Source organism: Vipera ursinii (genome assembly GCF_947247035.1).
Source record: "Vipera ursinii genome assembly, chromosome: 2".
In the NCBI taxonomy this organism is placed as follows: Eukaryota; Metazoa; Chordata; class Lepidosauria; order Squamata; family Viperidae; genus Vipera; species Vipera ursinii.
In genome coordinates this window covers 280418249-280490337 of record NC_139513.1, presented here as the reverse complement: position 1 = coordinate 280490337, position 72089 = coordinate 280418249, and positions in this window count along the sequence as shown.

Below are 72089 nucleotides of genomic sequence, written 5' to 3'. Positions count from 1 at the left end.
ATATCATGTTACTGTATTTCACATAGAAGTAGTCCTCGGTTTACAACCATCCATTTACCGACTGTTCAAAGTTACAATAGCACTGCAAAAAAAAACACCACAAAAAACCTTATGATTGTTACCTTTATAACATCCCCTTGGTCACGTGATCATTTTCAGCCACTTGGCAATTGGCTCATGTTTATGACCGTTGCAGTGTCCTGGTGTGATGTGATCACATTTGCGACCTTCTGACAAGCAACCGTGTTACTAACTTAAAAACTGCAGTGATTCGCTGAACAACCGTGGCAAGAAAAGTTGTAACCTGGGGCACTTAACCATTGTCTTGCTTAGCAACAGAAAATTTGGGCTCAATTGGGCTCATATGTCAAAGACTATCTGTATAGGTCAGCTCATCATATGAAAATCTAACCTCAAAACATTACATCTTGATTGAAAGAGGTTGGAAACTTTGTCTGGTAATCTGTTTGATGGGATTATAGCCCATGTGCTTCAAGGAAGCATGCCCTGTTCTAGGACCCTGAGGGTCCAGAAGGATTAGAATTTCTGCAGTTCTCCAGGTGTAGTTCTTTGGCTATGGAAAAAGACTATGAACGGTTGGAGAAAATAAAGGTTCCCCTTCATAAGCTGAGAAGCTTCTGGCTGTTGGTCAGAGGAAGAGTTGGACCGTCGACTTAACAAGTAGCTAATGCAGAATTTCTCAAGCTTTAAAATGAATTCCAGAGCCAGCATGCTGGTACCTTCACAAATCCACCATTTGCAATAATTTCAAAGACTTCTAATTATGCATAGGGTTATATTATTACTATGCATAATTAGAGTTCTTTAGAATTATTGCAAATGATAGATTTGCTCCCAAAATCAGTATTATGATTTCTTCTCTCTCCTTTGAAAGCAAAGAGATACTGTTTCCTAATCTGCTTACCAAAAATATGTGGATCTGGGAAACATGCAACATGGATCGTGTCTTATCTCACAAAGAGAAATGCCTTTAAAACAATAAAATAAAATTTATATTACAGCACACCAATGCTTTATCTAGATAAAGATTGTTTTTAAATCAGCTAATAAAACTGCATATCGCTGCAAGAACCACAAGACATTAAGCGTATTAGTAATCAGAAGTTCAAATAACTCAAATTATTCACCTCTAAATGTTTCTCTGGCTCAGGCTAAAATCTAATGTAAAAGGAATTTTCACATTAATCTCCAATAATACATTTCTAAATTTCCTCCAACTTTTTTGGGAATGTGGCTCTCTTGGCATGCCACCCAAAATCTGAGTTTATCCTCTGGCCTGAAAAAAAATGGACATCCCTACTTTAATCCAAATATATGTAGCAAATACAAAACTATACATTTAGCAAGAGCTATACTGTCATTCACTGAAAGCTCAATGAAGCTACAAACGTAATCTGACATCCTGTTGGAGGAAGGAGGGGGGACAGGAGGAAGCAAGGAAGGAAGGATGAGGGGAAGGACGGACTGAGAGTGGGAAGGAAGGAAGGAAGGAAGGAAGGAAGGAAGGAAGGAAGGAAGGAAGGAGGGACTGAGAGTGGAAAGGAAGGAAGGAAGGAAGGAAGGAAGGAAGGAAGGAAGGAAGGAAGGAAGGAAGGAAGGAAGGAAGGACAAAGGGGAAGGGAGGGAGGGAAGGGAAGAAGAGTGGGAAGGGAGGGAAGGATAGAGGAAGTGAGGAGGGGAAAGAAGAAGAAAGAAAGAAAGAAAGAAAGAAAGAAAGAAAGAAAGAAAGAAAGAAAGAAAGAAAGAAAGAAAGAAAGAAAGAAAGAAAAGGAGGAAGGAAGGAAGGAAGAACAAAGAGGAAGAGAGGGAAGGATGGAGGAAGTGGAGAGGGGAAAAAGGAAGGAAGGAAGGAAGGAAGGAAGGAAGGAAGGAAGGAAGGAAGGAAGGAAGGGCAAGAGAGGGAAGAGAGTGAGCCTTTTCTTCCTGCAGAATCCTGGATCCAGATTGGAGACATGTTCAGCTCCCAGCTCTGGTTTCACTTACACTTCTGCCTCCCAGGTGAAGCTTGGCATAGATAAAATCATCTCTATTGCCAGCCATGTTGTTGCCAAGATGGGGTTGCTTTTCTTGGAATGTCAATTATTAATCAACAGCACAGCATGGAAGGAGACAGGAGTTCCATCAGCATATGCGTTAATGAATCACACATTAGAACTCTCTTCCACCACCTTTATCCTCTGCTCATTTAAAGGGTGAGGAGAGATAACCCTGAAAGGCATTGCAACCCTGTCCCCCCCACCCTCTGCCCAACTGGCATCCACTTTGCAGTGGCTAATTTATCTCTAGGGTGTAAGAGAGAAACTCTCAACTGAAACCGCTATTCCCATCAGATATTTACTATGCTTAATAACATCTTCTTAAACTTCACCTCTTCTTTCCAGAATATTTGTTTGACCTATTTATCACAAGGGCATATACAGTGCCCCATGTCTGGGGTCATAGTTTGTACTACTTTTATGGATAGAGCATATTATGGGGGGGGAAGGGAGATATGTGTGACAAAAGAGCAACTAGTGAACTGGTACTTCTTGATTGAGAGTCATCATACTGGAGATAGCTATTGGGTGGCCACAAAAGATGGAACAACCACCAGTGGTGGGATTCAAATACATGAACAACCAGTTCTCTGTGTGGATGCCGCTTCCAGAAGTCCATTCTGGGCCTGGGCAACAAAAAATTGGCTACCGGTTCTGTCAAAGTGATGCAAACTGGCTGAATCCCACCACTGGCAACCATATCTTTCCCAATTTATGTCTACCATATTGAGAAATAACTTTCTATGTAGGAAATTTTATTTATTAAATTTATTTGACCCATAAAGCGATTCTGGATGGCTTACAAAATAGTGAAAAGATAAATACAAAAGCAGTTAAAATTAGTAAATCTAAAACAAGAACTAAGACCAAGGGGATAGATCACACATGAGTGGGGCTTTCTCTCTTATCCCATCACTCACCTCCAATGAAGAGCATCTCCTTCAAGGCTCCAAGCTTAATGTTTTATGGCCCTTCCGGAAGACCAAGAAGGTCAGGGCAGATCTGACCTCTAGTGGCAGAACGTTCCACAGGGTGGGGACCACAGCAGAAAAGGCTCTTCTCCTCAACCTAAAGTAAAAATTAGTTTTAAATTTTAATATGTATTGATTTTATGGGCATGATGTTTAATGGTTTTTTAATTTTTGTATCCGATTTTTATTGTGTATTGCCCTGTTCACCGCCCTGAGTCCTTCGGGAGAAGGGCGGTATAGAAATCAAATTATTAAATTAAATTAAATTAAATTAACCCCACCAGCTGAAATTCCTTGACAGACAGGGTCTGTAGTAAACCCCTTCTGCTGGAGTAAGAAATTTGCGACACTGATTCTCAGCATATGAAAGTAGAAACCAAGAAAAGGCATATTATATTTCCACTATTTACTGCAGGTCAGAAACATACTGGCAATCTATGATGTGCTTTATGATAAATTAACAGAATAACAGAGTTGGAAGGGACCTTGGAGGTCTTCTAGTTCAAACCACTGCTGAAGCAGGAGACTCCATTCCAGCACAGCTGTATTGATTTGTCACTCCTTAATGGAAAGACGGGGCCAAAGAAAAGGAGATTTATGTGAGACTGGAAACATTGCTAACTGCTCCCTTTTAGCAGTTTTTAATGGTTTAGCAACCATAAAAACATAGATTCTTTTTATTAGTGAAGTGGCTATTTAGAATATTAGTGATGTAGCCTATTCCTCTACCAGTTGTAACTTTTGATGATCATAACACATGTGTTTGAAAGAAACCCATTCAATTAGCCATTATTATTAACCACAAAAGGAAATATTCAACAAACAAATTGAGGGTGACATTTAAGGGGGGAAAAATTAATAGTCCTGAATAAATTTTCTTCCCTAAATTGCATGAAATCACATATCTTATTAAGTTCCAGGGAATTACATTATATATGCTTCTGCTAGAAATGTGTAGCCTTTGAAAACAATAATGAACTGTGTTTTTGCACTCATTTACATACCTTTGATAAATTACTGTAACCAGATTAGGAAGATAAAATAACTAGTCTATTAATTACAATGATTATTATTTAACAGAAAATGGGATTCTGGGAATGGTATATAGTAAAAAGAAGACTTAGCAATGTATTATGTGGATGTGGTATTTTATCTTAAGGAGCAAGATAAGTGTCCAGTCCTTTCAGCAATTGGAAGAATATATTCATTACCTGCAGAAGATTTATATGTACAATTGAGGGTAATATTTTAAAACTATTTGTTTGATTTCAGAGTATACAGAGAACATGGCAAAAGTAATTCTTTAATTAAACTTTGTGAGTTTTTAAGTGAAGATGCAAAATCAGGACTTTATGAGCAAGGAAACACTTGGGAGTTCTTGATGCTATCTGAGCTTAAGTTGGTTGCTTGCAGATATTTCATTACCTGACAAGGTAACACAAGGGTAGGCAACCTTGGCTCTTTTATGACTCGTGGACTTCAACTCCCAGAATTCCTGAGCCAGCATGGCTGGCTCAGGAATTCTGGGAGTCAAAGTCCACAAGTCATAAAAGAGCCAAGGTTGCCTACCCCTAAGGTAACATCATCAGCGCTAGTGAGTATGGAGTTTGCTCCCTGTTTATATATGGTAGCTTGTTTGGCCAATACTGGTGAAGGTATGTGATAAATCCTTGATTAGGGTATTGCTTTCTTGAATGTCATGGGCCTCACCAACCTCTGCCTCACTACTTTACTAATGAAACCATGAGAAGACACTCAGATGTTTCACATTTATGCTAGCCTATTATAGCATAGATGAAGAGCTGAATACAGGGAGAATCTTTTTGTGATAGATGTATCTCTCCTTTGATGTATAACCCTTGTTTTCAGTATGTCTCCTGTAGATCTCTCTGAAATATACCCAGCAAGAGCTTCTGATTACATGTTATTTGGATCCTTTTTGTACTTGTAAGATTTCTTGAATTCAATACATCCTGACAGCTGTTCTGGTGGCTTGTCTAAATGTAGCTCAAATGTAAGTAAATTTGAAATTCAGCAAGTGCGTTCTTGACAAAACTAAGCTAAGCCACGTTTGGCTGAGTGACTTTGGGGAAATTGCATCCTCTCACCTCTGTTATCAGTTGTAGTGTCTAATTATTTAGTCCATTATGTAGTGCATTTGAATGGGTCTCTCCAGTTCTCTTAGTCTTCCAGTTTCAAAAAGCTTTTCCAGACTCTGTTACAGTAAATAAAGCAGCATGGAGGATGCTGCTTTGGAAAAGATCCTCCCCCTCACGCCTTCTGGCTTAGATTATTCAGGATTTTGTGTCACCACTTTTGCTACAAAGAAAAGAGAGATGAATGAATTGACAGACTTGTAACCAACATGGCATTGTTGAAGAGTATGAAAGTTACAAATTATGTCAGTATGAAAGTATGAAAATTACAAGTTATATTTGCAGTTAAAGAGCTAAAAGCTTAGATGGCAATTTTCAGATTTCTTGGCAACACAACCTTAGATCGCGCAGAACTAAAGCATTCGATATTTGCTTTTTATAATATCTGGTGAGTAAATTGGGACATTTTGAAAGTTGGTAAAGTCTGAAAGTTGTGGTAGTAAACATTTCATCCTAATATGGATTTTATTTTATTTTTCTTTTCAGATAACTCAACTGTCCTTTTACATAATTTGTATCCCAGGTAAATTAATTAAAAAACTATGCTATTTATAGATAATATATATATCCTGGAGTTTATCTGGGAAGCTCTTTGGTCTGGTGCCAGAGGAAAGGATATTTCTGTGAAGTCCTTGGTGCTGTCTGAGCATGGTGGTTTCATTATCAAATTAGGTAACATCATTGGTGCTAGCAGTAGTAATTCAGGTAGACCAGGACTTACAACCATAATGGAGCCTGTCCATCATGATTGTAAATTGTGACGGTCATAAAACTTGACCAATCAGGTTTTACAACCTTATTTGCAGCAATCATTAAGCAAACATGGTGGTCATAAAGCACTCCCATGATTGTTAAGTGAACCCATGATCATTAACTTGACCGGCCAAGTTTTACAACCTTATTTTCAGTTATCATTAAGTGAACATGCTGGTTACAGAGCACTGCCATAGTTGTTAAGCAAAGCCATGTCATTAAGCAAATGCTGTAGTGATTAAGTAGTTAAGAAATTGCTGGTTTTCAGCAAAACTGTAGTCACATGACTGCAGGATATTGCAAGCAGTCATAAACGATGGGGAGAATATGGGAATTTCAAATCCAGGTCATAGGTATCCCTGAATTAGGTAAGTTGTAATGTTGAATGGTTGCTTAGTATTCAGTCATTAAGTCAAGGACTATGTGAAAAGAGAAATGTGGTTACGGCAAATGTGGTTCTTTTTCATCCTCTGCACTCATATTCATAGCTATGGCATATTTGAAAACAACCTTAAGTGGAAATCTTTCCATAATTAGAACAATATAGTCTCAATATCTTGAACAAATCCCAAGGTTTATAAAAATTGACCTAAAGGACCAAGACAAGCTTAGTCAGGTCACTCTGAACTTATTCTTGATGGACTCTTCTAATGTTAACCAATTAAAATGTTTACTGGGCAGATTAGTCATGGATGAGTTCAATGAATTAATCCACTGAGCCATCCAGTCCCGTAGGACATTATAATTTGCTTTCAAGATATTAAAAAAAACCCTTTATATTACATCCATTGTCCTGACACTGAATTGGTTTTATATTCCTCCTGAAAGTTCAGTTGTGGATGGTGACAAATGTAGGAGGTGATAAAACTCTTGTGAGCAGGGTCTTTTTATAATCAATATGTTCTCAAATAAAAATATTATAATTAAATTGGAGGTTTCAACCTCTTTCTTTATAGAACATTATCCTACAATTGTTATTTCCAGCACTCTCCCCCTCCCACCGTGTTATCACTTAACTCAATAACAAGATGCATTATTTTGTTCTCTTTTCTGTCTTGGGAAAGAATTTTAATTCTTTGCAATTTTGGATTATCTTATTTCTATTCTCATACTTTTACTACACTTATTTGCATGTTCTGCTTTTACATTAGCTGCCATTTTTTTGGTTTGTTGTTGTACTACTAGAGAGTGGCATGGAAACAGAGATGATCAAGTGGCTAATTTGATTGTTTTGTTGCTTGCCATGTGGAGTGGGTGGGTTTTTTAAATGATTTTTTATTATACAGCATATACTGTACATTTGTTTAATAAATAAACTTTTCCTGCAGCTATAGTTTCTTACTCAGCCCTACACAGTCACTTGCCTCTGGTATTCATTCATTCATTCAATTTCTATGGCCAACCATTTCAGTCAATGACTTTGGACAGTTTACAATTGAAAAATATATATATATTAAAGTTAAAAAAATATTACATTTTAAAACAATAAGAACAGTAAAACCAATAAAAACATTACAATTTCCCAAAATAAATATACATAGAAGCAAGATACTTGACCAGTTAGCAATATACAGAATACAGAATGACAGAGTTGGAAGGGACATTGGAGGTCTTCTAATCCAACCCCCTGCTCAAGCAGGAGACCCAATACCATTTCAGACAAATGGTTTCCAATCTCTTCTTTAAAACGTCCAGTATTGGAGCATCCACAACTTCTGGAGGCAAGCAGTCCCACTGATTGTTTTCACTGTCAGGAAATTTCTCCTTAGTTGCTTCTCTCCTTGATTAGCTTCCATCCATTACTTCTTGTTGTGCCTTCAGGTGCTTTGCAGAATAGCTTGACTCTCTCTTATTTGTAGCAGCCCCTTAGATATTGAAACACTGCTACCATGTCACCCCTAGTTCTTTTCATTAAACTAAAAGGTAAAGGTAAAGGTTCCCCTGCACATGCGTGCTAGTCATTTCCAGCTCTAGGGGCCGGTGCTCATCTCTGTTTCAAAGCCAAAGAGCCAGCGCTTGTCTGAGGATGTCTCCATGGTCATGTGGCCGGCATGACTAGACGCCAAAGGCGCACGGAATGCTGTTACCTTCCCACCGTAGTGGTCCCTATTTTTCTACTTGCTGTTCTGTACCAGCCTACTACCGGCCCTGCAGAAAAGGCAGGGACAATCCCTTTTACAAAACAGCAAGAGGCTGGAACTAAGCCTGCCAAATTTATTAACATAAAACAGAGCAAACAGAGCAAAGAGAGCAAACACAAACCATGAAACAGGAGCTATTCAAACGGTTGCCTTCAGCAAACCAGCCCTCCCACACATTCCCCTTTTAAACAGTTCAGGGCGTGGCTTCTCTCTGCCTCCTTCTGAGGTGCCCCATTGCCTTCCTCTGTTTACTCCTGATTGACTGTCTCCTGCGTCAGGCGTCCTTGAACAGGGTGAGCTGTGGGTCATCTTCATCCACGCTGTCAGGCTCACACAGCTGGGTCTGCGTCATGACCAGATGGGAGGGGCCTGGCTGAGGGCTCTGCGGAGCCTCAATACTATCCTCAGCAAGGTCTCCAACACCCCCCTCCTCCTCCTCTGAATCATCCGACCCAACTGCCGAACCCACAGGCTGACCCTGAATCACAACACTTGCATTTTTACGTGCTTTCGAACATTCCCAATTCCAGCAACCGTTCTTTATATGTTTTAACCTCCATCCCCTAATCATCTTTGATGCTCTTCTCTATACTCTTTCTAGAAACTCAACATATAGTCAGGTATGTATTGGGAAGCTTAGTGGAGAAGAGGTAGATTTCATTCGATTGCTGCTCCTCTAGATTTCTGAGGAGTTAAAGCAGTACTTGGATTTATTAATGATTGGATACATTGAGAATCTTATTTTTTTTGTAGGGGGGGGAGCTGCTGCTTCATTCTTACAAGTCCAGGTGATTCCAGTGCCCAGGTTTTCTAACATTCCTTGCCAGTTCCCAGACTTTGGCTCTTTGACAGTATTCTGGGCTGGCTTGAAGCAACACTACTTGTAATACAATGTCATGATGTCTAACCTCAGTATACTTCCTTGTGGTTTTAACTTATCAGTTTGGATCCTACCATCTTGGGCAGTAGAAAACAAGTCCTCATCCTATTCTCTATGACAACATTTCACATATCTAAATACTTACAAATATGCTGGTTAACAATATTTTTTGAGATCTTGCTTACTGTACAGTAAATGTCAAATTGACAGCTTTGTAATGGGGACATTTGTTCTTCTCCAATCTTCTGGGACCTCTTCCAAGAGTTCTCAAAGATTGCAGACAATTATTCTGAAATCACCTCTTCTAGTTTCTTTGGTAGTTTAAAATGTAACCTTAACTCTCTTTTGGATAAGAGGGAGGGAAAGCAACGCATTATCAAGCTTTCAATTTTCTATTACTGTCTAACCTATGTCATTAGAGTTCCTGTATTTCTCAAGAAGAAATGTTTACTGTTTACTCACCAGGCCTAACCTAACAAAAAGATATGAAATAGGAGTCACCATTTCATAATTAACCATGACCAATTCACCATTTTCGCCCTGCAACAGATTTATACCCTCTTTACCTTTCTTTTTGTTTCTTGGTGTTTTAGTATATCTGACAAACCTCAACTTACTCTGACCTCCAGTCTTTCTCACATAATTCCTATAGTTTCAAGAAACTTTCTTCAATTCTTTATAGGTTATGTGCCCCACCTTTCATTTTGAATACAATTTCGCTTGTTCTGTTCAGTGTTTTAAAGAACTCAGTGTATATCCATGCTGGCTTTTTGAAATTTATTCCATTTTCCTTTCTTGTAAGAATTGTTTATGGCTGTATTTTGAACATCTCATTTTATAGTATTTCTCATTTTTCCTGAGCATTTTGGGAATTCAAGCCATTGGCCTTGACCTACCTTCCATCAGAGTTCCTCAAAAACCATCTTCTGAGGACCAGTATGCAGCCTGACCTCACCTGGCATTGAATTGAGTTTGCCTTCACCTGGAATTTCATGAATTCAATCACTTTCCCAAGGATAAGTGACTTCTTTAACTAGTTACTCTCTTTTGGTAAGGGTTAGTTTCTGGATAGCTGACCCTTTCTCCATCTTCTGACAAATTAACAAGAGTGGGCAAGAATTGGTTGAATCCCTAGCAGATGTTAGAATAATTGACCCCTCCCAGCTCTGAAAATGGTAGAGAACAGGAAGGCCTGGAGGAACGTTGTCCATAGGGTTGCAATGGGTCGGACACGACTTCGCAGCTAACAACAACAAGCTCTGAAAAATTGTTCATCTGATGGAAAAGTCCTCCCCTGTATTTTCTACCCACAAAGAAAAGCAGAAGAGAGAAGATCTCCCCTTTACTTCCCCTGTCAAACTTCTGTTTACACTTTGTTCACTTGCTAAGTGGGTTTGTTCTCTGTTTAGAATTATAGAATCAAGCTGGAAGACATTGGAGGTCTTCTAGTCCAACTCTCTGCCCACGGCAGGAGAACTTATTCTATCCCAGACAAAAGACTGTCCAATCTTTTCTTGAAAACCTCCGATGATGAAGCAATCACAGCTCCAGGAGGCAAGCTGTTCCACTGATTAATTGCTCTCTCTGTCAAGAAATTTCTTCTTAGTTCCAGATAGGATCTCTCTTCAAAAGGTTTCTACCTATTGCTTGTTGTCCTGCCCTCAAGTGATTTGGAGAATGATTCAACCCCCCTCATCTCTGTGACTATAACCTCTCAAGTCCTGAAAGACAGTGATCATGTCACCCCTAATCCTTCACTTTGTTAAACTAGACATGCCGAGTTCCCTTAACCATTCATGGTGCAGCTTAGTCTCCAGAGCTCCTGTCATCTTTGTTGCTCTTCTTTGCACTTTTTCTCTCTCTAGGGTCTCAGCATCTTTTTTTCACTGTGGCGATTTCTTTACATGATATCTCTATATGGCAGTTCAGTATATATTCGCTTAAACTGCCCCAAGCTGGAGCAATGCACCAATGAGACACAGTGAGCAATCAGCAGCCAGTAGGGAATGGTCAGCTTTCAATCTGTGGGCCTGAGAAAACCACTGCTGTTTGTGGCTCTTTGCAATCAATCAGCAATCTCCCCTTCCTTGTCCCTTCTGCTCTCTTGCATCTTTCTAAGCCCCTCACAAACTCCAATTTGCTCTCCCTATTTGCTCAGTTACCTGTAATGATCCAGACAAGTGTGTTTCTCCATAACCCGAGACTCTTCTTAATGGTCTAGGTTAATGGCAGCACACAATCATCCCAATTAGAATAGAGAACAGGTTTTTCTATTCTACTAGCATTCTGCAGAATTTGCTCAGCTCAACTATATTAGATTTGCAATGTTAAATGTATCTTTGCATCTGTTATGCAAGGTTGTTTCTTTTTAATTACAAAATGGCATTACCTGGAGAGGGTGATAACTATCAGAATATGAACAGGTGTAGAGTAGAAAATTCCTTCTCTGGCAGCCAATGGCTGCTGCTGGGGGTTTTTTCCCTTAAGGCAAATGCAAGCTCTCATATCTGCACATTGTTTGCTAAGAAGCATTTAAAAAAAAACCTTCCCTTTTATAACCCTGCAGTCCCGATGAGGTGGACAGGATCATGAGGAGGCTGAGCTCTACCACCTGTTTATTGGACCCGTGCCCCTCCTGGCTGGTTTATGCAGCCCGGGAGAAGACACGAGGCTGGTTCCAGGCAGTAATAACTGCTTCTTTGAGCAAGGGTGTTTTCCCTTCTGCCTTGAAAGAGGCAGTGGTGAGGCCACTCCTCAAGAAGCCCACCCTGGACTCGGCGATTTTGAATAACTATCATCCTGTCTCCAACCTTCACTTTTTGGCGAAGGTTGTTGAGAGTGTGGTAGCGCATCAGCTTCCTCTGTTCCTGGAGGAAACTGATTATCTCGACCCGTACCAATCGGGTTTCAGACCTGGGCATAGCACAGAGACGGCATTGGTCGCAGTGGTGCATGATCTCTGGCGGGCTCAGGACAGGGGTTGTTCCTCTATCCTAGTCCTATTAGACCTCTCAGCAGCTTTTGATACCATCGACCATGGTATCCTACTGCGGCGTCTCAGGGGGCTGGGAGTGGGAGGCACCGTTTTACAGTGGTTCTCCTCCTACCTCCTGGGCCGCTCGCAGTCGGTGTTGACGGGAGGACAGAGGTCCACCCCAAGATCTCTCGTTTGTGGAGTCCCTCAGGGGTCGGTCCTCTCTCCCCTCCTGTTCAACATCTACATGAAGCCGCTGGGTGAGCTCATTCGTGGTTTCAGGGTGGGGTATCACCAGTACGCTGATGATACCCAACTTTTTCTTTCCACCCCGACCCAACCCAGTGATGCCCTCACTGTGATGTCCCATTGCCTGGAGGTGGTCCGGGTTTGGATGGGGAGAAACAGGCTTCATCTCAATCCTGACAAGACTGAGTGGCCGTTCATACCGGCATCTCGGGCTGACCAGCCTTCTCCATCATTAACAATAGGGGATGAGGTATTACCCCCCATTGATAGGGCTCGCAACTTGGGAGTCCTCCTGGATTCACGGCTCAGTTTGGAAGATCATATAGGAGCCGTGACCAGTGGGGCTTTTGCCCAGATTTGTCTGGTGCGCCAGTTGCATCCCTATCTGGACCGAGATGCTCTATGTACAGTCACTCATGCGCTCGTGACCTCCCGGTTAGACTACTGCAATGCCCTCTACATGGGGCTGCCCTTGAGGACCACCCGAAGCCTTCAACTGGTGCAGAATTCAGCCGCACGAGTTTTGATGGGAGCTTCCCGATACTCCCATGTAACACCTCTTCTCCGTGAGCTGCATTGGCTTCCGGTTGCCCTCCGGGTGAGATTCAAGGTGCTGGTAATGACCTATAAAGCCCTAAATGGCTTGGGTCTGGACTATCTAAGGGAACACCTGCTGCCGGCATCATCTTCCCATTGTCCTGTGCGCCCCCACAGGGAGGGCCTTCTCAGGGTACCGCCGGTTAATGAATGCCGGCGGGTTATTCCCAGGGGAAGGGCGTTCTCTGTGGGTGCGCCTGCCCTATGGAACCAACTACCCACAGAATTTAGGACTGCCCCTGACCTTCGCTCGTTTCGCCGGGACCTGAAAACTTGGCTCTTCGATCTGTTTGGTCCAGACTGTGGGGTCGTTAATTTAACTGGGTTTTAGATTTACTCTTGGGGCTTTAATTTAATTTAATTGTTTTATTTTTTTAAATTTTTTTGTATTCATGGTTTTAACTGCCCTGTAAACCACCCTGAGTCCTACGGCAATAGGGCGGTATACAAATCCAATAAAATAAATAAATAAATAAATAAAATTCGGGGTAAAGTCGGAGCAGCTGCATGGAGCTGAGTGTTTACTAGTCGGATGCCCTTCCTGACACCACGCAGAGTTGTCACAAAAGGCATCCGACGTTTAATATGACATTTCTATGATGTTAAGAAGCATTAAATGTCCCATATAATTTAACATTGTCCCCTTAATTTCAGTATCAGTTTGCAATTTTTAAACAAAAATATCCTTTATGTGTTTGTCTTTTGGCCACAGGATAAGCTATTCAAATGTTTCTGCTATCCTGTCCTGAAATGGATGCTTTGCTTTTCCGAGCAGGGGGGGAAAAGTCATTTTCTCAATGAACAGGTTCCCTGAAACTGCCAAGAAGTTCTTTCATGTAGGTGTAAGGATTTCAATGAACAATTCTTCTCATCCCCTGTCCTTTGCAAGATCTTCAGTCTGAGTCTCTGGTTTGTCGGAGAATAGTGAGTCATTTTCTTTGCCAGTTTTTAGATGGCAAAATCTTTTATTGATCCATTCTTAGGAAAACTGGATGATGAAAGGAATGAGTGACTTGAAAGAACATTTAAGCTCTGACAATATAGTTATTTTTTTCTCCCAGCAACTAAATTAAGCATTGAAAATAGAGTTTTCCCCCTAAACCTAATGAAAATGCTTCTTAATGCATTCACATATAAATGTCACCTTTTTTGTACTGTGCACCAAATAGCAAGCTGGGATTTTCTCCAGAGCAGTAGATAAAATGGCAAATAGAGCAGTAACTCCTGCATGCAAATTGTACATTTAATATAGGCCTCTTTGCCAGAAGATAAGTCATCACCTGACACTGAAATACAAATGGCCTGTATCAAAAGATGAAAATCAGATTACTTACCAAAACATCTGTTCGTTGCAAAAGAATTGGTAGACCTTTGATAAAGAATTACTTTTGTGACATTCTCTGGTGCAAATTTCAATTCGGAACAAAATATAGGAGCTGAATTTAAATCAGCGGAAAAAACAATCACCATTATTAGGCAAAGGACCACCTTTGCCCACTGAAAAGTCACACAGGCCTGGGAGATATAAGATTAAGGAATCGCCCTGTGTGAGTAGATCAAGTATAAGCAATATAAAATGAATAAAGATAATAGCCAGTTACATTAAGCCATGGTACATTTGACTGTGCTATAAAACCTGGTTTACAAACCACAGTGGATGGGCTCACATCAGAAGGACTTTTTCCCCCCATACAGATAGTCCTGGATTCATGACCACAATGAAGCCTGCCCATTACAGCCGTAAGGTATGGTGGATGTCAAGCAGCTAATAACATGATCAACCTGATTTTATAACCTTTTTTGCAGTGATCATTAAGCAAATCACCATGGTTGTTAAGCGAATTGCAGCCATTAAGCAAACACCACAGGGATAAAGTAAACCCCTGTTTTGCTGTGTGGGGTTTTGTTGCTGTAAACTGGACCTAAATGAAAGAGAGCCAATCAGTGGTCTCCCTTTATCTATAGCCGTGGTGGCGAACCTATGACACGCGTGTCACAGGTGGCACGCAGAGCCCTCTCTGTGGGCACATGCACTGTCACCCCAGTCCTAGGCCTTCAGCTGGGTTTTATAAAATCTTTTCATTTTAGGCCTCCGCCGCCATGTGCAAAAAAAAAAAAGGTTCAATCAATCAATCAATTTCAACTTCTCACGGGGAAAAAAAGATCTCGCAAAGTTGGAATTGAATAATTTAACTTTTTAGTCCCACCAAGTCTACTGTTACCACTGCAGCCACGCCCACCCAATTGGCCACACCCATTCAATGGGCCACACCCACCCAATGGGCCATGCCTACCCGGCACCTGACAATACATAAGTAGGTTTTGGGTTGCAGTTTGGGCACTCAGTCCCTAAAAGGTTTGCCATCACTGGTCTATAGCAATCTCTTACTTTTAAGCAACTCTTTCCAATAGAGAATATTTGTAGCTCAGGGTTGAAGCTCATGGCTGAAATGAGGGGTCCTTGGTGCTCTCTGAGCGTAGTTGTTTTCTTGCAGACGTTTTGTTACCCAAACTGGATAACATCATCAGTGCATCAGCGCATCGAGGCCCTGTCAAGCAACTGTTTATTAGAGTTATTTGTAAAAATAATAAAAAAGGCAGAGTGGAAACAAATAAATAAAATACAGTAATATCTGAGTAAGATTCGTCAACATGCAGTGTGAACCACATCCTAATAATGGAGCTGGATCAGAAGCACTGATGTTAACTGAGAATCCTGTGCCCCAAACTCAAATCCTGACTCACATCCAGCCTAGAGACTCACGGCACAGCTGGGCTGAATATCTGAAGGCAGAGAGCTAATGATACATGGTTGCCACACATTATCCTTTAGGAATATTGCCATTCGCCAGAGCAGGTCAATATTTTGGAGTGAACTTGCAGTTGGATCAGACTTGATGAGTATTATGTTAATTAAACCCGAGATCCTTCACTCTTCCAGATGAAGCTGTATGAAACACTTTACCCAGAACCAACTTGCTTGCTTGCTGTTCGTTTGTTTATTTAGTGCATCACCCAACTCCCAACAATTTTGGACAGTTCACGACAAAACAGGAAAAGCAGAAAACAATCAAACAATGCGGCAATAAAAGAAGATGACCCAGAGCAAAGATGACAAAAACAGGCAGTAACAACACACATCCACTCCCTGAAAATAGCTCCACCACCTTAGCAAAGGTCTTGTACAAGAAGCAGGTCTTCAAGTCCCTCTGAATCTTCAGCATGGTGAGTTTTTGTGCGGTGAGTTGGACATGGTGAATTGGCTGCAGTGAATTGGCCACAGCTAATTGGCTGTGATGAGCCAACAGAGGCACATTGTCCCATTCCGCTTGGAGATACACCTCATCTTGTCTAGCTGCAACCTAACATACATACAGAGAGAGAGAGAGAGAGAGAGAGAGAGAGAGAGAGAGAGAGAGAGAGAGAGAGAGAGAGAGAGAGAGAGAGAGAGAGAGAGAGAGAGAGAGAGAGAGATCTTTGCCATCTGGACCTTTACTAGGATTTGGAAGTTTTCACTTTTATGGGCGTTTTGGCTGTAAATATATATTTTTTTCTAAAAAAAGATTGGTTTGCTTTGATTTCAAGATTGAATTAAAGATTATTTTTCTCAGTCTCTCTCTGACAATTTTTGGATGCAATTAGATCAGAACTGTGGCTTGGCTTCTTTGGGTCTCTTGCATGAACAGGAACAGGAGATAATTTAAGGGAAGGCAGCACTGGCAAAATGTCTTCAGCCCCTAATTCTAATAAGGAGAGCTGGGGTGAGATTCATAAAACTCAACAAAAGAATGGGAGTAACACATTTTATCTTTTTCTTAGGTCTCCCTAATCTGAATTCTTGAGTTTGGGCTTTGGTTCTGCATTCTAATATTTGAGGAATTTTAGCCATCAAACATTTATTACTCAAACAGTTTATAATGTTTAATCTGTTTCTGATTTACATCCAGTTCTTAAAGTTGATCCAACTATACATAAGAACACTGGAAGCAGGAGATATTTCATCTGTGACAGTAAATAAATAAAACCCAGATTTTACTTGAAATCTTCAAATGTATTGTAAGCTAAATAGTAAATCAAGGCTGACATGACCTAATCAAGAAAGAAATGTTTTTTTCCCCTGTGCAAGTAGGCAACAAACAAATTTGGTGAAAATGTTTCTTCTAAAAATAAAGTCTTCAATCCAAAACTGTCATGTTTTGACTGTTAACAAAAATCTCAGCAACCAGCAATTTAAAAACATGGAAAAATTGCCTTATCATTATTACAGGTATTCTGGGGACAAATAAGGAAAACCAAGGGGGCTGATATTCTTTTCTATAGATTGCTAAAAGTGTATGTTAAAAACAGCCTTTTTCCAGAAAGGATAAGACACAATTGATGGGATAACAGTGGTCCCCAAACTTTCTCTTTTAAGTTTTTACAGTTTTTATTAATTTATAATATAAAATGCAAAAATGCAAAAGCAAAAAGTAGGAAAAATAAGGGAGAGGGGGGAGGAGAAGTGTAGAAATGAGGTGCAGTACAATAAAACAGTAGCATCAAACCTCAACTTTTTATTTTAACATAATAGTACCAACTGGCCATTTCTATAACCACAAATCTATCTAATCAGTAAAACCCAAAATCAAAGTTTCATGTTTTCCTTCTCAAGCACTAAGTCCAGAAGCAGTTTCCAAATAGAAATAAAAGTACTTGTGTGTTTTTTTTCTTTTCCTTTAATCAAAGCAATCAATTTAGTCATCTCTGCTAACTCCATCAACTTTTGCAACCCTTCATCTATTGTGGAACTGTAATTTCCTTCCATTTTTGTGCATAAACTTGCTGCCATCAATATAAATGAGGACCCAGATTGTTGGGGGCAATTAAGCTGACTTTGTAATAATGCCGCTTTGGGGGGGGAGTGTGAAAGCCCTAATAAGCAGGCATATACATAGAATGAAGGCTACTGCTAAGCTTGTAAGCCGCCCTGAGTCTTCGGAGAAGGGTGGGATATAAATGGAATTAAAATTAAAAAAAAATAACATCAAAGTTCCATTTTCCCCCCAAGTCTTTTCCCATTAAACCCGCAAGGAAAGTGCTTCCCCAACCTTTCCAGCTTGGTGAAGTAGCAGAGTTGGTGCTGGTGGTGGGGAAGATGGTTTCGTGCATGCATGTGTACCACTTTCACAAATGGAGCTTTGCACACCCATCACTTCTATAGCTCAGTTCCCAACAGGTCGCAGCCCAGCCCTGGGCTGTGGACCGGACGCTGGAGACCCCTGCAATACAACACATATAGAGCCAATCTACTGCGGTGGTTAAGGCACCAGGCTAGAAACTGGGAGACTGAGAGTTCTAATCTTGCCTTCGGCATCAAGACAACTAGATGACTTTGCGCCAGCCATTCTCTCTCAGTCCCAGGAAGAAGACAACACAAACCACTTCCAATACCATTGTCAAGAAAATGGCAGGGATTTGTCCGTGATGTCAACACTGACTTAAAGATACAAAAACATACAAAACAAGGTTCATACTGCTAGTCCTTGACTTACAACTATTCATTTAGCAGTCATTCAAAATTACAGCAGCACTCAAAAAAGTGACTTACAACAAGTACATGGACCTACAACCATCACAGCATTCCTCAATAGTCACATGATCAGAATTTGAACACTTGACAATGGTCTTGTATTTCTGACTGTTGCAACATCCCAGAATCACATGATTGCCATTTGCGACCTTCTCAGCCAGCTTCTGACAAGCAAAGTCAATTGGGGGGAGGAGCCAGATTTGCTAAATGGCTGCATGAGTCACTTAACCGCAGTGATTTGCTTAACAACCATGGCAAAGCTGACTGTAAAACTGGGCATGACTTACTTAACAACCCCTTTGCTTAACCATGGAAGTTCTCATCCTGATTGTGGTCGTAATTTGAGGACTACCTGTTAGGCCTATTTGTTTCCCAACAGCCATCGTGTGTGTCACCAAGGCTTCTTCTAAAGGAAATTGTTTTGCCTAGACCACTAGCTAATTGGTGTAAAGCTAGTTTGCCCCCCACAGTGCACCAACACAAGTGCCGAACACAATGAACTAGCAATCTAGGCTGTCAGGACCACATTGTGTGTCTAGCATGTGTAGATTTCCCTGACATTGTATGCCATACATTAAATAAATACATCTATTTATGTAAATTGCACTTCGGCTATGGTCTAGTCAAAGACAACTCTAACTGATCTAAATCCCAAATTTCAAAAAATTGAATTTACAAAATACATTACAATAAAATAAAAAAAGGTAAAGGTTCCCCGGCACATGCGTGCTAGTTGTTTCCGACTCTAGGGGCTGGTACTCATCTCCGTTTCAAAGCCGAAGAGCCAGCGCTTGTCCGAGGACGTCTCCGTGGTCATGTGGCCAGCATGACTAGATGCCAAAGGCGCACGGAACGCTGTTACCTTCCCACCGTAGTGGTCCCTATTTTTCTACTTGCATTTTTTACGTGCTTTCGAACTGCTAGGTGGGCAGAAGCTGGGACGAGTAACAGGCGCTCACTCTGTTACGCGGCACTCGGGATTCGACCCGCCAAACTGCCGACTTTCTGATCGACAAGCTCAGCGTCCGAAATCTATAGAAATGTTATAACGTTGGGAACCTAGGGCATTCAACAACATCGAACCAAAGAACAACTTCTCTCACTGAAGAGAAAGGATGAAACCATTTAAGCTCTGGAGGCCTCACGAAATAACCAGGTTTTAAGAGTTTTCCTAAAACCTGAATGGAGAAGTTATTAAGATATTGGTGAGAAAGGTGCACTATAGAAGAGGGAGGGCAAAGATTGAGTAAGCTTACTTCTGGTATCCTTGAAGATAATAGTCCCAAGTAAAGGGAGAGAAAACAAGCTTATTTTGCTAGTTCTTATTGTATGCCCAAAACCTTCTGGGAGAATGCAATCCTGTCTCCACAATCTCAAGGCCTGATTAGCATTTTGATAGGAGACTTCTAGGGAATATCATGGATGTAAACTAGATTGAGAAGTTGAAAACTAATCCAGAAGAAGAAAAATGACAAAACATTTCTCTATTGTTTGTGGGAACATGGGCTTTTCAATCTATTATCAGGAATCACAGAACAAAGGAATTGAAGGGAGCTTGGAAAGCTTTTAGTTGAACCTCCAGCTAAAGGCAGGAATCCTTAGACCATTCCAAACAAATCGTCCCTGAAGACAGACGAGCTCTATTAGGAGTTCTTACTCGAGTCGCAGGCTGTTCTCCTGCTTAATAGCTCTCACAGTCAAGAAAGCCTCCTTATTTTGAATTTGAATCTCTCTCTGTGAACTTTCCACCTATTGGTTCTTCTCCTAACCTTGGACATCAGGAGAATCCATCTTCAACGTCAGCTCTGTGACAACCCTTCAACTCTTGGAACACTGCTGTCGTGTCTGGCAGAGCCAGGCTGGTTGCCAATATGGTCTAGTGTTAAGACACCAGGCTAGAAACTGGGAATCTATTAATCCTAGTCTCACTTTAGTCATGAAAGCTGACTGGATGACTTTGAGCCAGTGACTCTCCCTCACCCCAACTCAACCCACAGGGTTGTTGTTGTGGGGAAAATAGGAAGCGGAAGGAATATTTGGCATGTTTGCTGCCTTCAGTAGTTTGTAAAAATAATAAAGACAGGATACAATAAGTAAGTAGATGATAGATAGATAGATAGATAGATAGATAGATAGATAGATAGATAGATAGATAGATAGATAGATAGATAGATAGATAATCTATCCCTAGATGTCTTTTCTTTAGGCTAAATCTATCTAGTTCTTTTAACTATTCTTCATAGGATCTACCCTCCAAGCTTCTTACCCTTTGCTGCTCAACTGAAAGGAGACTTTATTTTAAATAAACGTTACCTCGGTTTCACCCTCCTTGGTCCTCACACACTTGCATATTGAAAAGCCTGTCAAAAGCAGTAATTGAATCCTTGTTCTTCCCAGCTCACAATTCCCCCAGCGCATCTCTTGAACACCCAAGGTTTTTTCTATTGCACATAAATGTTCAGATACAAATCAGCCTGGAACAGACTTCATAGTGTAACTTACCATCCCCACTGGGATTCCCAGGAGTGAAAGTTTACAAAATGCAAATGTACCACAAGGTTTAATAGCAGCTGCCAAGCAAAATAAGTGCTGTGGTATCAGCAGATTTCACAAGGCATAAATCCATCTAAACTGAGTGAAAATACTAAAGGCATATTAACAAAATAAAATCTTTCATTTTCATGCAACAGACTTTTCCGCGCACCCACAAACCTCCCCTGCCTCCCGCTTCCTTCTCCCCCACCCTTCCCGGCTACCAAATGAAAATATCTTCACACATCTTCTAATACCAGCTGGCTCATAGATATTGCAGAAGTTTCACAAAACAGTTATTGACAGTGATACACTAAACATAGGTTAAACCTGCCATGATCATTGCTTGCATGCAGTTAGAAAGCTACACACAACATATGCATGGGCTGGTAAAAGTAATGTTATTTTTCTGACTCTTCTGCAGAAAAGCCATTAGTAGAGGCACCCAGGCTAAAAAAATATGAACTTTCAATCAGACAGAGAGATTGTTTACAAGACTCTATATCCTATTCAAGTAGTCTCAAAGGAAGCAGTTTTATAAACTGGGGGAAAACTGATGGGAAGATCTGTTATGACAGGGATGGGTAACTATGGCCCCTTTACAACCTGTGGACTTCAACTCCCAAAATTCCTGAGCCAGAGTGACTCAGGAATTCTGAGAGTTGAAGTCCATAGTCATAAAGGGGCCATAGTTGCCCACCCCTGTGCTAGGAAAAGAACAAGAATCCTTGAGGACAGTTTTCTCCTGCAGACTTTTTCCTTCTCTGCAAGACAAAACCACGTTTGTCCAGGTCTCATCTTAAGTTCACATATTGCAGCGAAGAACAAATGGAAAGCTTAGCCCATCAGTGTATTCAAGAGTGTAGAATTTGTCTTTGAATTAAGAATATAAAGCAAACAAGAACCCCACTGATCATGTTTTGGGCAAGATACCCTTCTCCTCCTCCATGATGAAAAGAGGAGTTGGCTGTTCTTCATTCAAAAAGCTTCTACAAAAAAGAGCATTTCTTTGATAAATTTGAATACCAAACAGCATTATGTTTCTGAATGTTGCCTATCAACATACACTATACATATTGCATATAAATGAAGCATATCTTAAGAAACGTACATGTTTAGTGAACTGGTGCAACAGATTTCTTTCTAAAATTTCTCCTAAAATATATAATCTGCACATTTTTCCATAGGGTACCCTTTTTAATATGCTGTGTTTAAGTGGAAAAAATTAATTCCAGTATTTATAAAATATGAATATGGAAGTGTAACTTCAGTCTCAGATCAGCTCCAGAAGTGCAACTTGGATCTGTTTTCATTAGAATGTGAACTGAGTGACTGGCTGACTTTTTTTTTCTTCCTTTTGTTTATTTGTTCTCCATCCTTTCCTACTGTTTTTCTGCTTCTTTTTCTCCTCTCACTTCTCTGTCTTTTTCTCCATGTCCCATCTGTTATTAGAACAAAACAGAACAGAATAACAGAGTTGGAAGGGGACTTGGAGGTCTTCTAGTCCAACCTCTTGCGCAAGCAGAGGAAATTGTCTTTATGATATGTCTTACCTGAGGTCGACTACATAATAGCTACAGATCTAGATTCACCATATAAGAACTGATATTCCACTGTTTATAGCATCCTCTCTAATTTTTCATGGAATCTTAAAAGATTATTCATCTGAATCTTCAAAAGATATGAAGTTATGAGGTCATCACAATTTCAGTCAACTCAGGTACAGTACATCTATCTCAAACCCATTGTTTTCAACATGGTTGAAATAGTTACTTTCAAGTAAGAGCAGATTCTTACAGGGATTTTTATATTATTGGCAATATAGTCCAAGTTTGGTCTTTTTAGATCCCATGATTTTCATTAGCAGATGCTTAAGCAGAGGGGTTCCCCTTGCATATGAAAAAGTTGGTAGGTTTTTCTACACATGTTGGTAATGATGGATAATTAATAGTTCTTGACATTAGAGTGTTCACTCTCCATTAATTCCACTTTGTCTCTTTTCCTACCTACTTTTCTAGTCTGAGACAGAACACGTATAATCACAGAATAGCAATAGCAATAGCTCTTAGACTTATATACAACTTCACAGTGCTATACAGTCCTCTCTAAGTGGTTTTTACAGGGTCAGCATATTGTCCCCAACAATCTGGGTCCTCATTTTACCAACCTCGGAAGGATCGAAGGCTGAGTCAACCTTGAGCCAGTGAGATTTGAACTGCCAAACTGCTGGCAGTTGGCAGTCAGCAGAATTATTCTGCAATACTGCATTCTAACCACTGCACCACCATGGCTATATAAATGCAGCCATTGTATAAGAATTTTGATTGGACTGGAGGAGAAGACTGATTTGAGGCCTTTATTCTTCCACTCAACTAAATGATTATAGTCTATCTTTATGTGTAATACACTATGTACTGTATATTATACAAAGCAAGGACAGAACTAACTGTTGACTTGTGTGGGGAAAATAGGGAATTATATATCCAACACAGATATGTGCATGCAGCTCCCCCCACACACACCTCCTCCCTGGTTGAAATATGAAGACGAAAAAAAAATAAACTTCTGCAGATGATTTCAGATATGGCTACTGCAGGGAAAAGAATATTGTATGGTTGTCACTTTTATATGAGGTGTGATCATATTGTTGTTGTTGTTGTTGTTGTTAGTTGTGAAGTCGTGTCCAACGCATCGCGACCCTATGGACAATGTTCCTCCAGGCCTTCCTGTCCTCTACCATCTTCTGGAGTCCATTTAAGCTCACGCCTACTGCTTCAGTGACTCCATCCAGCCACCTCATTCTCTGTCATCCCCTTCTTTTCTTGACCTCAACCTTTCCCAGCATGAGGCTCTTCTCCAGTGAGTCCTTCCTTCTCATTAGGTGGCCAAAGTATTTGAGCTTTAGCTTCAGGATCTGGCCTTCTAAAGAGCAATCAGGGTTGATCTCCTCTAAGACTGACCAGTTTGATCGCCTTGCAGTCCAAGGGACTCGCAGGAGTCTTCTCCAGCAGTATAGTTCAAAGGCTTCAATTCTTTGGCGCTCAGCCTTTCTTGTGGTCCAACTTTCACTGCCATACATTGCAACTGGGAAGACCATAGCCTTGAGTATACGCAGCAATTTTATCAGAATTGCACTCTGGAAAACAACATTCGGTGGGAAAAGTCTGGGCTGTCACACGCTTAAAGCTGTAGCATACACGATGCTTTGGGGTTTCAGTCTGAAGCTTAGAAAGAAACTTTTGTTTCCCAAACAATCATAAACTTATTTTCTTTTCTTCTAGCTTTTCTAATGTTTGAGAAACCCCGCTGATAGTTCAGCATGATTCCTTTTTTGTCTAGAGAACTTGGCGTGAAGCCTTGGCAATGAAAATGTTCCAAGAGAAAGAAAGAAACTTATGAGATTGTTCTCTCTCTTTCTTTCTCATTTATAAAGCCGCCTTCTACAGTAGCTTCGCCAATTCCAACAGGGCTAGGTTCCTACTGCAATATTTTAATGAGGGCTGAGTATTAATTTATAGGCTTTTATATTGACAGAATATATTTCTCTACACTTTGGGAGATTTCTTCCAATGGAGAGCCTATCTTCCAATAAGTAACACCATTTCCTAACTTGGTCTATTTAGTAAAACAAAAAAAAAAGGAAATCTACCGTAGATGGAAAAGCAGCAGAAGAAGGAGAGTTACTAACCCTTGAAATTCAATACACTATCAGTATGTCTTGATGATGGGACCACATGTTCAGACTCAGTTTCTTGTTTTAAACTCATGTGTGTCAAGGAATTTTTCATAATGCTGTTCCAAAATCTGCTTTGCCATATCTCAAAAACATTCTTCTCCCACATAAGAGACCTGTTTTTCCTTCTTCTGCTCACATAGTTGAATTTTTTTCCCCTAATTCTTTGGATGGAGTTTCAGTATTATTTTATGGGAACGGTGAAGGATGCTCCTGCCAATGCTCATTTTCTCTCATTTGTCCATCACTCTGGCTGCTGATACTGTCCGGTCTCCTAAAGCCAACTAGACGGAGTTACAAAATGCTATCTTCCCTATAAGCAAATCAACATGATTATTAAATGAATCACATGGTTGTTAAATAAATCATATGCTTGTTTAACAAATCCAGTGTTGGAAGCTGGCTGAGAAGGTCACAAATCATGATCACATAATCACAAGACATAGCAACTATCACAAATGGGAGCCAGTTGCCAAGCTCCCAAATTGCAATTGTCTGGCCATGAGAGTGGTTCAACCATTGTAACTTTGAGGTTGGGTTATGAATCACTTTTTCCAAGGACACTTTTTCCAAACCACCATTAAACAAATGGTGGTTGTTATTAGTTGCGAAGTCATGTCCAACCAATCGTGACCCCATGGACAACGTTCCTCCAGGCCTTCCTGTCCTCTACCATCTTCTGGAGTCCAACTTTCACAGCCATACATTACAACTGGGAAGACTATAGCCTTGACTATACGCACTTTTGTTGACAGGGTGATGTCTCTGCTTTTTAGTGTGCTGTCTAGATTTGCCATGGCTTTCCTCCCCAGGAGCAAGCGTCTTTTAATTTCTTGGCTACAGTCCCCATCTGCAGTGATCTTGGAGCCCAGGAAAATAAAATCTGTCACTACCTCCATTTTTTACCCATCTATTTGCCAGGAATTGAGAGGGCCGGATGCCATGATCTTGGTTTTCTTAATGTTTAGTTTCAACCCAACTTTTTTATTATTATTTATTTTAATTCCATTTATATCCCGCCCTTCTCCGGAGACTCAGGGCGGCTTACAAGCTTAACAGTAGCCTTCATTCTATGTATATGCCTGCTTATTAGGGCTTTCACACACACCCCAAGCGGCATTATTACAAAGTCAGCTTAATTGCCCCCAACAATCTGGGTCCTCATTTTACCTACCTCGGAAGGATGGAAGGCTGAGTCAACCTTGAGCCTGGTGGGATGCAAACCTGCACTAATTGCAGGCAGCTGGTGTTACTTAAGGAGGCATTAGCCCACTGCTCCACCAAGGCTCTCTTTCATTCGTAACAAGAGGCTCTTTAGTTCCTCTTCAATACTTTATCAATTAGCAATTGGAATGTGGTAAAAACCAACACAGTACTTTTTGATAACTTATGAGATTGTCTGAAACCTTTTAATGTAATCAGTTGAGCAGTCTCTCACTCAATGGTACCCTTAAGTTTTCTTCTCCAAAGTTTTTCCCACTTTGACATCTGTCATATCTGGGGAGGTTGAAATATCCTGGTATTTTGTCCTGTTTTGAGTTCTAACAATACCATTGTATCCATTATTACTTTTGTACAAAATTTGTTCCATTTGTCCTATGTCAAATCCCTAGGATAAGCAATCTCTTATGTGCCAAGATATTCTATACGGATTGAAATATGTTCAGCCCTTATTGGGTTCATAGGCATTTCCTTACTGTCCTTTTTTAGAAGGTGATAGGACATTGATTCTAGACAGCACACTAAAAAGCAGAGACATCACCCTGTCAACAAAAGTTCGTATAGTCAAGGCTATGGTCTTCCCAGTTGCAATGTATGGCTGTGAAAAGGCCATACATAAGAAAGGCCAAGCGCCAAAGAATTGAGGCCTTTGAACTATGGTGCTGCAGAAGACTCCTGCGAGTCCCTTGGACTGCAAGGCGATCAAACTGGTCAATCCTAGAGGAGATCAACCCTGACTGCTCTTTAGAAGGCCAGATCCTAAGTTGAAACTCAAATACTTTGGCCACCTAATGAGAAGGAAGGACTCACTGGAGAAGAGCCTAATGCTGGGAAAGGTTGAGGGCGAGAGAAGAAGGGGACGACCGAGAATGAGGTGGCTGGATGGAGTCACTGAAGCAGTAGGAGTGAGCTTAAATGGACTCCAGAAGATGGTAGAGGACAGGAAGGCCTGGAGGAACATTGTCCATGGGTTCACGATGGGTCGGACATGACTTTACAGCTAACAACAAAGGACATTGATTTAACTAAAATTGGAGGCTAGCAACTTGAGATGTAAGCCCCAGTTTGCTGTAGAAGTTAAGGCACCTGGAAAATGTGAATTCTAGTCCTGCCTTATACACAAAGCCAACTGATTGATCTTGGGCCAATCACTTTCTCTCAGCCCTAGGCAGAAGACAGTGGCAAATGACTTCCGAAAGCTTGCTATTTCCATCATTTTTTGTAAAAAAACAAAACATTTTCTATGTCTCTCTGTGTTAATTTTCTTTGACAATGTATGTATTTTTATCACAATAATATTGGTGGTTTACTATAGTTTTTTTCTCTTTTTTGTCGTTACTTTAAATGTAAAAAATATCAGCTTAATCTTGATTAAGGCAAGACCTTGGGCTATGTTCATTCTGATATCAGATGCTATAGTAGCACAGATGGAATGCAATGAATATAGATGGGCAAGGAAAGAGACAGCAAAGCTTGCATGAGAAGGTCATGTGTAGAGGCTTCAAAGTGATTTTTGAATGCAGAACCTTCAAGTATTCTAGCCCCCATGTTTAGGATATAGATGTCTCAAAGCTGCTTTTTTCAAAGGCAACTGGACTGTTTCCCTCCCACCCTTGGGGAAGAAAAAAAAACATTTCGCTTCTCATTCAAGAAGTTTCATCAGTGGTGATGAGGTGGGGTGGGGTGAAGGATAGGTACTGACAGCTGAGACTGGATGGTGAGGGCCTGGAAGGATGGGTTATGACCAGTGGTTGGATTCAGCCAGTTCGCACCATTTCGGCAGAACCGGTAGCTAATTTTTTTGTTGCCCAGGCCCAGAATGGACTTCTGGAAGTGGCATACATACAGAGAACCGGTTCTTCACATACTTGAATCTCACCACTGGTTCTGACTGGATGGTGGTGGTGAGGATGGAAGGATTGTATTTCTTTGCAGTTCTCTGGTCACTAGCTCTCTCCCTGTTTGCTCTTGAGGCCACTGGGGGGTTTATTGTTGCCCACAGGCTCGCCTAAATCAGAACTGGTTGTGGAATCTTCTTGGAACCCCCGCCATGACACCTGATGAAGCTTCTTGGACGAAAAGCAAAATGTTTTGTTCTTCTTCCTCAAGGAAAAAGCAATCCAGTTGCCTTTTGAAAAAGAGTCTTTGAGACAACTTTAACCTGGATGACTGAGAATCTCCACAAACATTTAAGATATATACGATTCACTCATCTCAAGGATGGCATTTTAATTGCCAGTTCATCCTTCATTCATTATCCCCCTTCTTTTAAACCAGGGGTGTCAAACTCAATTTCATTGAGGGCCGCATCAGCATTGTGGTTGCCCTCAGGGGGCCAGGTGGGTGTGGCCAGGGTGGGCGTGGCCTACTGGGTGGGTGTGGCTAAAGTGCATATGGCCTACTGGGTGGGCATGGCCAACTCTACATCGTTCACATCAAGGGTGCCTATGGGGGCCTGGGCAGGAGTGGGAGAGATCTGAGGGTCTCTGGCAGAAGGAGGGTCTCTGGGCCAGGGCCAAGGCAGTGGGGACCGTTCCCTCACTGTTTCCAGGATGGCTTCGGGGGCCACATGAAACCACTTCGCGGGCTGGATCTGGCCCCCGGGCCTTGCATTTGACATGTCTGTTTTAAACTGTATTTAAAGAATACAGTTCATTCCCCCTTCTTTCATGAACAAGGATATTTTTTTAAAAAAAATTGTCATAATAATTAGTCTCCATTGTGTCAAATGTTTAAGACTCTGGTATAGCAGATTCACTGAAAAAGCGTAGAAGGGGATAATAAATCCCTGTGTTTTAGTTTATTTTCCTGGAAGTTAGAGAAGAACAGCCAGGTGCTTTTTTTAAAAAAAAAAATCAAGGTGCACTGAATTATAAGATGCCCAGGAGTGTGCAATAGCATTTCATTGTTTGAGTTTGGAATAAAAGATAGATAATTAGGAAATTGGGAGTCTATTAATTTTCCAAATTTACTCATGCAGGAAGCACTGAGCTACAGTGATATTTGCTTACCTCGTCATTATGCAAAAATATATTAGCTAATTATTTTGACTAATGCAATTAAGATATGCATATTTAGCATAAACTATACAATAGAAATGTTACAGTCAGCAACTGCCAGGTTGCACCCATGGGCAGCAGAGAGGCAAAAGTCTTGGTACTGTCTCTGGTGGAAAGTAGGAACATGGCTTCAGCTCTGCCTAAGACTCTCTTATTAGGCATGTTGCAGTAATTAATTTACTTTACAGCCTGGCTAGGTGACACAGCAATCAGTGGCATTAATTTTGGTTATGTAGAGACACCTGAAAAAGTCAGCCTTTAAGCAGCAGACTCTATACTTTTAATTGCTTTAATCAGTGGAAACACAGGATTTCTTACAAGGATGCAATTAACATACATTCACTACTCTTGGTCTCCTTCCCACGAAGGAAGCTGGCAAGGTGGCAGTCTGTTATAGGAAGACACTTGTTCTTTTTTGGTGGGTTTTTGCACAGTCGCATTGCATATCAGTGTCATTGCCTCCATGATTATTTTTGGAGAAGAATTCTGTGTTACATGGAAGCTTGCATATTGCAACACAAGTAGACCTTTTGGGGAGAGGTCACTCATTTCTAAACAAGGATTTTTATCTTTTTTTATTTTTGTATACTGAAGTCCCAGATTCAGGCCCAGACAAAGTAACAGTACAGGAGATGAAAAATTGCTTTCTTTGTGACTGTGGGAGCTCACTGAATTAGATGGACCCAATAATATCTGTGCAATCTCTAAGATTTGGGGAATCAGCTTGAGTCCACCCTGAGGATTGTCTATGATGATTCTCAGTCATCCAGATCATGGTTATCCCAATGATGCTTTTTAAAAAGGCAACTGGACATTCTTTGCTTTCCTTGAAGATATTTCATTTCTCATCCAAGACGCGTCTTCAGCTCTGACTGAATAGGGGTTGTTGGCACTCTTTCTGAGAGTCATTGAGCCCACCTGGAAGTTTACCTGTGCCCTCAGGGTCACCTGAAAAATGCAAATGGGTATGGAATCTTCTTGGAACTACTGAAAGGACTGTTATAATCCACCATGAGAGTTAAATTGATAGCCTGAAAAATGAGAAGGATTTGCACCCATGACCTAGATGTATCAAGGAGGAAACAGAATATACAGTGTCTCAATAAAGAAGTATGTTTGTAGCTCAGGGCTGAAATGAGGGAACCTTGGTGCTCTCTGAATTTGGCTGTTTCCTTGCAGATGTTTCATTACCCAAATTAGGTAACATCATCACTGCTAATAGCCAACCAGCCAAGTTCCGACTCTTCACATAAAGAGTGTCTCCTGAGAAGTAACCCCAGACACAACAAGGCATCAGATTCTTCAGTTCTTAGAAATCACTACTGGAGTTGCTGCTCATGTAAAATAGCAGCAGTGACCCGTGGATAATCCTAAATTCTGGGGATATTAATAGCAAAGAAAATACAAGATCATTCTATCTCTGAGAGACCAGAGGCAGTTTTATACACTACTGTGCTGTGCAATGTGAAATACTATCCCCCACTTAAGTTGGTTGTTATTTATGATACCTCCTGGATGAGAATAAGTTAACAGTGATCTCTGCTCTAGTAATATCTTTGACTACATTAATGTGTTATACATGGAGTTGCCTTTGGAAACAGTTTAAAAGCTGTAGCTGTTTCAAAATACAGCAGACAGGATTCTAACTCAGCCAGCTCCAGAATATGAAGACGTATAAAACCAGAAAGGAATTGAACAGGAGCAAGAAACTTCTGGCCAAAGGCAGCAATGAACCATGAAGACATTCTCTCCAACCTTTTCAACACTGTCACAGCATTTGAAAGAGTGCTGATGTCAACACACAGCCACCATAATAGACTAAGACCTGGTTATATTTTAGTTTCAACACCCATAGAAATGTTTTGGCTAAACCTACCATGGCCATGTGGACTGTCAAATGGCTTATTTTGTTGTCCTTTCAAATTTTGTTGTCCTTTCAAATATTTCTCAAAGAGTGGGTTGCACCATCTGGTGGACAATCTGCCTGCAAACAAGAGTATCGTACCTAGCTATGTATGCAAGTGTAGACTAGCCCAAGGAGCTTGTGTTAACAACCAACAGCCTGCAATAATAGAAAATCTGTTGAGCGGCTGCCCTGCTCCATTTATATCAATTGTGAGAGCTATACAACTCCTTACAAGTCTTATACCAACTACTATAATCACACTACCTGATCACAGCATTTATGGTATATTGTGTTTTGGTACAGTATATTTTACCAAAGGCTTAGATCCTCAGGTATATGTTGCAGACAAAATAACATAGATTTAATTTGTTCTGTTTATGGTGAGTGGGGGGGATTATCATCAGGATATAAATAGTTACCTATGCTCAATTAATCTCCTCATTGAGTTAGACACTGGGCAACCATTGAAAGATTCAGAATACAACTGGAAGGTTGTGAACCCAGGTTGTGTTTCACAGCTTTCGGCCCAATGTTTTTCCATCTTCCAGATCTGTTTGTAACTCAGTTCAAACTGCTGGAATTGATTTCTAAATCTCTTCCCAGTGTGAAACCAGGAAATTGAAGGACTGCCTCTCTTTATGTGGACTAGAACTGATTTTACAAAATGTGCTTTAAAGATTCTCCAAGAATATAACATCTTAGCATCCCGACTGAATGTTCACTCATTGAATTCTGCCAGGATTGAAACTTTAAAAGCCTTCCTTGTCACTGTTTCTCCAGAACTTTTAATCTGCTTTATACATTTTTACCATTTATGAAGCAGTGTATCTTTTTACTATAGTTTTGAATTTTAAATTTACATTTCTTCTTCCAAGGAAGCCTGAGAACCTGCAAAGCTTAAATAACTAAATCAAATGAATAAAAACCTACAACCTCCAATTTCTAAAATGCTGCTGAAATCTATTGAATCTCTCAGAAGGCAGAAGATACATTTCAGTCCTGACCCTTAATTCCAAACTGAATGGATAAATATCTTCCTGCAGAGCTTAATTGCATTACACTATTTTATTTAAAATGGGCATGGGAAAATCTGACAGAAGAAATAGCCAATAGGAACAGAAGCATAGATCTGTCATGTTTTTTTTCATCCAAAATTGTCCTCTCTTTTTAGTGTGGGAAATGTTGTCCCTGTGATCCTCACTTCAGAGGATAAGGCCTTTTCACCATGATGCAACCTTAATGGGAGGGAATAAACTAAGCACAGGCTAGACTGGGAAATTGAAAAACATTCAGGAAAAAGTGGTAGCAAATCACATATGTGCTGTTGCTAAGAAAACTATATGGACGCATCCATAAAACACCACAACTGATGGAGACTGCGCTACTTCTAGCAAAAGGGACGCTGTGGACAAAAAGATCAGCCACTTGTAGTTGGTTTGCTTATTTCCTCTCAAAAGATGGGAAAAAAATGACTCAAGTACTCCAAGGTACTTAGCTATATTGGACCCTGTTTATGAATAAATGAAGGGACATACACGGGAGGTCTTCACAAACCCAGTGGGCCACTTGTGTTTAGTGCTTCAAAAGAGGATAGAGAAAGAAGACTTTCATGTTGCAGGGGTGTCAAACTCAATTTCATTGAGGGCTGCATCAGCATTGTGGTTGCCCTCAGGGGGCCGGGTGGGTGTGGCCAGGGTGGGTGTGGCCTACTGGGTGGGCGTGGCTAGAGTGTGTATGGCCTACTGGGTGGGCGTGGCCAGCTCTACATCGTTTGCATCAAGGGTGCCCATGGGGGCCTGGGCAGGAGTGGGACAGATCTGGGGGTCTCTGGCAGGAGGAGGGTCTCTGGGCCAAGGCCAAGGCAGTGGGGGCCATTCCCTCACTATTTCCAGGATGGCTTCGCGGGCCGCATGAAACCACTTCACGGGCCGGATCCGGCCCCCGGGCCTTGTGTTTGACATGCCTGTGTTAGAGGGAAAGAAATTATTCCCCCCCATTTTTAATATATAAAGAAGCCAAGGTTCTACCAGTGCTTATGCTGGTAATCCTTGGCTAACAACAATACGGTAATTGGGACCAGAAACTCTGCCACTAAGTGACATGGTGATAAAATGTGATGTTATATGGCCATGTGGACTTTTGAAGGCAGTTCCAGCATTTCTAATTGCAGTCATTAGGCAAATCCCATGCAATTGTTAGGTGATGTCACATGATCATCATTTGTGACCTCCTGCCGCCTTCCCCACTGACGTTGCCTGAAGGTCACAAATGGTGATCACATTACAGCGGGGACATTGCAACAAGTGCAATGTCAAGGACCAATCATAAATTCCCCTCTTCAGTGCCATCATAACCAAACAGTTGCAAAGTGAAAGATCATTAACCAAGAACTACTTTTACCAACGTCTTTCCTTGAAAGCAATGACACAGTGACTAAGATTTCATGATCAGGATCAAAGTAGATACAATCATAAGCGTATCTTGACATTTGTTATGCAGGTTTTTTAAAAATACAAGGGGCAGGTAGAAAGCAGCCCTGCCTTTCACTTTTGAGGTTCCAAAAATATTTTCTTTTCTGGAAATTGACACCTATCATGTGTGCATGCATACATGCATACATACATACTACATACATAGATATCTATAATGTTATCCCTTGCAGGATAGGCAATATTATGCAGAGCACACAACAAAAAAGATAATAAATAATGTGCAAAATAAATTGAAAATATGATTAAGACAGAGAAAATCCAACTAAATGTATTTTAATCCACCCAACACTATTCAGAACGTGGTAGCCAATTTTTCCTGTGTTTTTAATTGGATCAGCTCAGGGGAATCTATAGAATATTGCTCAGAAGTTGTCTCTTTTTCTGTGATCTAATATGAATTATAGTAGCTTTGACCTATGATCACTGAAACTTCACATTTGGCTGCTGTGGAGGGCTGACAAATGAATGACTTATGAACTTTTATTGAAGGTAATCTAGACAGGCTTCAGGATCATACAGAATCTCATTTTTTTCTATTTCAGCTCATCTTAAATTCACCTTGTTAAGTCTATGTTTGTCATGCTTCCCATTTTATTTTACAGTTCTTGTTCTAATTTATCACGACTTGCTTCTCCCTCTTCTCTGAATATATAATAAACTCCCAACAACTCCAGACGTGGCCATTCCTCCCATTCTGCAATAGAACCAACTATTGAGTCCATAGTCAACCGTGACCTGATCATGCATTCAGCTCTCGCATTACCAGAGAAATGGTAAATTACTAGAAATCAATTCAGAGTCAAGAAACAGGGCTTTGGTGGATGGTTCGTTGAATTGATGCCGTTGGACTGTTTGAACACTATAGTCTCTTTTAACAGCTGCTGAGATTTACTGCTGGCAAATCAAAACAGCAAGTATCTCTATTCATAGCAACACAGAACTGGAAATGGAATAAAACACAATTCATCTCCTTGCCTTTGTTCCATAGAGTCCATATGTTGCATGGCCAGTTATGTCTTCCATGTGTTCAGGGGGAGGGAGGGGTGAATAATAAAGTCTTCCTGTGTTTCTGACTGCAAAATTGCTTCAAGATGCCAAGATGACTCCAAGGTCAGAACGCTTGTGTTGGCCACCTGACAAAGGATTCTCTTAGACACTCAGGCAGTTCCAAATGATGGCATCATAATGATGGCCATCAGCTTGAACAAATTTTGTAGCACATAAGTCCAGTTCATGGAAAATCATTATTCCATCAAGCTTCTTCCAGATTCTTCAGCATTAGAGGCAGCATCCAGAGCTCTCATCGCTTATTGCTTGGACTAGCACTCCTTTTAAGCAGCAATTCAAATATAGTGGCTTTCCTTAGGTATCTCCTCGGGTAGTGTGGCTTCTTTCAAGTCACAATAAAAGATAAAGACTTGTAGACTAGGGAGATGATCATTTCATGATTACACCTGCTTGTTCACTTCCATTTGTTTTTTGTTTGTGTAACTCGACCCAGAAGTGCTCCAACACTGGAGGTTTTAAAGAAGAGATTGAACAACCGCTTGGAGTCTGAGTGGACAATCACTTTTTTTTTATTGAAAAGTTTTTCAATACATTTTATCTTTAACAATCCCTCCCCCCCTCCCTCCAACCCTTCCTAACCCTCCCTAACCCTCCCCCCCTTCCCCCCTCCCCCCTCCCCAACTTCCCAGAGCTAAATACAAGGTATAAAGGTAAAAACAATCATAAACAACCCAATGCTAACAACAATAAACTATTAAGTCTATAGCACTCTAGCTCATATAAAATGACTACAAGCAATACAAATATCATATCAATACCTATTCAAATGCTAAGTGAAACTTTTTAGTCCCATATTTATTCTGGATGTAATCAATCCATTTTTTCCATTCCGTAATATAACGTTGTTGCGAATGATCCTTTAAATACGCTGATATCTTTGCCATATCCGCCAGGTTTGAAACTTTTAAAGTCCATTCTTCTATAGTCGGCAGTTCCTCCTTCTTCCAATATTGACCTACTAAAAGTCTTGCTGCCGTGATTAAATTCAGCATCAACTTAATGTCCACAACAGTAGTATCAGTAATAATTCCCAGTAAAAACAATTGCGGACAAAACTTTATCCTTTTCTTAAATATCTTCTGCATATTCCACCAGATTTTAATCCAAAATGCTTTAACGTTTTTACAGGTCCACCATATATGAAAGTACGTTGCGTCTTCGCCACCACACCTCCAACGTTTAGGCTGATAGTTCGGGTACATACTTGAAAGCTTTTTAGGATCTAAATGCCACCTATAAAACATTTTATAAAAGTTCTCTCTTAAATTTTGGGCTTGTGTAAATTTTACGTTTCTCACCCAGATCTTTTCCCAAGTGTCCATTGTGATAACTTCTTGAATATTCTGAGCCCACTTTATCATGCAATCTTTAACAAGTTCTGTTTCTGAGTCAATTTCTATCAATGCAAGATATATCCGTTTGATATGTGCTGGACCCTGATTTCTAATTTGCTTTACCAGATTTTCATCAGTCATTGAGAAACCAGTTTTCTGGTCTTCTTTCCACCTGGCCCATAATTGACCATATTGAAACCAAGTTTGAACAATCTTCTCTTCTCGTAAAAGATTGTACGGCTTCAAACACCATACGTTCCTCTCCAAACTTAAGATTTCCTTGTATGTAGTCACATTGAATTGTCTTTAAAAAGACAGACGCGAGACCATAGGCAAGATTCGAAAGGTTTATTCGGTTCAGCTCCCGGCAGCTGACTGTCAAAACAATCCGGGCTTATATAGCGAACTGTCAAAACAAACAGCCAATCAGGTAGCGGTATTTCCCCGCCGTTCGGAGGACGGCCAATCAACAAACGGTACTTTGACAGCTCGGCGGCTGTCGGGGAATTCCTCTCAGCTGAGCGCTTAGCTCAGTTCGGAGGACCGGGTTGAAGACTGCGGATTTGACAGTTCCGGGAACTGTCAAATCTGGCGCGTGCGTGTTGGCCTCCGGCAGCCCCTTTGACAGCTGTCAACGGGAATGGCGGCCGGCTGGGCGGTGCGCGTGCGCCGTTGCTTCGGGCGGCCATTTGACAGCTGTCAACTGTCAAATGTCGGCCGGGCCGGCGTTTTCTTTGTGGCTTGGAAACTCCTGGTTTCCCGATATGATTCACCCCCTTTCCCCCCCCCTGAAAGGGTATGTTATGCATAACAACAGTTGAACATTTTAAAACAGTATGGTTAACAGGTTCTTTAACAGATGGCGGGTTTCCCTTCCATTCAAAGTCCGCGAGGTATGCGGGGGGTCTTCTGGCTCGGCTGGACCGTCGGGGGCAGGGGTTGCTCCCTTCGGGTTGCATGGCTGGAGGAGTTGTTTCTTGGTGGGGCTCAGCAGGTGGTTGTGGGTCCTGGGGAGGGAGTTCGTCAGGTCCGGGGGTGTCGGCTGGTGTAGGCTCGCCCGGAGTCGGTTGCAGAGGGGGGTTGGGCAGTGACCTGGGTCGGAGCTGGTCCGAGTGTCTGCGTTGTATGAGTCCAGTCCCAGTGTCCACTGTGTATGATAATGGTCCTGTTTGATCCAGGATAACCCCCTGAACCCACTTATCCCTTCCCCCATAATCTCGGGACCAAACATTCTGTCCGTTGGAGAATGTTTTTGGCTGGGTGTTGGGTGTTAATTCGGCTGCCAGTCTGTTGGGGTGGAGTCTGTCGAGTCGTGTCATCAGGCGGCGGCCCCATCGTAGTTCGGCTGGGCTTTTGCCGGTGGATGTGCAGGGCGTAGAATGGTGGGCTAAGAGAAATTGTGACAAACGACGGTGCCAGTTTCCTGTGATGATTCTTTTAAGGGCGTCTTTGGTGGTCCTCACCATAACCTCCGCAAGGCCGTTGGACGATGGGTGGAAGGGAGCCGATGTTGAATGCCTAATACAATTTCTCCTCGTGAAGATCTGAAAGTCATGAGAAGTAAATTGAGGGCCATTGTCTGAAATAATAACGTCGGGGAGACCGTGTGTTGCGAAGATTCCCCTGAGGGCTTGAATGGTTGCGGCAGACGTTGTGCTGTGAACCGGGAGAACCTCCAGCCATTTGGAATAACTATCTACAACTATGAGGAAGACCTGTCCCTGGAATGGCCCGGCATAATCAATGTGGATGCGGGACCAGGGGTTTTTTGTGAGTTCCCATTTGTGAATTGGAGCTTTGGGCTGGAGTGGGCGGGATTCTTGGCATAGGTAGCAGCCAGCAATGTACTTTTCTATGTCTTGGTCTATTCCTGGCCACCAGACGTAGCTGCGGGCCAGTGCTTTTGTTTTTACGATGCCCGGGTGGCCTTCATGTAATGTGTCTAGTACTTTTGGTCTGTGTTTGGAAGGCACGATTACCCTGCACCCCCAGAGTAAACATCCTAAGTGTGACGTTAGTTCGGTTTGCCTGGAGAAATATGGCTGAAACTCTGTGCCTGGGCAAGAGGTTTGCCATCCTGTGTGTACCCATGCTAACACTCTGCTAAGTGTTTTGTCTGATGAAGTTGCGGTAGCGATATCTTTAGCTGTCAGTGGGCATTCTGGGAGCTCTTGAATAGCTAAGATGTTGCCCGCTGGGGCTGGGTCTGGTTCTATGTGGGGTAGGGGCAATCTGCTGAGGCCGTCAGCGTGACACATTTGGTGTCCAGGTTTGTATATTAATTGGTAGGAATATGCTGTGAGGAATGTTGTCCAGCGCAACATCCTGGGAGATAAGATTTGGGGTGTCTGACGGTCCCAAGTGAATAGTCCTAGCAGTGGTTTGTGATCTGTGTAAATCACAAAGGGGCGGCCGTAAAGGTAATCGTGAAATTTTTTTTATTCCTGCTATGATTGCCAGGGCTTCTTTATCAATCTGGGCATAATTTCTTTCCGTTTTGGAAAGAGTTCTTGAATAATATGCCACCGGGGCTTGGGTGCCGTTGCTGTCTAAATGGCTTAAAACTGCTCCAATCCCATATGGGGATGCATCGCAGGCTAGGCAGAGGGGTTTGACTTCTTTGTAGTGGGAGATAGTGGCGTTGCTGGAAAGCATTTGTTTGAGTGTTCTAAAACTGTTTTCGTGGGCTGTTGTCCACTGCCAGGCTGCCCCTTTGTCAAGCAGCCTGTGGAGGGGTTCTGCGATTGTTGCTTTCCCTGGCAGGAAAGCATGGTAAAAATTTAAAAGTCCAAGGAAAGCTTGGAGCTCGGTTTTATTCTTTGGGGTAGGGGCAGCTTTGATAGCAAGGACTTTTGAGTTCGTGGGGTGAATTCCCTGCGAGTCAATTTTGTAGCCTAAGAAATCTGCAGATGGGACGCCTATAGAACATTTTTCCCGTTTAAGTTTTAGCCCCGCTTCCCTAAATCTTACTAATACTTCTTGTAGCCTGTCTGCTAAGTTGTTTTCTGATTCCCCTGCGATGAGTATGTCATCGAAATAGGGGCATACACCTGGGATTCCTTTTAATGTTTTCTCCATGACTTCCTGGAAGATGCCAGGAGCCACTGAGATGCCGAATTGGAGGCGGTTCACCCTGAAAGCGCCTCGGTGTGTGACAATGGTTTGTGCCTCAGCTGTCTCTCGGGTGACAGGTAGTTGGAGGAAGGCATGCGCTAGGTCGAGTTTGGCGAATATTGAACCGGACCCGATTTCTGACAGCACGTCCCTGACAGCTGGCACTGGGTATGCATGGGGATTTAAGGCGCGGTTTAGCGTCGCCTTATAGTCTGCGCATATTCTGACGTCACCATTTGGTTTGACTGGTGTGACTATGGGAGTTTCCCAGGTTCCCCCATCTGTTGGTTCCAGGACCCCAAGGCTGACTAAACGGTCTAATTCTGCCTCGATTTTTTGTTTCAGCGCAAAGGGGACCCTTCTTGCCTTGATGCGGATGGGACCTACCTCAGGTTTTAGTTTGAGGTCTATAGGGGTGCCTGTGTATTTGCCAAGCGTTCCGTCGAAAACGTCTGCGAACGCCTGGCAAACCTGTTCTAATGTTCGGGATTGTATACGGTTGGTGCCCTCTAGGTGGATGCCCAGAGCCTCAAACCAGTCTAACCCAAGGAGGGTGGACCTGGGTGCCTCAGTGATCTGGATCGTTAAATGTCCCAGGAACTTTTTATATTCTACTTTTACTCGTGCCTGTCCCTTTAATTGAATAGCAGCTCCCTGGAAATCTGCGAGGAGTATTTTGGAGGGCTGCAGGGGAATACGGCGTCTATTTTTTAACCCGATTTTTTTGAGAGTGTCCCAAGACATTATTGAAACTGAGGAGCCGGAGTCGACCTCCATTTCACAGGGCACCCCTAGAATTTTAACCCAAATTTTAATTTTGGGTTGCAACTGACGGATGGGCGACCTTTTTGCTTTGGCTCGAATGGACAAGACTGAGGGCTGGGGAATTCCTTTGGCTGGGGAAGGGACCTGGGTCCTACCTGCCGGAATTTCCTCAAGCTCGTGGAGGGTTTCCCGGTTCAAACTGCGGCATGCTGAGCGAATGTGCCCGGTCTTCCCGCATCCGTGGCATTTGGCGTTTCTGAAACGGCATGTGGCTCTGGCGTGAGCCCCGCCGCAGCTGGCACACTTTGGTTTTAGCCCTGTGGCGGTGGGCCTTGAACCCGGACCGGCTGGTCTGGACGGCCTGCGGTTCTTTCCGTGGTCGGCGCTCATCTTGCTGAAACGGGTCATGATGTCGTCGACGCCGGTGTAGGTCTCTGGTTGCTCGTCGTCCGGCTCCCTGGCGTGGTGGACTGAGCCGGCCGGGCTGCCTCTGTACACCGGAGAGACCTCACGGTGGCTATCTTCGTAGGCCATGATCTCTAACGTGAGTTGAGCGAGGTCCATCGTGGGCCTGGCTACCAGCTTCCGCTGGAGCCGCTCGTTAGAGAGGCCGGCGATAACCTGGTCTCTGATACGGTCTTCCAGGTCGGGAAATTGGCACCTGCGGGCGGCGTGACGTACCGCCGCGATGAAAGCTGTGGTAGTTTCGCCCGGTTGCTGGTGGAGGCGGGCGAAATGGAGGCGCCAGAATAGCTCGGACCGACGGGGCATGAAATGCTTGCTGAGGCGGTCAGTCAGCACGGCGTACGGGACGGTCGCGATGGGGTCAGGGCTGCAAAGCCCTACGGCGATGTCATAGACGGCGGGCCCGCTGAGACAGAGGAGGGCGGCAGCTTTGTGGCGGTCCTCTGTTATCTTATTGACAACGAGGTAGCCTTCAATTTGTCCCCAGTGCGACTCCCATCCTTCAGGATGGCGGACGTCGAATTCTCTGACGTGACCTAAGTTTGCCATGGCCTGGGTCCACAGTACTGTCCAAGCTGCTGAAAAGGGTTCCTTTGCCCTCCAAGTGGCTTCAGCAGTGACTCGTCAGCGGGAGGGATCGGAACTCCTTTGCGGTGTGACTCGGCTCAGTTGGCAGCTCTATAGTACCGGGATCCCACCTTCGTCGCCAGGTGAATTGTCTTTAAAAAGACAGACGCGAGACCATAGGCAAGATTCGAAAGGTTTATTCGGTTCAGCTCCCGGCAGCTGACTGTCAAAACAATCCGGGCTTATATAGCGAACTGTCAAAACAAACAGCCAATCAGGTAGCGGTATTTCCCCGCCGTTCGGAGGACGGCCAATCAACAAACGGTACTTTGACAGCTCGGCGGCTGTCGGGAAATTCCTCTCAGCTGAGCGCTTAGCTCAGTTCGGAGGACCGGGTTGAAGACTGCGGATTTGACAGTTCCGGGAACTGTCAAATCTGGCGCGTGCGTGTTGGCCTCCGGCAGCCCCTTTGACAGCTGTCAACGGGAATGGCGGCCGGCTGGGCGGTGCGCGTGCGCCGTTGCTTCGGGCGGCCATTTGACAGCTGTCAACTGTCAAATGTCGGCCGGGCCGGCTTTTTCTTTGCGGCTTGGAAACTCCTGGTTTCCCGATATGATTCACACATCATGTTTGAACCCAATATTTATATTTTCTATTGCATGTTTCGGTATTGCCCATAAAGGCATCTTGTAATTTAGCTTATGGCTATACTTTTTCCAAACTCTCAGCAATGCCTGTCTTAAAATATGCACTTTAAACACATTATCTACCTTCTTATCATACAATAAATATGCATGCCAACCAAATAACAAGTCATGGCCTTCAAGATTTAATAATCTCCCTTGTGTTAAATTAATCCAATCACTTATCACTGACAACGCAGCAGCTTCATAATATAATTTAAAGTTGGGCATTTTAAGACCACCTCTTTCACATGTGGACAATCACTTAAATATGAGCCAGCACTTGGCTCAAAAAGCCAACACATTTGCCTTAACAGAGCGATAGAATTAAGATCATGAAGTGTTAATACCACTTTATAATGGCTTAATAAGACCACACTTGGAATACTGCATCCAGTTTTGGTCACTGCGATGTTAAAAAGATGTTGAGACTCTAGAAAGAGTGCAGAAAAGAGCAACAAAGGTGATCAGAGGACTGGAGGCTAAAAGATATAGGGAACGCTTGCTGGAATTGGGTATGTCTAGTTTAATGAATTCTATTCTACTCTATTCTACTTACTCTACACTATTCTATTCTATTCTATTCTATTCTATTCTATTCTATTCTATTCTATTCTATTCTATTCTATTCTATTCTATTCTATTCTATTCCCTATTTTCTAGTCTAGTCTAGTCTAGTCTAGTCTAGTCTAGTCTAGTCTAGTCTAGTCTAGTCTATCCATTTGTCTGAAATGTTACAGGGTTTCCTGCTTGAGCGATTTGGACTAGAAGACCTCCAAAGTCCCTTCCACTGTTATTCTGTTTTTCTGTTTGTTTGTTTGTTTACGAACATTTATATGGCCACTTAACTCCCTTTCAGTGAATTTAGGTGGCTTACAAAGATAAAAACTGAATTTTAAAAAAAGCAATAATCCCTCACCCCCGGGGTGACAACAGTTAATCAAAGAAGCTACTTGATGGGCTCTATGAGTTCCGCTGGCAGCAAAACCAGATCTTCAGGGCCTTGCGAAAGAATTTCCAAGTGGGATCTTATCTCTGCAGGGATGATGACTTCCATAAAGGAATTCATCAACTCTATTTCACAAGTTTTTATTTATTATTAGATTTATTTGCCACCCATTTCACCTCGAGGCAACAAGATCAGACAACTCTCATTCAGATCTATTACAGCTTTCCCCATCGTGTTAGTGAGACTACTTACCCACCTACCTTCTCATTCAATTCATTCAATCTTTCTTAATTCAATTATGTATGTTCTTTACCCTTCCGGACTATCTAAGGGAACACCTGCTGCCGGCATCATCTTCCCATCGTCCTGTGCGCCCTCACAGGGAGGGCCTTCTCAGGGTACCGCCGGTTAATGAATGCCGGCGGGTTATTCCCAGGGGAAGGGCGTTCTCTGTGGGTGCGCCTGCCCTATGGAACCAACTACCCACAGAACTTAGGACTGCCCCCGACCTTTGCTCATTTCGCCGGGAACTGAAAACTTGGCTCTTCGATCTGTTTGGTCCAGACTGTGGGGTTGTTAATTTAACTGGGTTTTAGATTTAATCTTGGGGCTTGAATTTAATTTAATTGTTTTATTTGTTTTTAATTTTTTGTATTTCATGGTTTTAACTGCCCTGTAAACCGCCCTGAGTCTTACGGGAATAGGGCGGTATACAAATTCAATTAAATAAATAAATCTTTAACTTTTGTTGTCTTCTGTTATCATGGCTATCATGGTCATCAACAGATGGGCCTATAGGCAGATCTTTGCTTTCTGTTGTGGCCTTGATAAGTCCAAAAACAAAAAAACAAACAAAAAGAAGCGGTGGTGAGACCCCTCCTCAAGCTCCGGATGGCTCCCGACCTTCGCTCCTTCCAATGCGACCTAAAAACATATCTGTTTGAGCAATCCAGTCTGGTCTCATGGGTTCTGTTGTAATTATTGTTTTAAGGTAACTATCTTCTGCATTTAGGCAAAATTAGGGTTTAATTTGTTTTCAGTATCTGTATTTGTGCATTCTGTTATTTATGTCACTGTTCACCGCCCTGAGTCCTTAGGGAGAAGGGCGGTATACAAATCAAATCAAATCAAATCAAATCAAATAAATAAATAAATAAATAAATAAATAAATAAATAAATAAATAAATAAATAAATAAATAAATAAATAAATAAATAAATAAAAGTTTTAGATAAATCAAGCCACAAAAGCAAATAACTAAATAGAATAACCACATTCTATTTAAAAAAGAAAAAAAATCTGATGAGAAATTTCCTGACAGGGAGAATAGTTAATCAGTGCAACAGTTTAGTTTGCCTCTAGAAATTGGAGGCTTGGACAACCATTTGTCTGAAATGGTATAGGGTCCCCTGCTTGAATAGGGGGTTGGACTAGAAGATCTTCAAAGGACCTTCCAGCTGATTCTGTTCTATTCCATTATCTCAGGAGTGAGTTTATGATCAATTTTAAAAAATGGATTGCAAAGACTAAAGTGAAACTGTCTAAATGCATAAAAGGGCAGTGTTGTTATATCAATAAGGAGTATCATTAACTTATAATGCATAAAGTTTTTTAAAAATCCTAAAACTGGGTCATTTCTTAACTTCTCCATTTTTGAAATTATTATTAACTTTCCCATTTGTGAAAGTATTATTTCTTGACGCCTTGATAGCTCACATACAATTTGTCATGTCACTCCTAGTTTCACTGATTCCAATTGCCACGCATATTTTTGCAAGTGAAACTGGCACTTTGAAAGAATCCTTTCCAGTCTGATTAATATTATCTAAATCTGTTTAATTCCTTAAATACAATATTCTCTGCCTTGTGCTTCCGACATGTATGGCCATTTAAGTTATGAAGTGGCGCAGCTAATGAGCAGCATGATTCTTTGTATGTCAGCTGATAACAGCACAATAATTATTGATACAGTATTTGCATTCCCATTTATTCAGTAATACTGTATTCCTTGCATAAATCTCTAGCTTAGGTGGCTATGATACATCTGTTATTCTTATCTCATCAAAGCCTATATTATTCAGAGTTTGAATTGCTTTTAAACTAAAAAAAATAACAGAATATCAAAAAAAACATAGTTGGACGGTACCTTGGAGGTCTTCTAGTCCATTCCCCTGCTCAAATAGGAAACCCTATGCCACAGATGTTAATCTTGCCACATCATGTGATGTGTCACAACATATCGCGACTTTTTTCCCATTGATGGAGCTGGGATGGGTGCGGCCTCCACATGATGCAACTGGCCCGCAGGTTGGCAGTTTGACACCCCTGCCTTATGCCATTTCAGACAAATGGGTGTCCAATCTCTTCTGTAAAACCTTTAGTGTTGGAGCACCCACAACTTCTGGAGGCAAGTTGTTCCACTGATTAATTATTCTCACTGTCAGGAAATTTCTCCTTAGTTCTAGGTTGATTCTCTCCTTGATTAGTTTCCATCTGTTGCTTCTTGTCCTGCCTTCAGGTGGTTTGGAGAATAGGTTGAACCCCCCCCCCCCTTTCTTTGTGGTCTGCCTGATAGATGCCTTTAAAGGACATAGAACATTTCAAAACTTGACATGACAAATTCTATATGCACTTTTAAGAGTGTTAATATGATTTACACTTATCTGATCAATATGTGGATGTGTACATTTGTACATATACAATTACTCTCCCATTTTTTTACTTCGCCAAACTTCACTATAAGTGGCTCAAAGATCATACCAAACCACGTATGTACATAAAAGATTAAGAATACAGTTTAAAAATAGGTCAAAATGTGGACTAAAATATTCTAAAGTGCTTTAGGATAAAATTCAAACAAAAAGGGGTATTTTAGTAAGCTTCATTACACAAATATATATTTAATTTTTGGTTTATTTATATCCCACCTTTCCTATTTTTATGAATAACTCAAGGTGGCAGGCACACACAATATTCCTTCCTCCTGCTATTTTCCCTATAACAACAACACTGCAAGGTAGTTTAAGCTGAGAGAGAGCAACCTAAAATCACTCAGCTGCCTTTCATGGCTAAAGTGAGACTAGAACTCACAGCCTGCTTGTTTGTAGTCTAGAGCAGGAGTGTTAAACTGCCAGCCCGTGGGCTGGATGTGCCATGCTGAAACTGCGCCCACCCCATTGTCGGCAATGGAAAAAAAGTCACAATACATCATGACATATCACGTGACGTTGCGAGTTTCACACCCCTGGTCTAGAGCCTTAACCACTAGACCAAACCAGCACTGTTATAATATGTTGTTGTTAGTTGCGAAGTTGTGTCTGACCCATTGCGACCCCATGGACAACGTTCCTCCAGGCCTTCCTGTCCTCTACCATCTTCTGGAGTCCATTTAAGCTCATGCCTACTGCTTCAGTGACTCCATCCAGCCACCTCGTTCTCTGTCGTCCCCTTCTTCTCTTGACCTCAGACTTTAACTGTTATAATATAGTAAATATATATTATAATATATATATTAAAATATGTTCACAATAATGAACATTTATACTTTTTTTTGTAAAATTGCAGAGCGACACAAAGATAGAGAGTGCCTTCTTGGTCTCCCCCCCCCCCAATCACAATACACAAACTGATTTTCTGCATAGTAACATTGGTGCTGTTAGGACTTGTATTAGAGACCCACATAAATCTTCTGGTTCTAGGATATGCTGGGGAGGATAAAATATTGAGAAAATTGGCAATATCCTTTCATTTCTGTTGCCATGACATAACATGTCCATGTAATCAAGTTTGAACTGAAGGAAATTTTTTACTGCTTTAAATAAAGCACACACACATGCACCAGCGGTCACTAACTCTAAAGGCTCACTAAAAGTAAGATTGGCTTTACTTTTTCCATGATTCCAACTCATGTTCTATATCTGTGCATTTTATACAAATGTTTATCAAAAAATATTCTGCTTACAACTGAGTCAAAATTGCTTCACTGGAGTGCAGTTTCCCGGTGTCAGTATATTGTTTACTATCTCCTACCAAATGAAATGTGATGGAGTCATACATAAATAATTGGTTTTTTTGTTTTGTTTGCAGTCTTGTGTCAATTAAATATGTGTCTTGGCAATACAGCGCAACAGGCGTGAGATTGGGGAAGAGACACAAACTAAGCAAAGAAGGCAGTAACAAAAAGTGTAAGTTAAAATGCTGTGATTCTTTCCTTGAGGTTTCCTATACAAGAAATTGAAATAGGAATTCAGGAAGAGTTAAGAAATGCTAAAAAACAAAACACCCAAACCCTCCCTTTTTATGACCCTGTAGTCCCTATTCAGGTAGAATTGGGGCAACTTGATGGAGCTGAGTGTTTACTGGCCAGATGTCCTTGATGCCACACAGAATTTGCAGCAGATTTTTTTTCCCTTTGTGCCCTAGGAGAGAAACATCTACTGTTACTTAGGGTCTTCACCAGTAGGCCATCACATCGCTCTGTAAGAAATGCTAACCAACACAGAAAAATACGACACTTAATTCCTACCCAATACCATTATATCTCTGTCCTGCCTATCGTGCCCCCTAGCATCATTATGAGTTCTGTTAACTAACCACAGTTGATGGCAACCTCTTATGCAGTTGCTTCTCATGTAACTCATCATGGAGTTTTCCTGTTTTCTCAAGAAAGTGAGATTGATTATTCTGTAACTAGTGTTCTGGAGAAGATCAATGAAAGTAGAGTAGAGTAGAGTAGAGTAGAGTAGAGTAGAGTAGAGTAGAGTAGAATAGAATAGAATAGAATAGAATAGAATAGAATAGAATAGAATAGGATAGAATAGAATAGGATAGGATAGGATAGGATAGGATAGGATAGGATAGGATAGGATAGGATAGGATAGGATAGGACAGGACAGGACAGGACAGAACAGAATAGAATAGAGCTGGAAAGGACCTTGGAGGTCTTCTAGTCCAGCTCCTGCTCAAGCAAGAGAACCTATACCATCTCAGACAATTGACTGTCTAGCCTCTTCTTCTTAAAAATCTCCAGTGATGGAGCACCCATGATTTCTGAAGGCAAGCTGTTCCACTGGTTAATTGTCTTCACAGTTAAGAAGTTTCTCCTTAATTTCAGGTTGCTTCTCTCTTTGGTCAGTTTCCAACCATTGTTTCTTCTCCTGCCCTCTGGTGCTTTGGAGAATAGTTTGACCCCCTCTTCTTTGTGGCAGCCCCTAAAATACTGGAATACTGCTATCATGTCACCCCTGTTTCTTCTTTTCTTTAGACTAGCCAAACCCAAGTCCTGCAGCCGTTCTTCATATGTTTTAGTCTCCAGGCCTTTGATCATCTTAGTTGCTCTTCTCTGAACATTTTCCAAGGTCTCAACATCTTTTTTGTAGTATGGTGACCAAAATTGGTTGCAGTATTCCAGGTGTGGTCTCACTAGGGTTTTATAAAGCGGTAGTAATACTTCGCATGATCTTGATTCTATGCTTCGGTTTATACAATCCAGGATTGTATTAGCTTTTTTGGCGGCTGCTGCACACTGCTGGCTCATAGTCAAGTGATCATCCACTAGGACTCTAAGATGCCTCTCTCAGTTGCTGTTTTTGAGCCAGGTCTCGCCTAATCTGTACTTAAAACTTTGATTTATCTTGCCTAAATGTAAAACTTTGCTTTTCTCCACATTAAAATTCATTTTGTTGGATAGGGCCCATTGTTCAAGTTAGTCAAGATCTTTTTTTGGCACAGAAGGTAGCAGAGAATGCAATGAATTTGGGTTGGGTGAGAAGTCTGGGAGAAAGGCTAGAAGAAAGATTGAAGTAGTAAAGCAGAATCAGCCCAGCCTCTGAAAAGTTATCTCATGCTGGTAAGAGGATACAGATGGACAATTAGGTCTTATTAATGCTTATCAACGTTGGCAACTTGAACATGCTGCTGGTTGGGGAATACTGCGAGTTGAAGTCCACACATCTTCAAGTTGCCAAGGTTGAGACACATCAAGTTCACATGGTCACTCTGGAATTTGCAGTCCCAACAGTTATGGAAAGCATCTGGCTCAAAGGAAGCTAGTAACTCCTAAAACCCAGCAAGTCTAAATTTGAGATAAGGAAACACAGTTGGTGCTGTATTCACAAAACATGCTATACCTAAACAAGTCAATGCACGGGGTAGCTCCTTGGGATGGTCTTGTTCGTTGAACAAGCTAAAACAGTGACTTTTGTTCATCAAACATGCTAAAACAACATGCCTACCCAACATGTTGAGCCTTAACCACATTTCGGTTGACTCTGGTATGTTGTAGAAACCCAGCCAAAAGTCAGTATTTGCCAAGAACTTTATTAAAGCAAGGATGTGCAGGATTGGTTGGTTTGGTTTTCATTTCTGGAGTACGGAAAAAGCCATTCTGTTTTTTTTTTCTGCCACATCAGTTGTGCTCAGGAATATGCTGAGGACATCAAAGATTTACTGCAAGTTTCCAACTTTCTATCAGGGAACAACTCTTTTAATCATTAGCTTTAAAATTCTGTTTTCACTTTATTTTAATATTTACACGCAAACCTATAATAAAATGCAAATAAAAATAGACTGGAAAGAAACTATCATTGCAGTGGTAAAGCTAGATGTGGATAATTTAACCGCAGTGCATCAAATGTTATTGATTATAATAAGTATGTTGTATATTTTTCACATTAAAAATTGCTTGTTTCTAATTAAAAACATCAAGAGCCAAATGGGAATACTTTCAAAATTCCTTCCAAATGACAGTTTGCAGGAAGTGCTAATATAAAGGAAAGCATGCTTTTTTTTTTTTTTGCTTTATCCACAGAGCGTATGAAGAAGGGGCTGTAGTTTAATGCAGGTTGCAGGTATTGTGTCCATTTCAGTATTTCCGAGTTAATGGTGAAACTCTGCAACCCTCTACCAAACAGTGGCACCAATAACAGGATAGATGATCATACTGTCAGTGTGAGACAGCTTCTTATGTTCAAAGATTGTCACAAGTAGCATGTCCAGTCCAGAGAAATCCTTTCTAGACTTGGTGGACCAAAGTCCTTTTTTCACATTTTGTGTAATCTTGGAAATAGTTTGCACGGTTAGACACAATGATCTTACCTAACACATTATGGATTTGAAAGCTGTGTTTCAAAAATGTTTAAACCACAATTGCTGGGAAGAGGGGAAGAGAGTAAATTGTAGCCAGCAAGCTACTCCATTTGGCTATGTCTCCTGATTTTTTTTCCAATCATGGTATTTGATCAAGCAAGGAGACTATTAAAACAAAGACAGAGGAACATTGCTATGGCTCCAAGTCTCTAACATTCTTATACAAAGCATGTCTGCATGGATATAGAAATAATGCAACTTCAGTTATTGATCTTGATAGTGGGTTTCATCCCTGGGCTAAGTCAACCTGGATCTCCAGATCTTAGTAAAGGCTAATTTCTCTAATCAGGGGTGTCAAACTGCCAGCCCGCAGGCCAGACACATCATCCAGAAGCTGCGCCCACCCCATTGCCGGCAATGGCAAAACCGTCCCGATACGTTGTGCGACATCACGTGATGCGTGAGTTTGACATGTCTGCTCTAGATGGCTGTTTCTCAGATCAGACTAGTTGATGGTAACTTCTAAGCTGAAGCTGGTCATACACATCATTTTATACAGTATCATTTACATGAGATGTAGCAAACTTTTATTTAGATGTTTCTCTCTTTTTCTCCCATGTCTGTCCAATACAAACATTTATTAAAGTCCCCAGCCTGGATCATATAAATTAAAACAACCAAGTACAATTTGAGAAAGCAGCAGAGTTTCTTTAACTGAATAAAATATCTACTTGTGTTTTGAGGTCTAGTGAATCCTTACAGCTTGGGCATTAGAATTTAGCATCTATATAAATGATTTCAGGAAACTAATCTTTTAGGAAAATTCTAAACACAATTAGTCTGAATGGTCCGAAAGCCTACTTATTAAGAACTGGATTAATTGGGAATACAATTTCTTGTAAAATCCTCAGTAAAGCATGTTATAAGATTTTTATTTCAGCACAGGACACTTTTTGTGTGAAAAGGGTATCCATGATTACAATCTAGAGAACACCCAGTAATAGTTAAACTAGGATACCTTGTACAGATATTCTGCAGGTTGAAGTTTTCTTGATTTGTTGCAAAGTTGCTATAGCTTTGGGGCAGCAAAATAACTCTGGAGTTAACCATTAACCCTTTATGAACCTGTATCCTTCCTGTCGTCCCCTAATTCTGTTAAAGCCCAAAGCAGAATTCAAAATATGCCACCCAGAGATGACAACAATGCTCAAAGTAATGTGCTGATAATAAAATAATCGGAAGAGAATGTTGATGAAATTTCTGAAGTATCTTGAGAATAAACTAGAAAAACAGATGTGCATAATAGAAGAAAAAGGTTTGACATTGGTTTCAGTTAGGCTGAATGAAGAATGAATGAATGAATGAATGAATGAATGAATGAATGAATGAATGAATGAATGAATGACCCAATTTCATTACCCCTCTTTCCATGTACCTGAAAACTAGAACCATGTTTCTCAACTTATTCTACTGAGACATCAGAAGGTGCCCAGACTTTGGTGTTTTGAAACAAGCTAAGTAGAAGCAGAAAAAAAAACCTAGGCTACCTAAAGTTAGTAAATGCATCTCTGTTGCCACATTATCTAAACCTATAAGAAGTTTAGATCTCTTTTTTTTCTTTAAATGGCTTCATGTCACATTTTACCTTACCTCCTAGGTCCAATCTTCAACAACTTGAGATCATTGGACTGAAGCAAATTCTTTGCCCAGTTAACTAGGCTCCAGAAGAACACAATAGCAAACCATTTCTGTCTGTTGCCCAGAAAAGTATAAATATCCATATGGTCACCAAGATGCTTGATGGCATCTATTGTGTATCGGGTTCTGAAGCGTAGTGAAGATGCCAGGCAGATGAGTACAAATGAACAGTTGCTTTATTGGCAATCATAACTGTACTGAGGGGTTAGGGTGTACATGCATTCTTATATACCTTCATACAACCAATCAGATTGAACCCAACAATCCCGCCACTTTGGCTCCCGCAGAACTGTTAGAGTTCAATACAAGTGCAGGGGAACTGTTAGTTCCCAATATACATGTGAATAGATGTTTCCCAAACCTCTATACATAACAGCATCTATCACAAACATTTAGTCAGTCAGTCATCAGTAAGTCAGTCATACAATTTCTATAGTCACCCAACCCAGCCGAGTGACCAAGTTTATATTTTCAGTATCTTATGAGACCTTGTGTTCAACTTTCATAAGTGAATGTAGCTGTTTTAAGTTGTGAAGACCATTTTTAAGATAATGAAAAATCACCTTGGCACACGTTTTTCCCAGATGCTTATATTCAAAGCATTATTTTTTTGCACTATAAGTCCTTTTGGGGAAAAAAAAAACTGCTGTTGTTGCATAGAACTTCCAATAACCTGCCTTTTTTCAGGAGAAGCAAAGAATATCATCAATGAAAGACGGATGGGAGAAATGTATTTTCATGCCATCTGCAAAGTCTGCTTTTAGGGAAATGCCCAAACTGGCTCTCTATAAAATTTGTAGGAGAATTACTTAACATCACTCTTCAACACTAACTGGGCCCAAATTACCTTAGCTTCAGCGAAGGTGAATCTTATGTATTCAGAGCATTTCCTTTCATCAATAAAAGAACAGTTGATTGACAAATCCGTGATACAGTCAATTGCTTTCTGCAATATCCTGAAACTGGGCTAGCTTAAACCACCTTCTCTGTCTTTTTTGCCAAGCATCTTAAATACTAAGCATAAATTCTCCCTTCTCTATTTATTTTTTCTTTCATTTTTTCCCCCAGAGATTTTGCAAAAGGTTATGTCCCAGGACAGCTGGCCCTTAGGGAGGAAAAGAAATTTGTGACCTTGCCAAGCTGACTAAGCAAATCCATCACAACATTAAAGGAGCTTTAAGCATTGCCAGCTCAGCTGTAAAAGAGGTCATGAAAGAGCTGTTTCATCTGCCACTTATCGGTGCCTTTCACAGTGGACACAGCACGACTGGGATTATTTATTATGGTGTTGTCATTATTATTAATAATAATCATGTCTCTAGCACTTTTCTCAGCTATTTACCATTTTCAGCACATTGCAATTCTCCTCTGGTTTATCCTCCAAACCATCCCATGAACAGGGGGAGGGAAACTTCCCTTTGGGCTCAAAGGCCAAGAAATTATGCAGAGACCTTTCTACCATGGTTGGTTAAAAACTTGCTCCTATGCAGAGACGGTAAAGCTGATGCTGTACAGGCTTGGATTCCAGAAGAGCAAAAATAAGTCATTCTTCTTCCATAAAACACACATCTGGAACATCTTATACAATGATGAGACAACTTCATATCCCATTCCCTTCTCTCCCCCCTCCCCTCCCAGCCACCAGCAAATTGTTGAAAAATATTTGGATTATTCATTTATATCCTACCTTATTTTTTTTAAAAAAAAAATAAATAATTTGAGGAACTGAACACACCTAATACTCCTTCCTCCTTCTATTTTCTCCACAAAAACAACCCTGTGAGTTGAGTTGGGCTGAGAAAGAATGAGTGGCCCAAAGTCTCCCAATTGGCTTTTGTGTCTAAAACAGGACTAGAACTCACAGGCTTCTGGTGATTGGCCAAAAATCACCTTGCCAGTTTTCATGTCTAAAATAGAACTAGAATTCACAGTCTCCTAGTGGTTGACCCAAAATCACCAAGCCAACTTTCATGCCTAAGATTGGACTAAAATTCACAGCCTCCTGATTTCTAGCTTGGTGCCTTAACCAATAGAACATACTAGCTCTCGAGGTGTTTGTCCTGTTTTGGAGATACATTTTTCAGTTTAGTTCTGTTTCTAAGCCCATTGAGCCTGTTTGAGCACAGCAAAATATGGAAAGATGTTCTCTGATTTAGCAAAGAAGGGCAGCACTCTAGAAAGAGTGCATAGAAGACCAACAAAAAATATTGGGACTGGAGGCTAAAACATATAAGGAATTGTTGCTGGAATTGGGTATGTCTAATTTAATGAAGAAAAGGACTAGGGGTGACATAACAGTGTTCCAATATCTCAGGGGTTGCCACAAAGAAGAGTCAAGCTATTCTCCAAATCGCAATGGAAGGAAACTAATCAAGGAGAGAAGCAACCTAGAACTAAGGAGAAATTTCCTGACAGTGAGAACAATTAATGAGTGGAACCACCTGCCTCCAGAAGCTATGAATGCTCCAACGCTGGAGGTTTTTAAGAAGAGACTGGACAGTCACTTGTCTGAAATGGTATAGGGTTTCCTGCCTGAGCAGGGAGTTGGACTAGAAGACCTCCAAGGTCCCTTCCAACTTCTTCTTCTTCTTCTTCTTCTTCTTCTTCTTCTTCTTCTTCTTCTTCTTCTTCTTCTTCTTCTTCTTCTTCTTCTTCGTTGTTGTTGTTATTATTATTATTATTATTATTATTATTATTATTATTATTATTATTATTATTATTATTATTATCCTATCCTATCCTATCCTATCCTATCCTATCCTATCCTATCCTATCCTATCCTATCCTATTGGAAGAGAAAAAAGGAAAGATAAGGCATCCCTGCAGATTTTATTCCACTAGTGGTTGCCAGCTATAGGGAGCAGCACTCATCTCCGTTTCGAGGCCATTGAGCCAGTGCTCTCCAAAGACATTTCCACAGTGATATGGCCAGCATGACATTGCCGAGCACTGTTTCCTTTCCACCAAAGTGGTACCCATTTATCTACTCACATTTGTGTGTTTTCAAACTACTAGGTGGAAAGAGGCTAGGCGAAGACACGCACTCACACTGCCATGCAATGCTTGGGTCTTGGATTCAGGCTGTCAGTTTTCCATCTGACAAGTCCAGTGTTTTAACGTCTGAGCCGTTGCACTGCCCAAAAGAGAAGAGAGGAACTGCTTTAAATCTGGCAATAGATCTCGGATGGTGGGACACCAAGCTCTAAACTGTACCATAATGCTGGGGGAGGCATTCCCTAACACTCTTCAGATTTTGACAGCTGACTTAGACGTACCAAGTGACTCCCTCGGCATAAAGTCTAGTCTTCAAAGATAAATGCATTAGATTTAGACCAGGAAAAGACACATTCAAATTCTTTTTTTTTACTGACTGACTCTGAATTACTACTTTGGGGGGGGTTGACCAAGTCACTTTGTAGAATTGTTTTTGTGGGCTTCAAATTAGAGATGCATACGCCATCCCAACATTCCAGGAGAAAGGCCATATATGGATGCAATAAGTTATTAAACAAATATTTGGGGGAATATTTGCAACAACTTCTTTTTTCAGTTTGCCCTCCCAATGAAACCAGTTGGAGAACACCCCATCCTGATGTTTACTCCTTACAGAACACTGCAGGTAGATTAGTCATAGCTGTAGAGTTTTCCATTATTTCATGGAGAGTTATCCATAATTGTCTTCAGGCATATGCCTTTGAATCTGATGTCTTTTTTTCCCCCTGAAATTCTTCACTTTTGATTGCATATCAACCCAACAAATAAGAATACAATTTTTGGCCTGACTGTCCTCCTCCATGGAAGAATGGCGTTGAATATCTCTTGAATTTTCTGGTGAAATTGAAGACTGAAGTAGTAATTAACTTGGATGCCTTAAATATCCTTTCTTTTTCACCTGCAAAAAGATTGGGCTTCATGAATCACTGAGTCTGTTGGGTGTGAAAGACTAGGTCCACACATGAAGGTTCAATTAAACTGATTTATTGCTAAAAGCTTATGCACAGGAACATTCTGAACTAAGCTTGGCACCTGCTTAGAGTCAATAGGAGTCAAGGGCACTCAAGTGGGGGGGAATGGAATTTAGTTCTCTTGCAGCCATCTAGGGATTGTAGGCTGATCTCCCTTTTCACTCCACCACCAAATTCTGCCATCCCTTCTCCCGTAGATTCTCTGCAAGTGATTAATCCCTATGTTTTCCTAATTGTTTCATACTGTGGCTTGTGACACTTAGGGAATCAATTAGCTGAGTTCTTCATATCACAACTTTTCATTCTGATGGAGGAATGGAAAGATAAAATGATGAAATGGACTATGCCATTTAAGGTCCTAGTGAGAGATCAGAATTTTATATAGTACACTCTACATAGTACACTCTTCATAAAATGATGAAATGGACTATGCCATTTAAGGTCCTAGTGAGAGATCAGAATTTTATATAATACACTCTGTAAGGAAAGCTCTGCAAGGAAGAGTAGGAAGGACATCAAGAAGAAGAAATCTGTAGCATTACTGCCTCCCATGGTCTTTCTGTTTCCTATCATAGCCTATCTGAAGAACAGAAAAACAAATTTCACATTGGGGGAACAGCTTTCTGGACCTGTCTGTTGCCACCCTTTTGCTCTTTATATTTTGCTGCTGAAATGATGGAAAACTACCAGTTAGTCATTAATTTAGTTATTGATGGTTTGGGATCTAGAAAGAAGATCTTCTGACTAATGCTTCTACCTTTCCTAACCACCACCACCATCACCCTTCAAATCATCTCATTTTTAAAAAATGAAAAGAATGATGTGGTCCATATTGATTTATTTTAAAAAAAACTGTGTTCAGCTGATATCTGCAGAGACCTCTCAGTAGAAATGGTTCTTCCTTTGCAGCATTTCCTTTTATTGGGTGTGTAACCGTGCCTTCTCTTTGAGTGATTCCAACCGCCCCACCCCACCCCCACCCCCCCAAAAAGAACCCCTGCTTTCACAGAGAAGAATCCACTTTGGAGTGTTGGATGTGATTGTGAGGGTGTGGAAGATGTCAGCTGAATCTTTTTTCAGAATTAAGACTCCCCTGCCCATAAACAAAACCCTAGCAAGTTTAGAGTTGGATATTTTATTTACAATCCAGACATAAATCTCTCAGAGTAGAAATTTGTCCTGCCAAGTGGGAAGCAAAATGGATTGGATTTAAACCTGTCTCCCCATCTCTAACTCCAGCATATTTTGTAGTGGTGGAAAAGAAAGGGGGGAAAAATGACGCTAATTGTAGCCAGATTGCTATCAGGCTACCTCTGAATTTATGCATGTTTGTATGGGGGAATCATCCATCATGCAGTTTGGTGGGTGTCTCCGTATGTATTGAGGGGCAAAATTCTTATTTATGAATGGATCCAGATGTCTTTCAGCCTTTTATCAACTTGATGTGATTTTTCAACGTAACTCTCAGTTGGCTGATCTGAGGAGATATGTGTTAAAAAGGGGAAAATGTATGTATGTACAGTATGTGTAAGCAAAAAACAAACAAACACCAATATATTTTTCACAGGATCTTTAAGTTGCCAACCACACCTACTCACACGTTTTGCTGAAACAGACCTACAAGCTGTCCCAAAGATGCTTTATCACAAGGCACAGACCTATAAGCTGATTTCCCTGACCCCTCATGGCTGGAGTTTGGGAGTTGCTTTCTCAATAATTTGAGATTGTACTAGCTTAAGGAAAACTCCCTGAGATATTAGCATAAGGTATTGTGTCCATTTTCAGAGGTGGTTTGGATTTATTAAAAAAATCATTTGGAACCAGGGGAGATTTGTCTGACCAAGTATGAATGATTGATGGATTGGGGTACTAATATATTTCTTTCAGATGCTTAACTGAAGGACACTTCCTCCTAATTCTCTGTCTAATATATATATTAGAGCACAATGTTATATTCTGGCATTCATACTTCTCCCGTGTTAAGGTACACTTTTTGATTCAAAAAAATCCACTCTGACATTTTATTTATTATTTATTTATATTTTCACATTTCTGAATCGTGCCCTTCAAAGAGGGACTGCATATATTAGGAGAAAGTGAAGACAAAATGCATATGGCATGTGACCTTCTATTCAAAAAATATGTGCAAATTCCTAGGTCTTCTTTAAAAGCATAAGGGGACAGGACTACTAAGGGCAAAATACGATAATATGAGATAGAGGAGAAACAGACTGATTTATAGTACTATGAAGTGTTAATACCACTTTATAATGCCTTGGTAACACCAAACGTGGAATACTATATCCAGTTTTGATCATCATGTTATAAAAAGAGACGCTAGAAAGCATGCAGAGAAGAGCAACAAAGATGATTAGGGGACCGGAGACTAAAACATATGAAGAATGGTTGCATAAATTAGGTACGGTATATCTAATTTAATGAAAAGAAGAACTGTGATTTATATGATAGCAGTCTTCCAATATCTGGGACTGCCACACAGAGGAGGCTATTCTCCAAACCACCTGAAGGCAGGGCAAGAAAGCAACAGATAGAAACTAATCAAGGAGAGAACCAACCTAGAACTAAGGAGAAATTTCCTGACAGTGAAGACAATTAATCTGTGGAATGACTTGCCTTTAGAAGTTGTGGGTGCTCCAACACTGGAGGTTTTTAAGAAGAGATTGTAAACCATTTGTCTGAAATGGTTTGAGCAAGGAGTTGGACTAGAAGACTCCAAGGTCCCTTCCAAATCTGTTATTCTGGTATATGGTTTCTTGAGCACCTGCATGCAGTGGTTTTTCAATTTCCTTTCTAAGTAGAAATGTTCCTATTATAAACATTCATTCTTCAAATCACAAGTCCAACCATTATATTTGAGAAAGATTACATAGCCCTATTTCATCCAAACCTAAAAATAAAGTATCTTTCAACATGGACAAAGTATTTATTTTAAAGGACTACAGTATCACATATAGCTTCTAAAGTCTTAATACGGGCAGAATCTCTTTCAGGTCACAGAGCATCACAGTCCTGCCAATTTTGAATGCCACTCATTCTTATTTTAGAAAATAAGCACTGGTTAACAACTATGTGAAGGTAAACTAGCAGTTAGGCAGAATAGTGCAAAGAGTGTGTCAAACTAGTTTTCATTAGGGTTTACACTGTAATTTTGTCTAATTAGTCTCCAGTAATCAATGCTATGAGTATAACAGGGTTATAATCAGACAAAGTGCTGGTGAGTAAACCCCATGAAAGCCATTTATTTTTTGATAGTAATGATTATGTTCTTTTTTATTATTTAAGATCCCATTAAAAAGAATTTATGATTTTCCCCTTTGTGAGAGAAATAATAAACATGATATCAGATGCTCTTATTTTTCGTCTCCCACAACTGTGTGTGTGTAATTAGCCACAGTTAAAAAGAGATTTTCTCAGAATGGCTTTTGGGGAACATTATAAACCAAATTAGAGTCCAGTTGTATTTGCTGCTCTTAAGATATAGAGAGCACAGAATTTATAAATTAGCCAGGCGCCATTTTGAAAAGAAAAGTTTGGATCCTGAGGAAGAAAGCTCTTGGAACTGAGAAGCTGATTAGTTGTTGGAAGAAAGAAAAATGGTACAGGAAGGGGGGGGGATTGAAAAGATCTTTTAATTGAGCCATTTTCAAGAGAATCTCCTTTTTCACTAGATAAAAGGAAGCTGTGAAACAAAGCTTTCCTGCCCAGTCATGTTAACATTAGACCAAACTTGCAACGTCACGTGATGTGTCACAACGTATCGTGACTTTTTTCCCATTGCTGGCAATGGGGTGGATGCGGTTTCGGTATGACGCATCCAGCCCATGGGCCAGCAGTTTGACACCCCTGTTCTAGACCCATGTTTTTTTAAGGTGTGGTGTAAATGTTATTGCTCCAATGTTTCCCACTCCGGTAATTTGAATTATACAGTAAGCTGGGATGAGTTTACTACCCAGCTTTCCAGTTTTCCTCCTTTTTTCTCTTTGCAGAAATATTTTTTTATAAATACTCATTGTGAAATCTCTCTCTCTCTCTCTTGCCAGTAAATCAGAACAAGATTTATTTTCATAACCATCTGCAAATTTACAGTCTGCAACATCCAAGAGGTTTATTTCATTTTTGAGGAATGTTAGGAATGTTAGCTGTTGCACCTGGATTGCAACTTCTCCCCCTCCCCCCAAAGATTCCTAATGAGGTCTTAACACATTAGGAATGCACAACAGCCCAAATGCACAACAAATGGATTTTGGTTTTGTTCTTTGAATCATAGATTTGGAAGGGACCTCAAAGGACATATTGTTCAGATTTCAACTAATAGAGCAACATTCTTGACAGGTGTTTATCCATCCTCTGCTTTAAAAATCCTACATTTTTTAGATAAAACAAATTGTCCCCTTTTACTTTAGCCATTTATTTTAATATGGTACGTTATAGTCTTCAACCCTTACCTGTTAGTTATAATTCTTGTCCCACATTTATACACTTAAATTTACTTCCCATGTGCTTATTTGCTTTAACACTATATTCCTTTAACACTACTGAAAATTTTGAGTCTATACTGTACCCAAGAACTGATGCAAGTTCAAAATTGGAACTTACTAAATGTACAGAAAATAAATCATGAATATTGAAATAATGTAATAAAACAAGCTGTTGAGATCAAACATTACATAGTCAATTTCTACAGAAAAATGAAGTGAAAGAGGATAAAGGTAAAACCTGATAGTGGCTTAAAATTGGAACATAAAAAAAACAAATCTGAAGGCTGCTCAAGAGCAAGCTATTCAAACTAAAGAAATCAAAACCAGAGCTGAAAAATCATGAAATGATTCGAAGTGCAGATTGTGATAAGGAGTAGAAGAAACACCAGATGATATGTTCCTCTCATACAAGAAGACTGCACAAACTGATTATAAATAATGACATAAGACAGTCGCCAAATGAGTCACTGTAAAAATTATCATGTGCCAGTAATGAAAAATTAGCGAGAACATAGGGTTGAAAAACTAGTCGATCACAAGCAGATTAAAACATTTTAGGATTTCTGAATACAGACTGATAAAGTACTGGCTCATAACACACCAGATATGACTGTGGTTGAAAAAAAGAAAGTATAGATAATAGATGTGGTGATACCAAGGGGACAGTAGAATAGAGTACAAAGGATACAGCCTACAAACTGCTCAGAATCCAAATCAACCACACAGTGAACCAGAGACAGTGCTGACCCTCAACTAACCCATGCAAGACCCTCCTCCAACCAGCATTTAACCTCCCAATGTCCCTCACCAGACATAACTTCCCCATCACAAGGCCCACCACAAGACCCTCATTTGACACACCCACACCTGACCCATCACAACACGTTGACCTGATGGGATCCTCACCTGATGTGACCTCACCATCACAAGACCTAATGACCCCATGACACCCTTATAAACAGAAGAACGCTGACATCCTCTAAATTCCTTTGATGGTGTTACCTAACTTGACAATGAACCATTTGGAAATCTACCCATAAGCTCAGAGAATGAACCTTCACCCTCAGAATACAAAGAATTGGGGCAAAAAATAATAATCACAAAGTATCAAGATCCAAAAACTGAAACTGAAAGATTACAGCATAAACCAGCCATGGTGGTCCCAGTAGTTATAGGCACACTGGGTGCCATATCAAAATCACTTGGACAGCACTTAGAAACTCTGTGCATTGGCAACATATCCATCTGTCAATTATAAAAAGTCATGGTCCTTGGATCTGCATATATACATTACAACATGGGGGAAAGAACTCAAGAGAAGGTGACAAGTCAATGGACTTGGATGAATGGAAGCCAAAATGAAGACGAAGGAAGATGGGAAGAAGAAGACTGTAGATGCCAGAAAAAAAGGAAAGAGTGAAAATGAGACTAAGAAGAAACAGGTATTTCAGCAACCAAGTAGGCTTGGCATGGAAAACTGAAGCTGAGGACCAGCTGAGGTGGTTCTTCATGTGACTGGTAGAAAAAGAATTCTTGAATTCTCCATCTTGATAATATTTAGCCTAAGGAAGTGAGATTGATGAGTCAGGTAGTCAGAAAGTCCGAGATATCATATCTGGGCTCTGGCAGTAGATAAGATGAGGCCAGGTAGCCATAGATTATTATCAGCAGCATAGAGAACATTCTCTAGGGAAGCAGGATAGTTATTTATTAATTTATTAGATATGTATACCACTTTTATTATACTATATGTAAATCAAGGAGGCAAACATATCTAATATTCTTTCTTCCTCCTGTTTTCCCCACAATAAGAAACTTGTATGATGGGATGAGCTGTTAGAGAATGACTGGTCCAAAATCACCCAGCCAGCTTTCATGCCTAAAGTGGAACTAGAATTCACAGCTTCCTAGTTTCTAGGCCAGCACCTCAATCATTACACCAAACAGGGTCTCCAAGTTATGGGCAAAGAATAGAGTAAGAGTAAAGGTAAAGGTAAAGGTTCCCCCGCACATGCATGCTAGTTGTTTCTAACTCTAGGGGCCGGTGCTCATCTCTGTTTCAAAGCCAAAGAGCCAGCGCTTGTCCGAGGATGTCTTCGTGGTCATGTGGCTGGCATGACTACATGCCAAAGGTGCACAGAATGCTGTTACCTTCCCACCGTAGTGGTCCCTATTTTTCTACTTGCATTTTTACATGCTTTCGAACTGCTAGGTTGGCAGAAGCTGGGACGAGTAACAGGCGCTCACTCTGTTATGCAGCACTCAGGATTCGACCCGCCAAACTGCCGACCTTCTGATTGACAAGCTCAGCGTCCTAACCCACTGAGCCACCGCGTCCCTTATAGAGAAAGAGTAGGAGGAGCAAAAATTCATTACAAACGTTTTTAAAAAGTGGGGTTTGATTGCAAAGTTGATGTAGGAGAGAGACTGGCTGAGCCAGGGGAAGGAGTCAAACAGGAAATTAGTCTGAAATCCCTACATGGACACAAGTGGGTGAAGTCTGACCCCTTTTCAATGCCATAGAATCTTATCTAGTCTCACCAAAGTGCAAACCATCAATCTGAAAGGATTCCTGTGTATAGGTAACAAAGGTGAAGGTGTCCCTGCAGGTTTTGCTCCACTAGTCATAGCTGACTTTAAGGGGCAATGCTCGTCTCTGTTTCTTTAAGCCACTGAGTCAGTGTGTCCAAAGACATTGCTGCGGTCACGTAGCCAGCGTACAGCAAAACGTGGAATGCTATTACTTTTCCACCAAACTGGCACCTATTTATTTACTTGCATTTACATGCTTTCAAACTGCTAAGTTGGCAGGACCTGAGGCAAGTGACAGGAACTCACTCCATCACATGCAGGTAGAACTCAAACCGCTGGAGTATAGACCTTTTCTGACATCTTTTAAACCACTGTGCCACCACACCTCTCTCCTGTGTATATGCTTGAGCAATGAAACAGCTAATTGAACTCTTCAAGTGTGGGTTTGGTTGCTTGCCTGACAGTTGTGGCCAATATCTTGACTTTCTTGACACTCCCTACAAGGAATGAAACACTTTCGTGTTGATTCAAAAAAGCATTCCCAATTATTGCAAGAGGATTTGTTACAAGACATCCCTACCTTAAATGCCCTGTCTGCTGGGAGGATAACTGAAATCTCTTAATCTGGATATGTAAAGAGTAGATTCTCCAAGCTGATTATGCTTCCATTTATGTAGTGACTTATTGCAGCCTCAAAAATTAATAGCCCCCTCCCTAAGAGTCACAGCACTTTTAGGAGAAGTGCTATTTTGCTAACTACCAAATTCCAGTGTTTTAATCGTGAAATAGCCGTAGCCTCTGTAGGCCTCGTACACAAATTTGGAGACATTGATTATGCCAGCCATATTGGCCATGCACCTGCAGTGGGGGTTCTTGCAAATTGGTGCCTGTGTGCTCAACGGCATGCTAATTGCATTTGAAAGCACCTGTCTATCCATGCTTGAATGTGCTTTGCATATCCAATCATTTTCATATCTACATGCTGTGGATGCATCAGCTGTTCCCATCTGCAAGTGTGTGTGTGCTGGAGGGAGGAATTAGGAGACAATGAATGTCTCCCACTGTTCAAATGCCTCTTCTCCGGGAAGCGTCAATGTAAAGTTACACCTATTCCTGTTCACCAAGCCTTGGCCAACGCAAGGTGTGTGCAGGGGCAGGGGGGAGGAGGTAAATACTGTATCTACATTAAGACTGATTGAAGGGAATGGGGAATGTTTCTTTATGGAGGTGTTTATTTTCATTTATTTATTAAACAATTTTTTATTGCAGATAAAGCACTGCTTTTCAGACAATTCATTTTTATTAAAGTGGTCTTTTACAAAGGAAAAACAGATCTAAAGATAAATGAAAATAAAGAAAATAAAAGTTACAAGTAAGTAGACTTTAAAAAAAAGACAAGAGAAAGAGAGAGAGAGAGAGAGAAAGAAAGAAAGAAAGAAAGAAAGAAAGAAAGAAAGAAAGAAAGAAAGAAAGAAAGAAAGAAAGAAAGAAAGAAAGAAAGAAAGAAAAAAAGAGGGTGGGGGAGGGAGGAAATTAGATTTTTATTCTGTCTTTTTCATACAGTATATAGAACTCAAATTGTGAACATACCTAATACTTCTTCCTCCTCTTATTTTCCTCACAACAACCCTGTGAGATGGGTTGGGCTGAGACTGACCTAAAGTCACCTGTCTGGTTTTTCTTGCCTAAAGAAAAGTACTCAGACACCCTCTTTTTGATATATTATTTGAAATAGCATTTAAATCCTGACCATCAGTTGGAAAAGTTCCTAAAGCATCTTAAGGTATACTTTAAAAAAACCACCATCCAGACGATGAAAGAAAAATCTTCATCGGGGTCCAGTCCAAGCTGGGAATAAACAAAATGGAGACTGTTTTAGAAAGAAGGTTGTGGTTTATTGAAGAGGAGAGCCAGACAGAAAGATGACTCTGGGAAAATTAGCCACATGTTGCTGGGAGTGGTAGATTTTTATACCTCCTTTGGGCTTTGTATTTGGAGTTCTTCCTGTTTGAGGCTTTGTATTTCCTGTGTCATGTACTTTGACCCAAGTCTGAGTGTGACCTTTCTGGTATTCTGATGGTGGTGGGTTAATCCTATTATGACCTAAAGGTCATACCCTGTCCTTAGAATTTGGGTATGTATATTTTAGGGGTCTTTGTCTTCCTAATTTCTTCAGTTTCTAGCTGGAAGGCTCCAACCTTTCTGAAAGGATTATTGAATTTGCATTTCTAAAAGCTGGCCTCTGCTGAGTTTTCTGCTTGGGGGAGAGGAGCTGGGACTGATTTCTGTTTTTTTAAAAGATCTTCTCCATTATTATGTGGAGGAATCGGATGGTCTTGAGCATGTTATCTGGACTGAGTTCAATCCTGTTTCCCCTGATGATGTGGACAGGATTATGGGGAGGCTGAGCTCCACCACCTGTTTGTTGGACCCGTGCCCTTCTGGCTGGTTTTTGAGGCCCAGGAGGAGACACGAGGCTGGTTCCAGGCAGTAATAACTGCTTCCCTGAAGGAGGGTATCTTCCCCGCCACCTTGAAGGAGGTGGTGGTGAGACCCCTCCTCAAGAAGCCTGCCCTGGACCCGGCTGTTTTAAACAACTATCGTCCGGTCTCCAATCTTCGCTTTCTGGCGAAGGTTGTTGAGAGTGTGGTGGCTCATCAGCTTCCTCTGTTCCTGGATGAAACTGATTATCTGGACCCGTACCAATCAGGTTTCAGGCCCGGGCACAGCACGGAGACGGCATTGGTCGCGCTGGTGAATGAACTCTGGCGGGCTTGGGACAGGGGTTGTTCCTCTGTCCTAGTCCTATTAGACCTCTCAGCGGCTTTTGATACCATCGACCGTGGTATCCTACTGCGGCGTCTCAGGGGGTTGGGAGTGGGAGGCACCATTTTACGGTGGTTCTCCTCCTATCTCCTGGGCCGCTCGCAGTCGGTGTTGATGGGAAGGCAGAGATCCTCCCCGAGGCCTCTTGTTTGTGGAGTTCCTCAGGGGTCGGTTCTCTCTCCCCTCCTGTTCAACATGTATATGAAGCTGCTGGGTGAGATCATTCATGGTTTTGGGGTGGGGTATCATCAGTACGCTGATGATACCCAACTTTTTTTCTCTACCCCGAACCAACCCAGTGATGCCCTCACCGTGATGTCCCGCTGCCTGGAGGCGGTCCAGGTTTGGATGGGGAGAAACAGGCTTCATCTCAATCCTGCCAAAACTGAGTGGCTGTGCATACTGGCATCTTGGGTTAACCAGACTATTCCATCTTTAACGATGGGGGGTGAGGTGTTACCCCCCGTTGATAGGGCTCGCAACTTGGGTGTCCTCCTGGATTCGCGGCTCAGTTTTGAAGACCATATAGGAGCCGTGACCAGGGGGGCTTTTGCCCAGGTTCGCCTGGTGCGCCAGTTGCGACCCTATCTGGACCTAGATGCCCTACGCACAGTCACTCATGCACTCCTCGTCACCTCCCGTTTAGACTACTGCAACGCTCTCTACATGGGGCTGCCCTTGAGGACCACTCAGAGGCTTCAGCTGGTGCAAAATGCAGCCGCAAGAATTGTGATGGGGGTTTCCCGTTACTCCCATGTAACACCTCTGCTCCGCAAGCCGCATTGGCTTCCGGTTGCCCTCTGGGTGAGATTCAAGGTGCTGGTGATGACCTATAAAGCCCTAAGTGGCTTGGGTCCAGGATATCTGAGGGAACACCTGCTGCCGGCATCAAGCTCCCTTCGTCCTGTGCGCTCCCACAGGGAGGGACTTCTCAGGGTGCCGCTGGTAAAAGAATGCCGGCAGATAACACCCAGGGGGAGGGCCTTCTCTGTGGGTGCACCTGCCCTCTGGAACCAGCTGCCCATGGAGTTTAGGACTGCCCCCGACCTTCGATCATTTCGCCGAGACCTGAAGACCTGGCTCTTCGAGCTTTCTGGCCCAGGCTGAGTTTTAATTGGGGTTTTAACTGGGGTTTTATATTTTTTCAGGGATTTAGTTTAATCTTTTTTAATTGCTCTTAATTTTTGTATTGATGTTTTACATACCCTGTAAACTGCCCTGAGTCCTGCGGGAAAGGGCGGTATATAAATTCAATAAAATTCAAATTCAAAATTATTCCTTTGGGGAAATATATTCTGCCTTTTTATATTCCCCAAAATATTTCTTTCTCTGGATTCTTCCCACACAAACTCTGACCTCAGACTAAGCATCCAACCACACACTACCCCACCCAAAAAAACAGCACAAAAGGTAAAAGGCATGGGGAGGGAGGAGGAAAACAAAAATTAGCACCAGTTCAGCCAGCTTCAAGCATGCTTCAGCATCTAAGAGAAATAATCTCATTCTGAATGAGTAAGAAAGAAAACCAATAAACCCCTATAACCCTGGCAACTGATCAGTCTAATTGCTTTTGTTTTAGGTAAAATGACCTTTAATAGTGAGATTTCACCCAGAGACAAGATATACACTCAAGTCCATTTACACATTATTTGTAAGGGCATCTTTTCAATGGGGATGCTAGATATGGATCCAATGAGGATGACAACATGGTCCCCCATTTATCTTGTATAGTTTTCAGTATGATAAGTTTTCAGGTTTGTCTGTGTTGTTATATCATAATTAGATTATAGACAGAACATCAATGGTGTTGAGAAAATGTGTTCTCTCTTCCCCCTTATAAGTGGGCTGGGTGACAGTTGTACAAATGTTCCAGATAGACACGTTGTTCTCTGAAATAATATTCTAATTCAGTGTATCTCCACCTTGGCAACTTTAAGCTCTATTGACTTTGATTCCCTGGGATTGGGGAATTCTGGGAATTGAAGTCCATACAACTTAAGGTTGTCAAAATTGAGGAAAACTGCTCCATCTCAAGGCATCCTGGGACACACTGGTGGTTATTCATTGGCAGCTGACAAGGGGAGTTTTTCACAAGAATAACTAAAAGTGGCCAGATGGACAACTCTGATTAGAGAAAAGACATTCTCTAATTTTAACTACAGGTAGTCCTCAACTTACAATAGTTTGCTTATTGACCTTTTGAACGGCATCCCCATGATCATGTGATATACATTTGGATGCTTGGCAACTGACTCACATTTATGACAGTTGTCATGTTCCAGTCATGTGATCCCCTTTTGCAACCTTCTGACAAGCAAAGGCAATGGGGAAGCCAGATTGACTTAACAACCTGGTTGCTGATTTAACAAATGCAGTGATCCACTTAAGAAATGTAGCAAGAAAAGTCACAAAATGGGGCAAAACTCACTCAACAAATTTCTCACTTCGCGACATAAATTGTGGGCTCAGCTGTGGTCATACGTTGAGGACTACCTATAATTATTATTGTTGTACTTTTTATTAATTTCTTAATTGATGATGATTATTAATTACATATTAATATTTATTATTCATTATAGCACAGTCATTGATGAAGATTCTAGGAGTTGAAGTCCAGACAGCTTCTTTTTAAAAATTAAGCACTCACCCTTGCTCTGTCCCTTCCTGTTTCATATAAAAATCTAGTTTTCCACCTGGGTTTTGCAATGGATAGAAAAATACTGCTCAGTATAGCCAATGACCTATATTATGTATAGTTTTAGTTCTTCGTAATACAAGACCCAAAGACCATGCATTTCACATATTATAAATGTAGTGTCCTATTTTATATGGTGCTCGGTTATAAATTTGCTGGGCTTTTCCATTTTTTAAAAATCCTTTTGTAAAGGATGAAGCAGAAAGCATTCCCCATGCTGTTTCTCCACCCCCACCCCGCACCTCCCATCAACTAGAATTTGTAATTTGCATGCACCTTTTGAGTTGAAATCAAACATTTGCCCTGCATTGGCCCCAGTTTAATTAAAATGATGAAAATGTACGATAGGCTTTTGGTCTAAGGCAAAATAAAGAATGCACAGAACTGAAATTTGGAAGAAACATTAAGAAATGGAAAAATGCATGGCTTGGAGTGATAAGAAATGCCAAGTCTATGTATTACATGGGATCATGGCATGAAAATGGAAAATATCCTGAAGAAAAAAAAGAGTCAACACAATGATGTGAAAACAGAATTCTGGCATATTGTGAAACGATTGTATGATAGTTTGATAAGATTCCATGCTTTACAGATGATGTTACTGTACCTAATAGCTCAGCAGCCTCTGCATCATATTTCCCTTCCTCATTTCTGTTCAGGAACATAGAAAATATGGGAAATGGATTGTTTTGGAGTGAGACAAAGACAGGCTGATGGGTAAAATAAAATCTGTCTTAGTAAAAATGTCTTGTTATCTATGGGGTTGTTTCTGTAAATAAGCCGTACACTAGACATTGGGTATGTCTAGTTTAATGAAAAGAAGGAGTAGGGGGTGACACAATAGCAGTGACCCAATATCTAAAGGGCTGCCAAAAAGAAGAGGAAGTCAACTCATTTGCGAAAAGCAGGACAAGAAGCAATGGATGGAAAAAAACCAAGGAGAGAAGCAACCTAGAACTAAGTAGAAATTTCCTGACAATTAGAACAGTTAATCAGTGGAACAACCTGCCTCCAGAAGCGGTGAATGCTCCAACACTGGAGGCTTTTAAGAAGAGACTGGACAACCATTTGTCTGAAATGGCATAGGGTTTCCTGCCAGAGCAGGGGGTTGGACTAGATGACCTCCAAGGTCCCTTTTAACTATGTTATTCTCTTAAGTGGTGGGACTTGTCCTGAAAAACCTTGTAACTCTTAAAAATTGATGAGCAGGTACTGTCTTTTATTTAACCGATTTCCTCCTCAAATCAAGTGATCAACACTAAGGATTTCAATTGCTTTTCAGTACTTGTAAAATATCCCTACTTCAGAGGACTCCAAACACTTCTGGATAAAGCTTCATATCTGTATCTATTTCAGCCTGAATCTACCTGTCAGGTTGCCTGACTCGCTCTAGGTCAGGAGTAACTAGGTCAGGAGAAGTATAGTAAGTATATGACCATGCTAATTTGCTATGATTTGTGGTTGTTGGCACTATCAAGTTCATTACTTTTTGGATTAAGCAGTCTAGATGGCAAATTAGGGCCTCATATTTCAGGGCTTCTGTTGAGATGTACTTGCCTAATCTCATGGTTTCATCAAAATGACAGAATGAGGGTCACTGTATAGCAATAATACTTAGACTTACATACTGCTCCACAGTGCTTTACATCACTCTCTGGGTGGTTTACAAAGGCAGCATATTGCCCCTAACAAATTTGGTACTCATTTTACTATCCTTGGAAGGACGGAAGGCTGAGTCAAACTTGAGCCTTAAGTCAATCCTGAGGTCAGGATACAATTCTTGGCAGTGGGCAGTTAGCCTGCAATACTGCATTCTAACCACTGTGCCACCATGGCTGTATCATGACACAAGCATACAACACTGCAATTTACATGCATGAATATTTTATCACACTAATTTGGTTATACCCTGCCATGAACATCCATGTTTTTCTTCCTACAAAAAATGCAGTACAGCTGGCTGCATTTGCTGAAACCCTAGGAAAAACCTGGTTTGTTATAATTCAGGAGCGAATCAGAAAAGATCAAGTGTGTAAGTTTGTGTACAATATGAAATGGGAAAAAATATCCATGTTTAGCCTTTGGTAAGTTCCAGCCTTGTAAATCCTCTAAAATAATGGAGAATCCAGGGCTCGGTCCCCAGTGATGATGCAGCATCATTGCCTTAGCCTACTGTAATTATCTGGCTGAAAATAAATATATGCGCTGTTTTCAGCCGCAACTGTTCTTCTGTTTAGGTAGCTGTTCTAGAAGGAGTTTGGTTTTCAGAAAATAGTTATCTATTCTCCCAGAATTCCTGAAGGCTGTAGTTCCCCAACTCTGCTTTTGCAAACTGCTCATCCTTAAATCTGGGTTAGCCAACAGTTCTCTTCACAAAACAGAGTTTGTCTGTTTTGATAAATGTTTAGCATTGAATCTTAGATGGAGGGTTCTGCTGAAATGAGCAACATGGAACCATTTATTTATTTATAAAATGTATTTATTTATTTCTATGTCTTTCAGTCAATTTTTGACTCCTAGTCACTGCTTGGATAAATCCCTGCAATTTTCTTGACATTTTTCAAAAGTGGTTTGTCCTAGGGCTGAGAAAGAGCGACTGGTCTAAGGTCACCTAGTTGTTTTTGTGCCTAAGTTGGGCTAGAACTCCCATATTCCCATTTTCTAGCCAGGTGCCTTAACAACTGCACCAGACTGGCTCTTTTTAAAAATTTACTATTCTACAAATATGGAGGATGCTGACGGCTGCCTTTCACATAATGTATCTCCTCTAAATTCTCAGTTGCCACAGGCAGCTGCCTTGAGACATTCTTTGAGATGGATTCTTCTGGGTACTCAGTTAAACTCGTGACGATTGCCCTGAACCGTTTCCTTCTGTAGTTATTTCTAGATGTTTACATAAACTGCACCTTGTCAAAGACAATTCCAGCACTACGTCTCGTAGTTATTATCAAGTGGCATATTGCCCATGCCCACAACTCTCTGTCTCCCTAGTCTGCACCCCCTTCACTCAATATATACATACTGGTTATGCATCGCTGAGCCATAATTATGACCTAGCAAGCTTGAACATTTCATGCAGGAACTGTATTATTAATCAGATTTTGTAGCATTGGTCGTATCAGCTATGGATTGGTGGGAATCTGCCACAGGGTAAATGGAGTGTGAGGAAGAATATGCATCTTCTTTTTCAGGAAATATCTTTTTTCTTCCCTCTTCAAGCTACGCTTTAGAGTTGCACAATTACCTTGATAGACAAGGGAGAATCTAGAACCCTTCTAGCTTTTCATCAGAAATGCCCTCGCCTTACAAGGCTTTGATTCAGTGCCCACAACATCTGGTCACCCTTATTTCCCCCTGCTTTATTTGGAAAGTGAACATTTTCACAGTGTGCTGCTGGTTGCTGTCAGATGAGCGGCAACGGAGAATTCTGAAAACATTGAGTTGTACTCTGCAACACCAGCCAGAGTCCACCCACGTATGCCAAACGGAGCCATATTGAGGGTAAAGTTTTCAGCGTGTGGCTTTAAGAGTTAACTTTGCTCCTAATGCTTAAGCAGCTGATTTATGACATTTGGAAATCAAGTGGACATTTTTTTTAACATAAATGGTTATTGCTGTGATGCTTTTGATTGTGGGAAGCATAAGGATGATGATGATATGTTAAAGATTAGAGATACTAGTGTAGACTGGCCTAACTTACAAAGCAATTTCAAGAATTTATAAAATCATCATACATTCATTATTATTATTTTTTGCTTCATGAAAAAAATGAGAGTATGAGAAAAGATTAACATGTCCTTTAATGAAGAAACAAATATATTCAATTGCAGGAAAAAAAACCTATGCTTTTAAGATTGAAATTTTAAGCATACTTACAGTATTAAGGTCCAGAACTAGTCCTGGTTTTCTAAAGTAGTCTGGCTCTCACAAGCCTTCATGTCATTTCATTGGAGGAAGCAGAAATCATAATTTTCTTGGGAGCTATTAATTCCTTCCTTGCAAATAACTCTCTCATCAAGAAATGGAAGGTAATTTCGTCTATTTTGGGACAGCAGCTATGTCAGGTCATTTCCTGCATTACTCCTCACTAAAAGGAGAGTAAAGGAAATGTGAAGGTGAAAGTTTGTTTTGTGAACTTGTGGGATGGTTCCTGAATGTTTTGTTACCAGGTTAGGTAACATCTTCAGTAGAGTTCAGGGGAGGCATGTCAAACTGCCGGCCCACTGGCCTGATGCATCACGATGAAACGGCGCCCTCCCCATTGCCGGCAATGGGGGAAAAGTCACATGATGTCGCATGATGTCAAGTGACGTTGTGAGTTTGACATACCTGGTTTAGGGGATGTCAGTGTTCTTCTGTTTATAAGGGCTTCAGGTGTGGGTGTGTCAAGTGAGGGTCTATGATGGGTCTTGTGATGGGTTTTGTGATGGGTCAGATGTGAGTCATCAGTGAGTCTGTGATGGGCATTTTGATGGGGAGGCTACAAGGCTCACTGATGACTCACATCTGACCCCTCACAAGACCCATCATAGACCCTCACTTGACACACCCACA